The sequence below is a fragment of the Harpia harpyja genome, chromosome Z, assembly GCF_026419915.1.
Source record: "Harpia harpyja isolate bHarHar1 chromosome Z, bHarHar1 primary haplotype, whole genome shotgun sequence".
In the NCBI taxonomy this organism is placed as follows: domain Eukaryota; kingdom Metazoa; phylum Chordata; class Aves; order Accipitriformes; family Accipitridae; genus Harpia; species Harpia harpyja.
In genome coordinates this window covers 37,234,408-37,305,686 of record NC_068969.1, presented here as the reverse complement: position 1 = coordinate 37,305,686, position 71,279 = coordinate 37,234,408, and the positions used below count along the sequence as shown (strand labels likewise).

At 48.4% G+C, this 71,279-nt stretch overlaps 1 protein-coding gene and 1 long non-coding RNA gene across 2 annotated transcripts; both read right to left on the bottom strand.

Moving 5' to 3' along the window:
- Positions 1–2,598: 2,598 nt before the first annotated feature.
- Positions 2,599–6,940, bottom strand: LOC128137394 (uncharacterized). Its single transcript, XM_052778281.1, has 10 exons — positions 6,578–6,940; positions 6,270–6,423; positions 5,627–5,883; positions 5,226–5,311; positions 4,638–4,732; positions 4,411–4,534; positions 4,041–4,149; positions 3,750–3,887; positions 3,198–3,373; positions 2,599–2,805 (listed from the first exon to the last, which is right to left on the bottom strand). Exons 3-10 carry the CDS (start codon positions 5,693–5,695, stop codon positions 2,733–2,735), a joined length of 870 nt encoding a protein of 289 aa, XP_052634241.1. The 5' UTR covers positions 5,696–5,883; positions 6,270–6,423; positions 6,578–6,940; the 3' UTR covers positions 2,599–2,732.
- A 20,120-nt stretch (positions 6,941–27,060) lies between these two features.
- On the bottom strand, positions 27,061–64,318 carry LOC128137838 (uncharacterized). Its single transcript, XR_008233870.1, has 3 exons — positions 64,196–64,318; positions 56,120–56,363; positions 27,061–27,965 (listed from the first exon to the last, which is right to left on the bottom strand). It is a non-coding gene; the product is annotated as an uncharacterized LOC128137838 (long non-coding RNA).
- Positions 64,319–71,279: the final 6,961 nt, after the last annotated feature.

The following is a 71,279-nucleotide window of genomic DNA, read 5'->3' as shown; positions in this document are numbered from 1 at the left end:
TAAATGCAAAATCAGTTTTCTACGTAAACGGCATACGACTACACGACGGCTACGTCAGTACCCTTTCTTACCAAGCTGTGTAGTTGTGTCCCAGCTAACTAAAATGAAGAGTGGCAATTCTGCTAGGTGTTTCTTTGGGAGTAAACTACCAAGATTCATCAAGTCCACGGAAAATGTTTAAGGCCCCAATCCTTTCCATCTTGCATTTGTTCAGTGAACGGAAACAAGGCCTTCTCTTGTGAGGAAGCCATGAGGAAACAGGTCATATTGCCCAATCAGTCAATCAGCTAATAGATAATAAATAATCTCTATTAGGATTCCCTATAGGTTTCATTTGTTATATGAAAGAAACAGAAGCCACTTCTAAACACTAATGCATTTGATACTACAAATTTCACAAAAGCAGGGGTGGGATTAATATTTTGCCTGCAATACAAAGTGATGCCTTAACTCTTCATCCTAAAAGCAGCCAGTAATGATAACGATGGTGGAATTGAAACCGAGATGTAAGTGATTTTAAAAAGTGTTTCCTACGTTGTTTTTTTAACTCAGAAACAAAAGAATATATTTAAATTTCTCAATTTCCCTGTTGTTCACTGAAGGTACTGTGCTTGGAGAGAGCTCCACAACGTACATGTTGCAACAGATTGGAGCAGAACAGAACAGAGTAGAATAGAATGGAACAGAATAGAACAGAACAGAATAGAACAGAACAGAACAGAACAGAACGGAACTATTTCAGTTGGATGGGACCTAGAACAATCATCTAGTCCAACTGCCTGACCAGTTCAGGGCTGACCAGCTTAAAGCATGTTATGAGGGGCATTGTCCAAATGCCTCTTCAACAGTGACAGGCAGGAAGCATTGACCACCTCTCTAGGAAAGCTGTTCCAGTGTTTGACCCCCCTCTCTAGTAAAGAAATGCTTCTTAATGCCCAGTGTAAGCCTCTCCTGGTGCAGCTTTGGACCATTCCCACGAGTCCTATCACTGGATACCAGGGAGAAGAGATCAGCACCTCCCTCTCCACTTCCCCTCCTCAGGAATGCTTGTTTGGAAACTCCAGACAGTTTCTTATCAGGGGTTTCTACCAAATTAAGTTAGTTTGCTGGCTCAGTGCTAGCAGAGTGTATCTGTGACTTTCTTTCAAATACTGAATCTTCCCGTGGCACAAAAAAGAATACCGCAGTCAGGTTTCCTGCAAAACTCCCCTCCAGTTTAAAAACCATAGTTCATCTAGAGAAAGGAAATGCTTTCAAAACACACAGGTGTCATGAAAGTCTGATTAATGTACGCAGTAACACTCACATTCATACCAGACAAATCTTGTCCTAGAAGATGTGGTGACTACCCAGTGTAGCCTGGGAGATGTGCAGAGAAGTCAACATTTCTTCATGTGTCACTCTCATAAAATAATCACAAGGCAATTTCTTTTAGCCACCTGTTAGAAGTTTCTCTTTTGTGAAATTTACTTTCCTTGGGAGAGTGAAAATGGTATTGGGACATGCTTTAACAATCCATTGATATGTCCATATTAAGTGTATCAACACTGCAACGTTAAATATTGAAAGCAATTGAAACGTCGTTTGAAAGCAAACTGTTAAGCACTCAAACTGGCAAAACGTCTCTGTATGTAAGAGTGGAGTAGATCTGTAGAGGAAAGGGAGCAAACTCTTATTAAACACTACCCAATTGTCATTATAGTCGATAGGGAAAAAAGAACTAATATAGTTATCAAAGCTAAATTTCCTTTGATTTTATCATTACAAACCCAAAGTGATTTCACAGGCTTTAGTAAATTCACGGTGGTTTTACACTGGTGTGAGTGCAGAATATATGCAGATAATCACAGAATCACTTTGTATTTGCAAAATAAGCTTCATTTCCAAACGTTTCAAGGGGGGGGGGGGGGCGGAGGGGGGGAAGGGTGTTAAGAATCAGCACTTGCACAGTGAAGAGAGACTCCAGCAAGCAAAAATTTTGTCTCGTCTAAATTTTAACTTTGGACAGGTTCATCCTTAGTTTGACGTCTGGGAAACAATGAAATTTGGTCCAGGTTTACATCTGCAACACAGACATATACGCAAAGTAAAACAGAGATTCATCTGCATAGAAATAGAAGTTTTGAATGTATAATGAATAACGTAGCTGGAGACAGTCCATCCGTATTGAGCAAAAGAGTATTTTGATTACAGCCTTTGGAGACAAAGGCAGCCTTGGCAATGAAATCACCCAAGAGTAAAGCTGATGCCCTGAAAAAATAGATTGATAGTACATCAGTGCAATACCACGACTGTCGTGGTACTCCAGCAAGTTGCACAGCCGATGGGGTTTTCTTTGGCCAGCATGGACCTGGAGCTCTGCTTATCCCTTACAAAGTGGTGTTCGGATGCAGAGAAGCTGTGCTCTGCAGCCCCCGTACCCCGGCAAGGACACCGCTCTTCCAGTCGCGTGGCCTGTCGCGACTGGCTGGCGGGACCAGTCCCACCCGCCCCCCTGCCCAAAACACCCTCCGACCAGGGGGCTGCAGGGCCCCTCCTGTCCCCTTGGCCGCAGAGAAAGGCAGTGCGGAGAGCAGCACGGTCACTCCGGCTGGGCACAGGCGCCAGCAGCCTTTATTTGGCACGTTCCCCTTTGCAAAGGCCCTGCCACCCGCTGCTGACGGCTCTCCCGCTGAGATGGGTGGCCACCGTGAGGGCCAAGGTCCCTGCCGCTGGACTCTCCGGGGCTGCTCTCAGCTTCGTGGCGTGGCTGGCAGTCCCTGGGCCTTCCCACGCCGCTCCAACAGCCTCGTCTTCTCCCCCTTGCTAAAGGACACGGAAGAAAGGGCCTCAGCTCTGTGGCCGGGCAGAAGGGCCCGCAACGCCCCAAAGCCTGGCTCAGGCCAGCGGTTCTTGGAGGTGCTGCTGAGGCCAGCCTGCTGCTCTGTGTGGCGTCTCGTGGGCCCTCGTGCCCCAACCCATCTGCGGCGAGGAGAGTGCAGATCGGCCGGGGCTGAAGCCGGGCAGGGCCGAGAGCCGGGACAGAGCAGGCATCGCAGCTGAGGGCCGGGTGCCCGGGAGTCACTGTGCGGGGAGGGCAAGCACAGGCTGCCTGCTTTGGGAAGGCAGAGCCCAGCCAGCTGAGCCAGCCTTCCGTCTTCAGCCTGGACGCCTCCAGTGGTGGGAGCCGCCCAAGGCTTTCCCCGGCACACACTTACTCTGCCCACGCTCTCCCCGGGAGGTGCAGCTCTGCCGGCCCCTCTGACGCTCTCTGCCTTGCAGCGCTTTGGCATCTCTCCTTCTCCTGCAGCCCCTCCTTCAGCTTCTCGGCATAGGCCTTTCTCAGGAGGTGGGGAGGGCGATAGGGATCCTCAAACACGTGGCGGCAGGGGCTCTGCGAAGGCAGAAGAGACTCTCCTAAAGCCCCGCCACCACTCGCTGGGGCTGCTCCCAAGGCTTCAGCCCAGGCGCGTGACTTGCACAGCCTTGGCTTAGTCTTCCGGGCGGTGGGGCTGAGCCCTCGCAGAGAGGTATGGGCACGCAACAGACTGCCCATGCCACAGCCAACTGCACACTTCGGCCTGGGGCCGTAGGGACAGCTCCTCTTGCAGGGCAACGTGCAGGGCAGCGGGCAGACAGAAGGCCCCTGCCTGGCCAGTTGGCCACAGCACTGCTGCCGTGCCCGTGCCGGGAGACCTTCCCTGCTCCCCTCCCGGGGAGCGGGGAGGGGAAATGCCCTTTTCCTGGGGGCTGGGAAGTGCATGCCATACCTGGCCTCGCTCCGTGTTCCGCCCCGCTCTGTTGGCATGGTATTGGCGCCACACGTCCGCTTCCACCTCTCGGCGCTTGGATGCCATCAGCAGCCGGAGCCGTTTTTCTGCCCTCTCGGCACGGAGCGAGCCCGTTCCCTGGAGGCCAGGCACACACCACACAGGCGGCGTTAGTCTCCTCGGGCTTGGGCAGGGCGGGAGGGCTGGGACGGTGGGCAGCTCTTGCCGCCTCTTCTGCCCTGGCCCAGAGCCCGAGACGTGACGCAGGGCTGGCACATCCCTGGGGCATACCGTTCCCGAAGGCTGCGGAACACACGCAGGGAGCTGCAACCGCGGCTGAGCTGGAGGTCTGGGCTGCTTCAGCTCCTCGTGGGACTTCTCCCGGATTACTGGCAGGACTCTGAAGAGGCACGGCAGGCTGAGCTTGTGGGAGCCCAGTCTGAGCCGCTTGCTCCGGGACAGGCTCGCAGCCTGCCGCCCGGCTCCAGCCCCGCCAGGCTGTTCGGCAGGAGGACCGCGTGTCCAGCAAGACAACGTCTCCGGGGCCTTTCGGCATCGGCGCAGGCAGCCCCCCGGCCAAGGGAAACACCTCCCTCGCACTACGACGAGGACACGGTGTGCCCCCACGCCCCCAGCCGCACCGCTCCTCCGGGAGGCTCACCTGGCCTGGCCAGCTTCCTTGGCTTTCGCCCGCTCGCCTTCCTTCGCCCGCTCGCCTTCCTTCGCCCGCTGCCTGGCTAGAGAAACCCTCCGCTGAGCCAGGAACACCGGGTCCAGCACGCTCACTGCAAGTGGGAGGCAAGAGGACAGCACAACAGCGTCTTTGGGACCCTGCGGGCCCGACACGAGCGCCCACAGTCCCCGGCCAGCACTCGGCTGGGACATTACCTCTGCGGGCACCCCCGCCCCAAGGCGCCGGCTCTCTCCTGGGCTTCAGAGAAATCGCAGGGGCCGACGGTTGGTGGGGGGTCTCAACTGCAAGCCTGGAAAACAGGAAGGCACCAGCTGGGCAAAAGGGCACCACGCTCCCTTGGGGGCTGGCGCTCATCAGCTGCTGGCAGGCACCCGTGGGAGCCACTGCCAAGTCCCTGGAGGACGCGGCTCTCTGTGGCACCTGAGGGGCCCCACCGTCTCCAGCAGCCTCTGCCGGTGCTTCCCTTGCCTTCCCGCCAGAAAGCTGGCGATGGCAGCACACGCCCTCCTTGCTGCCCCCGCAGACTCTCCCGCCTCTCACTCTCTCAGGGCACATCGAGAGCGGACTGGCCGCTTTGTCTGCACTCTCCAAGCTGGGGAGGAGCGAGCAGCGGGCGGCCCGGCGAGGAGCGAGCAGCGGGCAGACCGGGAAGCTCTCCTGGGAAGGAGCTGGTCTTGCCTAAGCTTGGCAGGAGAGGAGCCTCGGCAAGAGGGTGCCCCCACAGCAGGGGCTGAGCAGCTGCTCCCTGACCAGCTGGGGCCTGCAGAAGCCGTCCTGCTCACCTTGGCAGCGTGATGACCTCGTCTCGACTGAGCCGACTAAAATCGTTTTTGCCCGCGAAGGCCACGGTACGCATCATCTTGGAGTCCTGCAAGGGGACAGGGACGTATCAGCAGACGCCCAGGACACGTGCTGGTTGCTCACAAAGGTGGCCAGCCGTCTCGCTGCTCAGAGACACAAAGGCTGCCTCTCAGGAAGCCTCGCACCACCTTCTCCCTTGATGTCATTAGCCCCACCCTCGAAGGGGCCGAGGCGCTACCGAGACTTGGCCTGGCTCATCGAGAGCGTGTCTAGGCCGGGTGGCGAGGCAGGTGACAGCAGCCAACAGAAAGCAGCTGGAGAGAGCTTTGACAGCATTGCCACAGAGCCCTGCGGAGGAGCCCCGCAGAAATGACAAGCTCACCCCGAGAAGAGCTGCCAGCATGTTGCCCGTGCCGTCCAGCTCCAGCAGGCAGTCATCCAAGAAGGTCATGCTGACCACTTTTCTTCGCACGGCAAGGATGCCAATGCCCTTGAAGGAGAATTCCACCTCCTTGTTGTCTCGGAGGGCCCCAGCGAAGAAAAGCAGGGTCTCGTGTATGCACCGCTCCACGATTTCTCGGCGGAAGTGGATCTCGGCGGCAATCTGCTCAAAGTCCAGCTGAACGAACGGCGTCTCGTCTAGGAAACAAGCGCAAAGCAACCAAGTCGCTCCCACTGCAGTTCAGCCGACTCTGAGACTAGGTGCCGTCGGCACCCAGCCCTCGGGCAACGCTCTGCTGGAGAGCGCTCCCCCTTCAGCTTCGGCCACGTCTCCGGAGCGGACCTGGTGGACAGGAGAAGGCAAAGAGAAGCTCTGCCTCCTGCTGCGAGCAACCAGCTGGAGCGGAGGGTGAGCTGGGGAGATGAGGCTGGCTCCCCGGGCAGGGGCAGGCTGCTGGGTTGCCGTACGCGTGCCCACGCTCAGCGCTCTCCAGGTCGGAAGAGCCTTTGCTCGGCCATGTCACAGAGGTGTCGGCAGCAAGCCGAACGCAAGGGCTGTGCAGGGGAAGCACCCGTCTTCTTACCAGGAATTTTGGCCTTTGCACACTTGAGCTTGTAAAATTTCTTCAGAAACCTGCACGGCCGGAACACGGGTCTCTCAACGGGCAAAGCCGTGTCCTCTCCCACCGTGGCACGCGCTGGGACAAGTGCAAATGTCCCAACGCCGATCTCCACCGCCTGAAAACGCAAGCAAGGAGGGGGAGCATTGGCAGGGTTGCGCCGAGGCAGGAAGGCTGCCAGACAACTCACGCGGCCCTGGGGATGGTACGTCGTGCCCTGCTCCGGAGGCCCGGAGGGGCAGGATGGGCCACGGGCAGGAGGCAAGGCTCACCCTCTTCTGCAAGAGCTGTCGCCGGATGTACCTAGATGCGCCAGCCCAGACTTTGCAGATTTCTGGAAAGCAAAGGAAAGGATGCCGTGCTCTGAGTCAGCAATGGACAACCATCCAGCACTCCCCTGCCCCCGGAGGCAACAGCGGAGTGCGCTCAAGCCACCCCTCGCCCTGAGCAAGCACTCGCAGCGCCGGGGCTGCCCGGCTGCGTTCTTGACCACCCCCAGCCTCCAAGAAGCCCGCCCTGTGCCCCGGAGAGGCCTGGGGGCAAAAGGCAGGCATCAGTAGTGTTTTGGGGAAGGGGATCCCGCCCTTTGACCTGGGCAGCGGCTAGAGGCCTGGGCTACCAAAGCCACCCTCGAGCCCCAAGGCACCATCAGGCAGGGCTCCCTTGCAGCCGCCGGTCCCCTCCAGAAGACCCCCGCTACAGCCCCAGCCCCAGCCCCAGCCTCAGGGTTTCCACAGCTCATCTCCACTTCATCTTGGCTCCCACAGCGCTCCTGCAAGGGGGCCTCACCGCTGGTGGTGAGCTCCTTGAGGGTTGGCAGATCCTCGGGCCCCAAGGGCTTGAAGAGCAGGTACTTAATCATCTTTGCCCCCCTGCACCGCAGCAGCTGGGCAAGAGGTGTTTGTCCTGCCTCAAAACCCCCCTGCTCCTCTCCTCCTCCTTCCTCCTCGCCACTTCCCCAAGCGGCGTCTCCAACACTCTCCCACGGCCTCCCCTCGGCTCCTCCTGGCAGCAGGGCAGCTCCTGCGGAGCACAGCACTGGCGAGAGCAGCCCTGGTGCTGCCCAGGCCTCGCCGGGGAGTGTGGACAGAGGCACGGTGGGGAGCTCTGATGCGGGTGTCCCACTGTGACACCGTGCCGTGTCACACAGGGCTGCGGGGACCCGCCGCAGCAGCCACCTCCGTGTCACGTAGAGGTGGACCCACCCACGTTTGGCCCCAGCGTGGGCAGGGCAGCCCCGCTGGGCACCTCAGGCTGCTGCGCTGACACTCCCGCCTGCGTATCTCAACGCAGCCCCGCTCGGCTGGCCACGCAGAAACTCTCAGAAGCCGGGAAGGAACGGGCGTTAATGCCCAAGGGGCTTCGCGCCCTCAGAACAGGGCTGGGGAGTGTTGTGGAAGGCAGCAAAGCTGAGCTACGGGAGCACACGGGCCGCCCCTGAATGAGACCTAAACAGCATCTGGCAATCCTGGGATAAGATTCTGAGGCTGTGGTAGCACAGGAGTGGATGTAAACTGCAGAGGCTGTTGTTATATTCTGGAGGGCTTTGAGGGCGTGGTTTAGCTGCTTAAAAGTAGTCGTTCATGGTAAAGCAGAACTCCTAGCTTTCTCAATGCTTTCGCTTAACTTTGACCTATTCTCTGATCGGAGACGTAAGGTGATTCGGAACGCCCCAGAGCCAGTTTAAGCCAGGAAAAGGAGACGAGGTAACAACTAGCCTAAAAACCAGGGAAGAGAAAGAACCTGCCTAGAGACGAGGAGAAGGACCCAATGAGAGAGAAGAACACCCCAGACCCGAATATTACTTGTGGACCAGACTATGGTGTGAGGGCCAGGAACTTCGATTGTGAGGATATAATCACCCAGGGATTTTGTCCCCAGGGCAACCAGCTCAAGCTCTCTAAATTTGTGCACCGTAGATAGAAGACATTATGCTTTTTCTTCTGAAGGCCTCGATTAGGGATTCTGCTTTGGGGAACCTAGGGTTGAGCCTGAGGGAAGAAGCAGCACCCGAGGGTGAGCGTGTGTGTGCGAGGAGTCAAAAGGGGCACCCATCGGCTCACTGGAGGGGCCCGCTGCGAAGGGACTCCAGTCCTAGCCGGTAAAGTCTCGGGTGGTGCGCGTCCGACTCCTGGATTGGTGTGTGAACGCTGGGGCGGCAGCTTCTCCCTTAACAAGAGGTCCACCCCAGGCCACAAGGGCAAGCCACCCGAAGCTGTGGTTCACAAGACAACACGCAGCCCCTCTTATCCCCCAGGGGCCACTGGGATGGACCTCTCTCACCACACCAGGATCCGCAAAGGAGGACCGCAACAGAACATGGCGCATGGCCTGCTGCAAAGACACAATGTGCCCGGCAAACGCATCCTCTCGCGCACACTTGCCGTCCTGGAAGGCTTTGCTAAACGCTCCGCCCCACCCCCAGGGGCCCCACTGTCCCGTGGGGACCCTGAGCACAGCTCCAGGAGCAAGAGATACGCTAACAGCAGCGCCAGGAGAAAGCCCCGTGGGCAGAGGGAAAGAGGAGACTGTTACCCAAGTGTCGTGGTTTAACCCCAGCCAGTAACTAAGCACCACGCAGCCGCTCACTCACTTCCCCCCCCCCCCCCCCCAGTGGGATGGGGGAGAAAATCGGGAAGAGAAGTAAAACTCGTGGGTTGAGATAAGAACGGTTTAATAGAACAGAAAAGAAGAAACTACTAATGATAATGATAACACTAATAAAATGACAACAGCAATGCTAAAAGGATTGGAATGTACAAATGATGTGCAGTGCAATTGCTCACCACCCACCGATCGACACCCAGTTAGTCCCCGAGCGGCAATTCCCCCCGCCCCCACTCCCCCCACTTTATATACTAGATGTGACGTCACATGATATGGAATACGTTGGCCAGTTTGGGTCAGCTGCCCTGGCTGTGTCCTGTGCCAACTTCTTGTGCCCCTCCAGCTTTCTCACTGGCTGGGCTTGAGAAGCTGAAATCTCCTTGACTTTAGACTAAACACTACTGAGCAACAACTGAAAATATCAGTGTTATCAACATTCTTCGCATACTGAACTCAAAACATAGCACTGTACCAGCTACTAGGAAGACAGTTAACTCTATCCCAGCTGAAACCAGGACACCGAGCAAGGAGCAAAGGTCCCATCAGCCCAAGCCCCAACACCAGAGCGACAAGGAGGCCCTGAGGGGCTGAAGCCTCCCCCAAAAAGGCTAGCCATGAGCCATCCAGAAAAGCAGGGCGCACTGGAGTGCAGGTGCCGGTGCACTGGAGTGCAGGTGCCAGCGCACTGGGCAGCCTCACAGACCAGCCTGTCCTGCCATCGCTCAGGGCAAGACACACACTATGGAAGGGAAGAGCACCAGCAGCACGCAAAGAGATGGGAATCTCACCCTTCCAGGTCCCGCAGGAGCTGGACTCTGTACTGTCCAAAAGAACCCCCAGATTCCAAGCGCTCAGCTTGGTGGCGTCTGCAGACTTGCTGAGGGTGCACTCAGTCCCACTAGCTATGTCAGTAACGAAGATGCCCAGTAGTAGTTGTCCCAGTATAGACTCTTGAGCAACATGGGTCTGGCTTAGTTGCACATGCTGCTGCTCGTGCTCTTTTACCTTGCCAGATCAGGGCTTTCTTCTTCATGCTGTAGTTTACCTTGCCAAAAAAGGGCTTTTTCACTTTCAAAAGTTTCTCTCTTTCCTAAAGGAATAAACTTTCTACCAAGAAAGCCACTGGACAGTTCCTGAGCGTGAGCCAAGGGCTCAACTAAGGAGTGTCTTCAAGGAGGCACATTTCTCCATCCATGCGAGTATAGCTCTTCAGGGAGCACCAAGCCCACTGTTTCCTTTGGCCAGTGTGAATCTGCTCTGAGAGAGTGCTGTGACCTGCCACGGAGCTCTGCTTATCCCTTACAATGTGGCGTTTGCATGCAGAGAAGCTGTGCTCTGCAGCCCCCGTGCCCTGCACCCTGGCAAGGACACCGCTCTTCCAGTCGCATGGCCTGTCGCGACTGGCTGGCAGGACCAGTCCCCCCGGCCCCTTTGCCCAAAAACCCCTCCGACCTGTCCCCTTGGCCGCAGAGAAAGGCAGTGCAGGGAGCAGCACAGTCACTCCGGCTGGGCACAGGCGCCAGCAGCCTTTATTTGGCACGTTCCCCTTTGCAAAGGCCCTGCCACCCGCTGCTGACGGCTCTCCCGCTGAGACGGGTGGCCGCCGTGAGGGCCAAGGCCCCTGCCGCTGGACTCTCTGGGGCTGCTCTCAGCTTTTGGGCTCCTCCCTTTTCTCCTCCCTTTCTCCCTTTTCTCCTCATTTTTGGGCTTTTTCAGAACCTCTTCCGTTTCTGTGGCTGCAGCAGGATTTCCTGTGGGAGCAGGATTTCCCATGCCGACACGGCCCTGGGGCTCTGGGGGCCCTTGGCTGATGGAGGGGCGTGGGGGGAAGGGGAAGAGGCAGCAGGAGAAGGGGCAGAAAGCAGCACCCAGAGACCCCGAGTGCCAGGGAAATAGGCATTTATTTCCTTTTCCGTGAAGAAACTCTTGCTGGGGCCCTGCTAGTGCCGCCGGCGAGGCGGCCTCTTGCAGGGTTGGGGAGAGTCCTGGGGGCTGGGGGCCCTCCTCTTTGCGGGGCGCCGGGGCCCCCCGGGCGAGCGGTCCCTGCCCCGGCCGGGAGCGGAGGGGCTGCGGCTGCAGCCCTGGGCAGAGGGACCTGCCGCCGCCTCCTGCCCCGGCTGCTCCTGGGGCTGCTCCTGCTCTGCCCCTGACGGGCTGCTGGAGGAGCTCAGGTGAGGGGTGGGAGTCCCCTCCTGGGAGCTGGTGCAGCTGGGGCTGGAGGAGCTGGGGCTGGAGGAGCCGGAGCTGGAGGAGCTGGAGCTGGCCGCAGGGCTGTTGCCTTCCTCCCCAGCAGCATGGGGGCACAGCAGCCTCCAGGCCTCCTCGCTGCACTGACACTCAATGATACCCATGATGCCATACACCACTAATGTTGTATAGTGCCCAAGGAGAGGCTCCAGCATCTGGAGCATGACCTCTTCATCCGGACCGTGGACGCACAGGGTGTGCAGGATGCTGCTCTCTGCAGTCTTTGCCTCCCACCACCGGCCCCCATATATTGCCTCCAGCTCCTGGCGCAGCCAGGGCAGCACGGGATCGAGGAGATGCTGTCGTCTTTGGAAAAGATACGCCCAGACCACAGGCAGGAGGCCACCCACGTCCTCCGGCTCTGCAGCCCCCGGCTCAGCTGGGGACGGTATCCACTGCGGAGACGATGGAGGGGACGCCGCAGGGTGGTGGGGGCTGTTTTCGGGCAGGGGGCTGGGAGCACTGCCTGCCTGGCTGCTATCATCTGGCGACTCTTCGGGGTGTGCGACGACACACTGCAGATAGTCGTCTTCTCCCAGCACAGAAAACCTGACATTCTCTACTGGTCTTCTGCAGAGTGGGCACTCTGGTTTCACCTCTGTCCAACGCAGGATGCAGCCCAGGCAGAACTGGTGGCGACAGGGCATCGCGTAAGAGACGTCATCTCGAGCATCGCGGCAGATGGGGCAGCTCCACTCTGTCTCCGTGGCCATGTTCGTGCTCCACAGCAGGTTGGGAACGGCTGAGGATGAGGAGCTGCTCCCCCTCGCTGGCGCCGGCACTGCCAAAGGGTGTCACGCGCTGCAAAAGGGAGAGAGGCCATGGTCGCTCGCTGTCCCGGGGAGGGGAATGGAGGGGAGGAAGGAATGCCCAGGCCCCTCCAGAAGGACACCCTCCCGGCTCCCCGAGCCCCATCGCCCGCCCCACGGCCACCCCGGGGGGACGCTTCCCCGCACAGCTCACCTCCGCTGCTGCAAGCTTGCCCCGCGGTGCCCGGCCGCCTGAACCTGGCAGGGCCGGGGAAGCACAGGGGATGGCTCCGGGACGGGCAGCCACCACCCAGCACCAGGAGAAGCCTCGCTCGACCCTCCAGACCTTGCAGGCACGCTCGGCAGGAGTCCAGGCACGAGCCAGACTGGCCCAGGCTCTGCCGGCGCCCGAAGATAAGCAGCGAGGGACGCGAGGTCACAGTCCATCGCTCGCTGACGTCACAGTCCACTGCTCGGTAACTTCAGCCTTCACCACTCGGTGATGTCACAGCAGGCCATCTGCCCCCACAGGCACACGGCATTAGGAGAAAAAACAAAATAGCGTTTCTTGTTTTCATCTTCTACATTTCCGTGTTGCTCTCGCTTGGTCACCTGCAACATGCGCCCGTGACTGTGTGTCTCGCCCCCGCTCCTGACGCCTTGCAGAGGTCTCCTGCGAGGGGGAGCGTGTTGGGACCAGCTGGCGTGGACTGCCCGTGGCTGGGTGACGCCTGCCCCAGCTGGCTGCCTTTCCCTGTGCAATGCCGGGATTTTCAGGGAGGACCGGGGTGGTGAGCGGCCAGCACTGGGCCAGAGTCTCCCAGCCTGCTGGGTCGTGCCTGCCGATGGCAAGGGAGAAGCCTGAAGGGACATTTTTCTCCAGCCCCATCCGCTCCCGCTGGCACTCGCCCACAGTGCCGGGTCCCTTTCCGCTTACCAAGTTTGCCATACTTCTGTACTCCTGGCCAGCTGTTGCACTGGTGGGCCTCTAGCTTTTATATAATCATTTACAGTCATTAATCCACACACTTCTTCCCTTTCTTCTTCCTTATCCTCGAACATATTTGGCATTGTTGTTCCGGCGTCTTCTTGCGTGACGCCTTGTTCTACACTTTCATGTACCAACTGGCTACAACAGAAAGTCAACCTATCAAAATCCTTCATTCCTTAAGGTCTTACATAGAACAGCTCTTAGGGATTGGTATATGGCCAACAATAATATAAACCCAAGTGCAAAATCCCAGAGCAAACTAAGCTACAATTCCTGAAAACAGTCAACACGTTCAGATGATAATTACAGGGTCATCAAAGTGACTTACCACTTAGGGAGCAGCCCCTAAGTTAGATGATAATAATGGGGTCATCGAAGTCTATTCACCCTGTTTTTTGAGCCCATGTGCACAGCCATAGAAACTGCAATGACATTAGCCCACGCTGTCTCCTTTATAGCATAGCTTAGAACAAAATAGAATAAAATATTTCGTTTGGAGGGGACCTAAAACAATCATCTCGTCCAACTGCCTGACCCCTTCAGGGCTGACAAAATGTTAAAGCATGTTTTTAAGGGCATTGTCCAAATGCCTCTTGAACACTGACAGGCAGGGGGCATCGACCACCTCTCCAGGAAGCCTGTTCCAGTGTTTGACCAACCTCTTGGTAAAGAAATGCTTCCTAATGTCAAGTCTGAACGTCCCCCGGCGCAGCTTTGCATCGTTCCCACGCGTCCTGTCACAGGATCCCAGGGAGAAGAGCTCAGCACCTCCCTCTCCACTTCCTCTCCTCAGGAAGCTACAGAGAGCAATGAGGTCACCCCTCAGCCTCCTTTTCTCCAAACTAGACAAACCCAGAATCCTTAGCCACTCCTCATGGGACATTCCTTCCAGCCCTTTCACCAGCTTTGTTGCCCTCCTCTGGATGCATTTCATGCCATTGATGACTGCCCAGTGCTCCGATCTATCTAGATCCCTCTGCAAGGCCTCTTGTCACTCGGCAGACTCAACAGCACCTCCCAGTTTGGGATCATCAGCAAACTTGCTAATGGTGCATTCAACCCCTGCATCCCGATCAGTGATAACAATATTGAACAGAACCGGCCCTAGAATTGAACCCTGAGGGACACCGCTGGTGACCAGTCACCAGCCAGATTCGCTGCAACCCTTTGAGCCCTGCCGTCCAGCCAGTTCTTCACCCAGCGCACTGTGAACCCGCTCATCCCACAGCTGGACAACTTGTCCAGAAGGATGCTGTGAGGGACAGTATCAAAAGCCTTACTAAAGTCCAGAAAAACTACATCCACCACCTTCCCGTCATCCACTAGGCAGGTGACCTTATCATAGAAGGATGTCAAATTAGTTAAACAGGACTTTCCCTTTGTGAACCCCTGTCGACTGTGCCTGATGTTTGGATTGTTCTTGTACATCTTTCAATAGTGCCCAGTATGATCTCCCCCCTTTTCTCCCCGCTTCCTTGAGCAGCAATACCAGAATACCTGAATGTGGCATTTATTTGGCCTATCCTCCCTTCTGTGCCATTGAACCTGATTGTACGCTGGCTCTTGTTAGACAACAGCCCTGGTAATAAAACCTCTTCAGTTTACATGCATGTAATGCACCACTCCAGACCAAATCCTGTACGGCCTCTTCTCCTGCAGGCTCTAGGACTAGTTGTCTTAGGCAGCAGTCATTTATTGCACCCAGAGATGTTCCCTCTGCACTTCATTCTTGAGAAGTCATTGACCCTGTAGTCAGAATCCCCCTCGTACCACCTGTCCAAAATTCGCAGCTTTGCGAATCCTACTGACTGCTTCTTGATCGCTCTCTCTTTCTGGATCAAGGAGGTCAGTGGTACCACCTGAAAAAGACATTTTTATTGTTGGTCTGTGCTTTCCACCCACATCCATCCTGTGATGCTTTTCTTTTCCCTAATGCTTTGATTCTGTTGCTGCTCTCCGAGTCTTTCCCGCAGAGTGCTGTTCAGCACCCCTGAACACCTTATTGCAGCATTCCTATGAAACTGGCAGCCAGGTAACATTCAATCCCATCGATCCTCTATATCCCAGCTCTCTGAGGTGCCCACTGTAACAGGGTGCTCCTTGAAGGCAACTGTTTCAGCCCCCTCACTTCTTCTTCGGGCTGCGTGCATGTGCCTGCCAGCACCTGTGAGTTTTGCCCTTACTCCAACACTTAATTTGGCATGTGCCAGTCAACCGACATTAGCAGTCTATTTGCTTTCCTTATTTATTGCAATTGTTCTTTTCATTTCCCTTCTGGTATTTCCTGAGGGGCATTGCACCTAGCTCTATCCACTTCTCAGATCTCATCAGTCTGAACTGGGTGCTCCTCTGCGCCTGTGTGCTTCCCCCCAGCTTCTACTTTCAATATTCCTCCAGGAGCCTTTGAATTGTCAGTGCCAGAAGCCTCCGTTCCTTGTGATTAAAGTGCAGCCTTCTCTTCTTGTTCAGGCTCCTCTCTTCCCAGAAGGCTTCCTAGTGCTTCACGAATCTCAGTCCTTCCTCTCTACATCTCAGTCGGGCACTAAGACTCTGGATTTCTCTGTATCCCCGGCTTCATGTGTGGAATTGAGAGTGTTTCTCAGAATGCAAGGCCCTGATGCTCAGCCACCTGCCTGACAGCCAGAACTTGGCCTCTTCTATTTACCTGCATCAATGGTACAAAGATGGACCAAAATAAGAAGCTCTGACCCTGGAGCCTCACATCTACATGTTGCGTGACGCCTGCTGCCTTTGTGCCCCGCAGCAGGTTGTAATTTAATTTCACAAGCCCAGTTACCTAGGTCTAATAAGAGAATTTGCTGCCAGCACCAGCTGTTTCTTGCTGTCCTTTATGCTCCCTGCTGCCTCCAAGGTGCACTGTGATCCCAGCCGCAGGATGGGTCTCATCTAGGAAATTCGGGCAGTCCGAGGAGGGCATAATTTGCAGAGGACTGCTGCAAGAGAAAGGCATATCACATACAGGGCACTGAGGGATTCGTCTCTCCTTGTTAATGCCTTGCCCTTGTAGAAGGGCTCAGATCAAAATCATTCTCTGTTCCTGGAAATCAGGTGAGCTAGCAGCACGCTACAAGTTCTCAGCCTTGTAAAAAGAAATGCTGAGGAGCAATACAGCCAGGCCATCTGGCAAACGCAGGTTGTAACAGGCTGAGCAAGAAAAGGATAGGATCTCTCTGTAATGAAGCCCGAATGCATTGTGCTAGGCACTCACCCTCTCTGCCATGCATCCTGAAGAAGAAGATGCTGCCCTACAAGACAGCTGGGGGAAGGGAGTCGAGGGTCAGTCTTTGTTCAGCCATGGTTTCCCTCCGTGCCCTTGGCCTTATGATAGCCGCAGGACTTCAAAGGAGGATGCTGCTGCCTTCTGTTAAGGAAAATGAAGCCCCTGAATAACTGTGTGGGTTCAGTCCTTAAATGCTGCATTTTTCTTCCTGCCTGCACAGTGGGTACGAGTGTGCCTTCTTCACGTCCTTTATTATACCCTGGCTAGACTGCAGGCTCTTTAAGGCTGGATTCCCTTTTCTTCTCTGTGTATATACATAGAAAAGTGCAAACCAAGAATCTCTCAACAGAAGTCTTACAGCCCAGCCACAGGGCACGCAAAAGTGAGGGCACCGTAGTTTGGAAACACCCAAGTCAATATTAAAATACACAGCAGTTCTAAGGGGGAAGGGCAAGGGACCCCAAGTGGAGCTTGGGGGGAGTGCCTGGCAGAGCACAGTAAGCATTGTTTCTTGGTCTAGAAAATATAAAGATGTACCCTGAGTACGCAGCTACTCAGCCTCAGGAGTTTGCTCTTACACTGTGCTCTCTCAAAAATCTGGGTGCATAACGTTAGAGACCTAAGATTTGGGGTTTCTTTCATCCCTAATAAGGAGTTTCCTGAAAAGAATAGCTGAAGGAAAATCCTGACAGCCTTTTACCAGCCAAATCAGGAGATAAAAAAGATACCGAAAAGAAACCTTCCAAATCAATTTCCCAACACGTTCCCCTCCCCCTGCTCCCCGTGGCTTTTGAGGAGCTGGAATTAATCAGCAGCTGCCTGCTCTGTCCTAGGGCATCCCCGGGATGCAGCACTGTCCTCAGACAGGTTTTCCACTGCCATCTGCTGTCCTTGAGACATTGTTTTAGCTTCTACGAGGGCAGCTCAAGTCTTGCACTAGGCGCTCTGAAACAGTTTTGAACCATCGTCAGTCACCACCACCTCTGAGTTGCCCCATGCTCCACGTCCCCACCGTTTAAATGTATCTTCAGCTATACAAACTGTGGTTACAGACCAAGTGGAAGTCAGAGGCATCAAAGCACACTTCCCAGTGATTTAATACCAGCTGTGCGGGCCTATGTGGGCTGAAAGCATAACAGGAACAAGTTTGAGGGTTGTTAGGTTTCGGAAGTGGGGTAGGAGGGCTGCCACGCTGTCCTGGGATCTGGAAGTTAAGGTGGGTGGAGCTGAGAGAGCCTTGCTCCATAGCCCGACTCAGGTATTGCCTTGGAGTCCCTTCTCCAGGCTCACAGAGGGACTTGAGACAGAAGGATTTGCCTTCCTCTGGTCCACTGCCTTGTCCGCAAAATGGGAAAAATAGCCTTACTTGCTTCAAAACCACGTCAAAGGAGCTACTCTTTGCCATGTGGAAATTAAATACCTGTTCAAGCGCACCTGTTCCCTTTTGCCATCTGATAGCAGCATCTGGGTGCCCAAGTCTGGCTGTTTAATATCATTGCGTCAGCCTGCAGGCTTGCTACATCCTGTGAAAACGATCCTTCATCTGGAAGATCTTTTTGGTCCACCTGGAGATCCAGGGCTTGTCTCTGCATTGCCCCTACTATTGGGGGAGTTTGAGAGAAGGAAGAGCACCTGCTACAGAGTTTCCTTGCTTTCACCACAAACCAACTGTGAGGACAGCCCCAAAACTCCTCTCAAAGCAAGCACGGAGGAGCAAATCCGTGTGCAGAGCTGTGTAGGGTCTGCTATTTCCAGCACAGTGCCAAACAGTTACCCGAGTGCGCAAGTTTGGGAGGCGTGATGGCTCTGAGTCTTTCAGAATTCCCTTGTTTCCACTTTATCTTCCATCACTGACCATTGTTTGAGATCTGCTAAGCTTTTCCTGTTGGCTGCTACCTGGGGAACGCTCATGGAGACTCAGGAGCTCGTCTTTCATGACAGACCATTCATTTGCTCTTGAATGCTGAAGGCACCCTCTGTAGTGGCTGGAGGATGTTCTTTGAGCTCTTCTGGAATAAATGCTCGCTTCACGGTTGCTCGATGCACGGTTGGTGCATCTGCAGGAGATGAGCTTTAGTGATCCAGGTAATCCCTGGTTTTGGCTTGCCATGTTCCTAGGAGTTCAGTGGAACTGGATGGCCGTGTGTGTGTGTGTGTGTGCGTGTGTGCCATGAAAAGCGTAGGTCCCCCTGAGGGATGGATGAGGGCCCAAAGAGGAGGAGGCACATCCAGATGGCCCAAGTACCAGGCTAGCCCCAGTCTCCTGGGTTTTTCATCATGACTTCAGAACTACTTTTAGGCTAAGCTTACTGGGAATTTGGGCTACGTCAGTATGCACCATAGGTATCACACAGATGAAGGGGTTTATCATTACCACTATCGCCATTTTAATATGGCAAAAGCTTTTCTGGGCTTTCTCTGTCTAAATATCCTGAGTCAGTGAGAGTGCCAAGTGACAGTTGTATTCACCAAGCAAGACTCTCCTTCCTACAATTCAGTGTTTTGTTTGTCAGTAAATGGAAATGACGGGAAGAAATACAGTTCTTGCGGTGATTTCAGGCTGTTGAAATTCTCGCGTTAGAGCCAAGACATCCCGACGTCAGCATTTCTGAATACCTTCCAACTCAGAACCTGGCTCCTGCCACCCGTGGGCATTGCTTTTCATTATGCATTAGCAAACAAGGTGTGTTACCAATGCGTTTATTAACGGTCCCTGCTCTGAATCTGTCATCTTCACCCAGGTGAAACATTGCCTGTATGACCTTCACAGCTTCAGTATTTCTATTTAGCTTCTGTCGTTAACTCGATTCCTTTATCATGCACTAGTGTCGGGACAGATAGCAAGAAAGTTCGGTCCTACAGAGATGAGCTGAAGGTAGGCGGCACTGTGTCTTGGCATGCATGAATCGTATTGATTTACACTTGCAGACATGTGCCACTCATCCTATTTCTTTATCGCGGTGCATTCAATATACTTCTTCCTGCGCACTCTTGCCCAAGCAAGTGCATCAGTAAAATCACTGCTTCCAGCCAAGTGCTCAGAAGCCATCCTATTTTATGGCAGTCCTGCATGCACACAAGGTCATGAGAAAATGTTATGGAAAGGGAACAGATATCCCAGGCCCAACCCTGCAGAGTGCTGCAGACTTCCAGGACACCCACAAGTCTTTTCCTCTTCTGCTGACTGCAGTGGGTGTGGGACTTTTGTCTATGGCACTTAGGGACATGGTTTAGTGGTGGACTCGGCAGTGCTAGGCTGGACTCCATAGCCTTAAAGGTCTTTTCCAACCTACATGATTCTGTGAGTCTATGAGTCTAAGCTCTCCACAGTTAGAATTTCCAAATTTGTGAAGAACTGAAGATTCAGGTAGGAAAGGGAAATGCACAGCTGCAAAGGAGTAGCCTCATCTTACAGAGACTTAAGCCTGACAGAGACAAGTAGTAGAACCAAGTATTACAGGGCTCTGTAAATAATGTACCTAGGGGAAATGCAAATCTCCTTAGACAAACGCATCCCATCCTGCTTGTAAACAAGAGGCGGCTGGGCAGGACAACCCAGGGTCAGCCAGTCTGGCTGCCAGTGGCATGAGAGATCCTCATCTCCATGGATGCTCAGATAGGTCCCTGATCCGGGCAGACAGATGACTGGGGTTTTTTAACCTTTTCCTTCCCTAAGGAGCCAGAACCCTTCTAGGGATCCTTAGAAGATCCTGCCCTTAGGAATGACAGCAATCCGGGCACAGGGACAGCCAGGTGACAGTTGCGGTGCCGTCCTTGGCACTGAAGGGGGCCAGTGCAGGCAAAGAGCTGAGGCAGTGTTCAGTCCGACCCTCCCGTTGATGGAGAACCAGAGATACCGGGCTCATTCACCAAAGCAGCAGGAACTTTGCTTTAGAAGTTCCACTTTGTACTGAATACCACCTGAAGTACCTGCTCAGCCAGCAGTGACTGAGATTAGGTATTTAAGGCTGAAGAAGGTGGGGTTGTTCAAACTCCTGTGATGTGCCCAGGGATTTCTCCCTAGGAGATTTTCCTAAGAAGACGGTAACGGGGAGGTAGGGAAACTCTCCTATTGCTGAACCCGCCCCTCCCCTTCTCTCCCACCCTGGTTTCAAGCTGCAGTTCACTTGATCACTTCCCCCTGATAGTACTACAACAACCCAAGGAGGCAGACGGTGCCCTGCTGTGAGCCTGGCTGGAGTGCTTTACAGCTCCCTGCAAACTTCCCGCTTCCTACAGTGAGAAGAAGAAGAACAGATAGACCTGCCCTTGCTCGGGTGGCCCAGCCAGTGGCCCACACCAGCACGGGGGGGGGTGATTGCAGCTTCATGACAGGATAGGTTTGCTCCACATGTTTGATGGGTTTGCCCCAAATTTTGCTTGTGCGCCTCCTTTTCCGTTATCTGTCCATTCTCAACATTATTTTGGAATGGGATGAGAGCAATAGAAGGCTTTAATGAAGTCACTGGGCTAATGACTACACCATTAAAATGTTGGTGGATCTGAAGATACGGCTAATACTGGAAAAGGGAAGTTAAAGAACGTTAAGTACGATTTCTTTCTCTTTTTAAACACTCAACACGGTTACTCAAAGAGTTCTGTAGCTTGAACGATCAGGAAGGGCGTTTCATTTGGTCAGAAATGAAGGTGTAAATGACTGAAGCTTGCTAGCATAGTGCCCTTCAAAAATCCTCAGTCTTCGTATGGTTAGCACAACTTTTCAACAACAAAATGATGAAAGGCAGAAGGAGAAGACAAGTATAGCTGCACACCCGACACCGTGGGGACCATTTGTAAGTTTGCAGGTTTACTTTATTCAGAGGCCCAGGTGCTGTGATTTTGAGTATGTCCTTATCATTTTAGATATGTTCTCAGGATGGAGGCCTGTCCTTGTAAACATGCAGATGAAGCAACTGTTGCAAAAACAAATTGCAGAGAGAACTCATTCCTGGGTTTAGTATTCCCCTACCACTAGATAGCAACAAGGGGACCCATTTTGCTGGGCAAGCAGTGCAGAGAAATCGTGCAGCCCTACAAAAAGAACCAAAGTGTCCTTGTGCCCATCGCCCCCAATCCAGTGGGGCTGTAGAGAAGAAAAACTCTGACTTTAAAACCAAACTGGCAAAAAATTTGTGCAGAGGCTGGCCTGAAATGTCGGGATGTGTTTGCATCTCCCATTGATGTAGATGAGGAGCCTTGGGAATAGAAAATATGGGCTGTCACCTCACGGGATTTCAATGGGCAGACCCACGTGGCCGACTATCGCGACCCAGACTGGACAGACCAGGGAGTCATGTTTAATTTAAAATTCCCTCAGGCTAAATGAAGGTGAAACGACACCAAACCATCGGTTAAAGATTTTATTTATGACAGAAGCAAACGGAACTGGGGAGGCGTGGTAGTAGGTGACAGGGTTTCTCACAACAGGAATTGGCATAAGACTACTTCTGTAAACCGTGTAACCATATACATCAATTCAGGGAATGAGGAGATCCCTCCCGTTGAGTCACGAGGTTCAGAGCAGACCCCCTTGCTTTCCAGACTCCTCCTCAGAGAAGGGTCTAGGGGCGGCTGGATCCACTCTTAGTCTCAGACTTGGTCAACGGTTTATATCTTGAAACGGATGAGGTGTAGGGATTGTGGAAACGGAAAAGGAAAGAGGGAAGAAGACAGAGAGAGAGAAAGGAAGAGAGAAAGATTTCACCAGTCCTGGGTCCAGCGTTGGTTCAGTCAGCCAAGGGGTCCAGTCAGCCGAGGGGTCCAGTCCCGGTGGGCTTGCACACCTGGAACTTCAGTTTTTGTCCTTTTATCATCCTTGCCCCTCCTTCAGGGGGGCACTCGAACTCCTCAGGTTAGCGAGCAGTTTGTGAGCCTTTGGGCTTGGGGGTCGTTTGTGGAGTAACTTCTTCCTGCAGACACGGCCATTGTTTGATTTTTGTATCAGAACAGCTTATGAGAACAGGGACATGCGCACCCTCCAGCACGCCCTCCCCCTCCTCTTGCTGGTGTCTGAGCTGATGGGCTTTTCACCTTGGTTCCTTGCTGTGCAGGGTTTGTCTTTAAGCAGAACTTGCCCCACCACAACGTTTGAGACATTAACTCTTTCAGTCTCTCACACCGACTTACACAGCACCCTTCACTCTCATGTAGTCAAACTTTAACAGATAATGCTCTTCTAAAATAAAGAAAAAGTGCTTGGACTCAGGACTGTAAATGATTATATAAAAGCTAGAGGCAGGAACGGATGATATGAAAGCATGGCCCACGCGGCGATTGATCCTGGGCTCCACGGAGTCGTGAGCAGGGTGCCTGCAGCCCTTCTACCGTACTCTGGAGGGACAGCAACTACAACTCCTTCCTGCGTATGTAGGATCGGGCTCCATTGCTGGTGCTTTTGAGGACCACCAATTCAACAGCTGGCCAGGAGCACCAGCTACCAGAAGTATGGCAAACTTGGTAAGCGGAGAGGGACCCGGCACTGTGGGCGAGTGCCAGCAGGAGCGGATGGGGCTGGCGGAAAATGCCCCTTCAGGCTTCTCCCTGCCGGCAGCGGGCACGACCCAGCAGGCTGGGAGACTCTGGCCCAGCGCTGGCCACTCACCACCCCGGTCCTCCCTGAAAATCCCGGCATTGCACAGGGAAAAGCAGCCAGCTGGGGCAGGCGTCACCCAGCCACGGGCAGTCCACGCCAGCTGGTCCCAACACGCTCCCTCTCGCAGGAGACCTCTGCAAGGCGTCAGCAGCGGGGGCGAGACACACAGTCACGGGCGCATGTTGCAGGTGACCAAGCGAGAGCAACACGGAAATGTAGAAGATGAAAACAAGAAACGCTATTTTGTTTTTTCTCCTAATGCCGTGTGCCTGTGGGGGCAGATGGCCTGCTGTGACATCACCGAGTGGTGAAGGCTGAAGTTACCGAGCAGTGGACTGTGATGTCAGCGAGCGATGGACTGCGACCTCACGTCCCTCGCTGCTTATCTTCGGGCGCCGGCAGAGCCTGGGCCAGTCTGGCTCGTGCCTGGACTCCTGCCGAACGTGCCTGCGAGGTCTGGAGGGTCGAGCGAGGCTTCTCCTGGTGCTGGGTGGTGCTTTGGGGGCTGCCGTCGGCAGCTCTCGCTGCCCGTCCCGGAGCCATCCCCTGTGTTTCCCCGGCCCTGCCAGGTTCAGGCGGCTGGGCACCGCGGGGCAAGCTTGCAGCAGCGGAGGTGAGCTGTGCGGGGAAGCGTCCCCCCGGGGTGGCCGTGGGGCAGGCGATGGGGCTCGGGGAGCCAGGAGGGTGTCCTTCTGGAGGGGCCTGGGCATTCCTTCCTCCCCTCCATTCCCCTCCCCGGGACAGCGAGCGACCATGGCCTCTCTCCCTTTTGCAGCGCGCGACACCCTTTGGCAGTGCCGGCGCCAGCGAGGGGGAGCAGCTCCTCATCCTCAGCCGTTCCCAACCTGCTGCGGAGCAGGAACATGGCCACGGAGACAGAGTGGAGCTGTCCCATCTGCTGCAATGCTCAGAAAAGCATCGCCTTCGTGCAGCCGTGCCAACACCAGTTCTGCCTGGGCTGCATCCTGCGGTGGGCAAAAAGGACATCAAACTGCCCTCTCTGCAGAACACAGATCGAGAAGGCCAAGTTTTCTGTGTGGGGAGAAGATGACTACCTGGAGCGTGTCATCACACACCACACAGAGCCATCAGTCGCCAGCAGCCAGGCAGGCAGAGCTCCCGGCCACCTGGCCAACAGCAGCCCCCATCGCCCCGCGGCAGCCCCTCCATCGTTCCTGGAAGAGCAGGGGGCTGCGGGGACAGAGGCCAGGGCTAGTGAGGGTGGTCTCCTGCCCGAGGTCTGGGCAGCACTGTTCCAGCAAAACCAGCACCTCCTCTACCCCGTGCTGCCCTGCTGCGCCAGGAGCTGTCGGCAATATATGAGGAAGAGTGGTGGCTAGCAGTGGCAGCAGAGAAGCTGATCCTGCACGCTCTGTGCTCCTACGGGCTGGACAGCGAGGCTGTGGTCCAGCAGATGCAGCCTGGCCTCCAGGAACGTACAGCACCACTGATCCATGGCCTCATCAACAGGATTGTGCACCGGTGCAGCGAGGAGGCCCAGAGGCTGCTGCACTCCTCCGCTCCTGCCGGGGAGGAGAACGACAGTCTTGCGGCCAGCTCCAGCTCCAGCCCCACCAGCTCCCGGGAGGGGGACTCCTGCCCCCCACCCGGCCTCCTCTATCAGCCCGGCTGGCTCCGACAGGGAGGACCAACCCAGCACGTCGGAGGCTGCCCTCTGCGGGGCTCCTGGCCGCCCCCCATCTGTGCCCATCCCTGCAGAGCAGGAGCAGCCCCAGGAGGAGCCGGGGCAGGAGGCGGCAGCAGGTCCCTCTGCCCAGGGCTGCAGCCGCAGCCCCTCCGCTCCCGGCCGGGGCAGGGACCGCTCGCCCGGGGGGCCCCGGCACCCCGCAAAGAGGAGGGCCCCGGCCCCCAGGACTCTCCCCAGCCATGCAAGAGGCCGCCTCACCGGCGGCACTAGCAGGGCCCCAGCATCAGTTTGTTCAAGGAAAAGGAAATAAATGCCTATTTCCCTGGCACTCGGGGTCTCTGGGTGCTGCTTTCTCCCCCTTCTCCTGCTGCCTCTTCCCTTTCCCACTGCGCCCCACCGTGGGTGGCACCAGTCGGCTGGGGGCACCAGTCGGCTGGGGGGCACAGCTATGGGCCCCCGGAGCCGCAGGGCCATGTCAGCGGTGCCTCCTCCCGCAGCAAATCCTGCTGCAGCTGCACGCCCACAGCACAGCAGATGCCGAGGGCAGAGCGGGCAGGAGGGGAAGCTGGTTTCGTCGCAGGTCCGATGCCCTCAGCCTGCCTCCAGTCCCACTCTCTGCCCAGCTACCCACACTTCTGCTCTGCTCTGTTTTCCTTCTGCTGTCTGATGTTGGCCAGGGCAACCCAGCTATGGCGAGGGCTGTCAAGGAGGGATGGACAAAGGGCATGGGCATCCAAGCCAGAGGCAAGCCTTGGGGTAACAGTACTTGGCAGGTACAGAGTGATTTCTACCAGCCCCAGCCTTTACCAAGAAAAACAAGTCCTTGCCGTGCTTTCAGCCCAGCTGGCAACAAAGCACCACGGAGCCGATTGCTCACTCCTCCCCCCTCCCCGGCCCTGGTGGGATGAGGAGAAAATACACAGAAATGCTCGTGGGTCGAGACAAGGACAGGCAGGAATCACTCACCACTTATGGTCAGGGGCAAAAGACAGGCTCAACTTGGGGAAAAACAAAATCAGTTTAATTTACTACCAATCAAATCAAAACAAGGAAAATGAGAAGTAAAACCAAATCTTAAAAACACCTTCCCGCACCCCTCCCTCCTTCCCGGGCACAGCTTCACTCCTGGTTTTCTCTACCTCCTCCCCTCCAGCAGCGCAGGGGCATGGGGAACGGGGGTTACGGTCAGTTCCTCACAGGTTGTCTCTGCTGCTCCTTCCTCCCCAGGGGCAGGACTCCTCACTCTTCTGCTCTGGCGTGGGCTCCTCTCTCCCCAGGCTGCAGGTGGGCATCTGCTGCCCCGCTCCCCTCCATGGGCTGGGGGGGGACAGCCTGCCGCCTCACCACGGGCTGCGGGGGCATCAACCTCCTCCGGCGCACCTCCTCCCCTCTTTCCTCACTGACCTTGCTGCCTGCACAGGGGTTTCTCTCACATCCCGCTCTCCTCCCCCGCTGCAGGTTCCCCTTCTTAAATCTGTTCTCCCAGAGGGCTACCACCATCGCTGACGGGCTCGGCCTTGACCAGTGGTGGGTCTGACTTGGAGCCGGGGAAGCTTCTGGCAACTTCTCACAGGAGCCACCCCTGCAGCCCCTCCCCCGCTACCAAAACCTCAACACACAAACCCAAAACTGTCCTTCAGCTTTCACCTCATGCAGGCTGGCATTTCACTTCTCATTTGGCCAGCAGAGACATTTTGTACATCTCTACTCCAGGACAAAGGTGGAGTGAGAGAAGAAATGTAGAAATACCACCAGAGGAGAAGGGATAAGGAGAATGAGCTTGGGAAGGTGCAGAGGCTGACAGGAGGCATGCGCTCAAATGTCACCTCTCTGCACATACCTTGTACCCTCACGTTCTCCTAAAATCCCACAGTTACGGTACCAGGAGGGCTTTGATAGGGAAGTGTCATCATCTAAGCTGAATCCTATCAGCATTAGCTCAGAGAGAAAGTACAGCGATGGCTTGGTTTGGTTGCCTTGCCCTGGGTTGGGTTTAGCTGCTTTTTGACCCCAGGGTGCACAGCTGTAGAAACCACAATGTCATCATCTCAGCTGTCATCTTGTCTCTCTTGAGCCTTTCCAAGCTCTTTTGTGGGCATATTTTGGGGGAGAGCTCTGCTGGGGTTTTGTCTCTCTGGCTTGCTTCTCGAAACCAAAGCCTGCAGCCAGAAAGTACTTTCTCTTTGCAACACCATGGGGTTCGTCATCTTCCAGGGACTAAATAGTTTTCACTCCTGTTGCTTTCCCACCAGCCTTTCTGTGTTGATGTAGTCATCCCATTGAGAGGTCTGCAGCAGCAGGGAACAACCTCTACCCTGCTCCCCACTCCCATCTAACAGCTGGCTGCCACTGCACAGCAGCACCGAGCCATGTCTGTCTCATAGCATTTTCCAGGAACTTGCCAGGCACACGAGGACCATCAGGCTTTTTCCACCCTTCCTACCTTTGGAAGGAGCAGGAAGGTCTGTTGTAAGTGCCAGATCCAAGAGCAGCCTGATTCTAAGCTCCTTCACCTCTCCCCTCCTCCTCCTTCAAGGTAGTTTATTTTTTTTTGGCCCTCCCGCCCTTGATGTAATCACAGCCATTCCCCCCATGACTCAGCCTATTGTAAGATCCAGCAAAAGTGAGAGAGAACAGGGACTGGGATGATGCATGGGACAGGGAGGGTTGTGGTGGACAGGGTTCGCTTTCTGCTCTCTAGGACCTCTGCTGCATAACTCGGCAGTATGGATTTTCACCTCACTACTGTGGGACGGACAGCTTTCTGGCTTGGAGCAGCTGGCGGTGCAGCATCAACATGGATGCCACTCAGAGCAATAGGGGCTGTGCAGCAAAAGGCAACACTCGTGTACGGTGGCAGGGAGCAGAGGAGCAGGAGCGCAGCTTAGGAGGCTGCTCCTGCCCCTCTCATGGCTCTTCTTCACAGCCTCTCAAATAAGGCACGTTCGCGAGGAACAGCCTCGCAGCAACTGTCAAGCGAACTTGCATAGGGCCAAACGCACCACTTGGGCACAGCATCACCCAGTAGCTGGAAAAGACCGGCACTGAGAAGCACATCTGCCATCCCACCTCCTCCAGCCAAGTAGGCTGTGTGAAACATCCCCTTACTCATTTTTAAGTCGCACATACGCTGCTCGTGGCTTCATAGTATCGCAAAGAGGTAAAGTATCGCAGACCGCTGTCTTGCAATTGGGCTTGATCTCCCCACTAACAAGGTGGGTAGACACCTCTCTAGTGCAGATGCTGACAGACAGAACTTCTTACTCCAGCCTCCGCTACCCTTCCAAGTAACACACAACACGGGGAGAGAGTTCAGAAGCTAAACAGTCACGCAACCACCAGCTAACAGGTTTCCTTTATGGCCTTGTCAGAAAAAGGCTGCAGTGGCAGGGTGGCAATTTGAAAAGTTTAGAAACCACAGCCAGCATCTGGACGTGTCACTTTACCCTTGCTTCCCACCTTACCTCTCTCTTCTCTCCTGCCTAGTGAGATCATCGTGGCTCCGTGGCAGGACTGGCTCCAGACCCCGGCTCTGCCCAGCGTCGAGCTCCGCGGAGTTGCAGCAATACCGACAGTCACCAGGCCCTGCAGCAATATTGATAATTTTGTAGAAACGACACACCCTAAGAGAGCAGTAACAGACACTTGCATTTCCTGCAAGTGTCTCAGTCATTTAGATAGCTTTGATACTCTGAGGCCATGTGATTTATCGTGTGACAGGGAAAGCTGTCGAGCTGATGACTCCCATTTTTTCTGCATCAAGAAGCTAAACACACTTTTAGGGCTAAGGTTGTGCCAGCAAAGCGTGGTCTTAAATACTTCAAAGACTGACAATTAATTTGCCTTAAAGAACAAATAATTCGGCTTATCTCTGGTTTCCCAAAGAACCTTCTCTCCGGCATTGCCCATACATTTCTTCCACCCTAGTGTCTCTCTACATCTTCAAACTTTTGTAATCGTGCATACTTCATTCCTATCACAGAGGAACAAACACAGTGAAATCTGTCGCTGTCTGACTGAGCTGAGGGCTAAACGAAACAGCTACACAGAGCCTTACTCAAAAACATAAAAAAAAAAAATCCAGACCAACTATCATTTCAAGTGAAAAATAATGCAACCCTTCTTTGCTGTGCTCCTCACTTCTTCATCTGAGCTGGCACATGGAGTGACAAACACCTTTCTTTTGCAAGGCATTCCAAACCTATCTGAAAAAACTAAGTCTCTAAGCCTGGCCGATCTCTCAGGTTTCCACCTAAACTTGCTTAAGGTAGAAGGGTTCAGACACAGGTCCTCCTTTGCCCCTCCATTTTGTCTGTCATGCGAACACAGTTTACTCGGTTTCAGGACCCATGAACTTTTCCAGGCAGCAACAGAGCTTAGGGCTTAGGTCGTCTTTGCTCTCCGTCTATCTGGAGCAGAAAGACTGAATGTAGAGGCAATGCAGGAGCACACCGGGTGATGTGCAGTAATTCAAGTGACTGCTCCATCAGACTCCTCCTCTACCCATGCACGAGACCTGTACAGCCCAACGCAAGCCAAAAACTACTGTCATGGTTTCGCCCCAGCCGGCAAGTAAGCACCACGCAGCTGCTCGCTCACTCCCCCCGCCCAGTGGGATGGGGGAGAGAATCGAAAAAAAAGTAAAACCCCTGGGTTGAGATAAAGACCCCTGGGTTGAGTTTAATAGGACAGAAAAACATCCCTTCTGTCAAAGCTCAAAATCTTAAAAGTGGCTGTAGCTTTCAACTGATGAGGTTTTTTACAAATCTTCCACTGAAACTTGTTTTATCTTTCCATGTTTTAGAGGAGAAATGCACCCCACCCAAGCTATTTGTACTTCTGCCCTTTCAGATTCAAATGTAGCTTGAAAAAACCCTGTTAAGATGCCACTTTAAGACCTCCAGGACCTGTATTTGGTCCCCGACTTTTCCCTGGGACAAGTCTCTGTGTCTCAGTTCCAGCGCTTCAAAAAGGGGAATGTCATCACTGTCTTACATTGGGCAGTGGTCCGAAGGATGAGTAGGCTGGAGACTGCCAGGGGGCTCAAGGCACAAAGGTACCATGCAGTGCTGCACTAGAAACACCAGCGCCCAGCAGCACTATAACCGCAGAAGCCCGGTGCCACTTTTAATGGTAGATCAAGTCAGGCACAGAGCTATGCTTTTTTCCATTTTTAAACCCATCTGGTAATTCTGAACAGCTCTTGTCCTGTTCAGCACGGGATATCTAGTATTGTGAACACCAAAGATGCACGTGTTGGCTTCCCATCTTTAAAAAATGCTCCTCGGCATTATACTATACAATGCTCTGAAAAAAAAACCCAAATGCTTTTTCGTGAGGAACTTTTGAAGGCTCTTGGCAGCATGCGTGGCTGAAATGCAGGCAGTCCAGATACAGGCTGTAGCTGACCACAGGGGGTTTCCAGCACACAAAAGTTGTGAATAGCTCTTTACCACTTCCAGATCTCTTTCTGGAATACTGTTTAACTTTCTGTTTGAAAGAAAAGCCTATTTTCTCAAAATGCTTTTGTTGCAGAGGATGCACTTTGCAATAAATGAGAGTCAAATGGCTCCTGAGTTTGTGTTTGTAATGTTTAGTGACAAAATTCAATTAGGAGCTGTATATGTAAATGCTAAGGCACTCAGTTACATTTAAGCTTGTGTGAATATATAATCCTCTTACAGTCTAGATGATTTAATAGTCACTCTACTGAATAACTGTGCTTTTTTCTCCACAGATAACACAGCTGAATACTGCAGCCCACAGATGCAGGATTTAACTGGTTTGGAGCCCTTACACTGAAACAGAGTTGGAACGATGCCACTTGGAAAAAGTTGTCTTTTATGCACAAAATATTTATCATTTCAACCTCAGCAGACACTTAGGCAGAGACAGCTCTCTGAGAAAAGAGTTCTGTGCACAGAACTAACACAAATCAAATTAGTGCACTGAAGCTAAAGAGGACACGTTTAATCTCATCTCTCAAAAGTTCTTCGAGAAGTCATTAGAAAGAAGTTTTACTTTTTCTTTTTTTTTAAATCTCCCTAGGAATGACTAGGAAAACACAGCAATGGATTCCCAAGGGTAGAAGTCACAGAGCTCCATTCAGAGACAGGAAAACGTATCACTGCCCATCGGAATTACCTTTTTGAAATTCACCAGCTCTTTAGAAAGAAAAAGGAAAAGCTGGAGAGTACATAAATGCTTCTTTGATTCAAAATCCTGTTGATGCCCTGCATGATTCCAGTCACGCACTATCCAATGTCAGTCACTTGGAAACAGGCACCAGTGAAGCTGGTGGCTACTTCAAGAAGCAGTGCACAGGTTATTGCAGAGCAGTGCGAAATGAAAGTAGTTCTATTATTAATGTAAACTGGGATTTTTAAAATGTTTTCCAGAGAAACTATCTGTCTACAGATTTTTCGTACAGACCAAGTCTCCTTTTTCCCTCCAAAACTGATGGACAATTTTAATCCTATCTTACTCTACCACAGTGCTCATTCATGCATGCAGAGGTATACATAATGCAATACTACTCTAGGAGAGCAATGAAGACCTCAGGAATTTTTCCCTCAACCACAAAAGCACTTTTATAGCTCAAAAGATGGATTCATGAATTCAAACTAACTGTAGTCTGAATCTCCTAAACTTAGCCTTTGCCAGTGTTTTCCTGGACGAAAACACCAGCAGAGCTAAGAGGCCAACGTGGTCAGCCTATGCAGCATATGGGGAGTAACATGCAACAAAGAGGTATGAAAGCAATGTAGGGAAAAGGGAGGGTGACCACTCAGAAGGAGTCAAGACTATATCAGTGCCTTGCAGGACTTTTCATGATGGAATTCCCTAATTTCCTTTTCCAATTATTTTCCACTTAAACCTAAATACAACCTTCTGAAGGGAAAAAAAAAAAAAAAAAAAAGAGCAAGAACTTTTGCCTTGGAAGGTTTCCTAAAAACTGCCTTCCCTCCCCTCTCCCTGCCCCCCCGCCCCCCCAGGTTCCTGTTCAGACGCAAAGGGGTTCTAGAATAGTGACAATGGAAAAAAATATGGTTTACGCACAAAATATTTCTCATTTGAAGCTGGCAAGGCTCTTACACGGAGACAGCTCTCTGAGAAAAAGAGTTCTGTGCACAGAACTGACTCTATGTACTCCAATGCCAGTATTTTCTTTTCCCTTTCAAGTAGAAACATTGTTTTCAACTTTTCCCTTTCAATTAGAAACATTGTTTTCTATTTTTGCATTTCAAACAGTAGTCCACTATTAAAGTCACGTGTTTCCAATTCTTATATCTAATTAATATTACATATTTTTTTCTCAACACTGCAGCAGCTGGCACTGTTTTACACTCTCAGCTTTTCCCCAGAGAAGTGATAAGGGTCTAGCCTTCACAACTCTAGGTAAAACTCAGTATTCTCAACAACGCCAGCTTGAAACCCTGGAGGCATGCAGGAACAGAAAGATTGTTTTTTCAAGTCACGATTTTGAGTACCTAGTTCACGTTAATAACTTGGGATTGGCAATCTTGAAACAACTGAACTAGAAGTGATCAGCTGAAGTGAGATTTTTAAACAGGTACGGTTATGCAGTGAATATGCAGTGAAAAAGCAGGCTCCATTATTGCTTTAGATAACAGCTCAGGTCTCTGAGCAGACATCTAGATAGCTACTTCATTGGTTATGTGAGAGAGGCATGGATAAATGAACAGCAATTTAACTTAAAAATGACCAGGGAATTTCTAACCCATTAGGGTTGGAAGATGCTCCATCAGTGGAAGCTTTTACTGAAAGCACTTTCCCATGTTTCCCATGGCATTTTGATTTAAAAGAATGATGGGGTTTAGAGTCTTCCTGCTGTAAATATTCACCTCAGTTAAGCAGAACAAGCAGTACTACTGCCTGACATAACAAGCGTTTGTCCAAACAGGAGTGAGTAATAAAATGCAGAAAAAGTACACACCACAAACACAACAAACTTCATTAAGTTCATCTTTTTCTCCCAGCTCTACACTTCGGCACTGCTAGGAGGCCTTAACGTATTTTGGGTAGGAACAGGTCCCATTTGGTTTAGCACGCAGGCCTTCTCAGTGGCCTGTGAGGGCCTGGAAGTGCTTTGGTCCCCATTGCACAGGCACAGAATAAAAAGCTTGGGGAAGCCAGGTGACTTGCATAGAGTCAGACAGTGTCTGCACAGCTGTGCCCCCCTCTTGCACCCACGCCAGAGAGCTTCTCCCTCAAAGGGGGCCAGGAGGGCTGCTCAAGACATCAGTCCCCGGCCAGCGGGAGGTGTCCTCCTGCTCCTGCAAATGGAAGATGGGATCACTGAAGCACAGGCACCTCCCCTTTCCCAGCTGTAGCACCCTCCAAGCACAGAACCTTCAACCTCCCAGCCACCTTGCCAGCTGGCACCCCTTAGCAGCCTCGTTACATGTACCCTTAAGGGTGGAGGCCCGCAACTCCAGCTAAGACATCTGGCAATCTCTTATGAGACCAGTCCTTGAGACTATACTTGTTTAAAGGAGTAGACTGAAGTGGTTTGGTTTATGTTTTGTAACATAGCTTCCCATTTGAATAATTGCCTTCGTTACCTCAGCAGTAGAATTAAAAATGTCTGTCTTCCTTTGCTTGCTGCCTTATTCATGACCACGGCGCTACGTGTGCGTTTGCCGCCGCATCAGCATGCTTCTTGTTCCTGCAGGGAACTCAACAGGAGCAACTTCTGCTCTGGTTAAACCATCTGAGCAAGATGATGCCCAGACATGTTCTCTCGCTGCCCGTGGCAGTTTTCTGGTCTTGTAGCACAAAATTCTCTTTAAAAAGCCCTGGCGGTTTGACTTGGACATCAGAGATAAAGGAAGAACAGTAACAACAACAATAATGATAAGGAAAACAATTTCCTTCTGATTTTGTTGCACGCAGTTATAGGGCTGCTTCTTCCAAATGAAGCTATCACTGTCACGCATGCAGAGGAAGATGAGCCGCTTGGCAGCACAGTCACACTGCAAACAAGTGAAAGGAAGGTGTAAGAGAAGTTGCAAAAAAAGAGGGTACTTGGGCAGGGGTGCATTAGAGTTTTTTGCTAAACTTTTGATTAAATATCCAGAGCAACCATACGATACGTTGTCCTCTATATAAATGGAAGGCATAGAAGAGAAATGGATTGAGTTAATTTGTTTAATAAGAAAAGAGTTTGTCTGCAATGATTTAAACCTTTGTTTCCGTGTTCATAATCCCTTGCAGCTGTAAAACTTCCTCATTTCTGGTCTGTAGTTTGCCATTTATGCTTGCGATGTGGCTGATAAATACAGCTTGGTAGCCTTTTACTATGGGTTTAAAATTAGCAATGCTTTTTTGGTAAACTCTGAGCGAATCGACTCTTTCCATTTTCATTGTTCCTCGGAAGTAAAGATTAATGATGAAAATCTACTAAAAATGGGTGGTACAAACTGGTAGAAGAGGAAGTGATTTTTAGCACTATGGGCAGGGGGATTTGTTGACAGTGCAAGCATGCTCCCAGTAAGTCCAGACTGGTTTCAAAAAGGGGCCAGATCTGAGCTGAGTGGAGGAGGGGAAGACGCTGCCTTTGCAACTTTGTCAGAGAGGGACTGAGGAGAGGCATGGTGGAAAGCAAGAAGGAATCGCCAATCAGTACATACTACCGCGCAAACAACATATTAGAGCAGCTATCTCTGTAGCAAATTCACAGGGAAAATATTATTTTTTAAAGGTTACTTGCCCTGAGGGAGACTTATTAGAAATATTTGCCAAATGGAAACGGACGGTTGAACCATACCCAAGCGCAGTGATGGAGATTGCTATCGCATTCGTCGGCAGTTTCATTCCTGCGATGGCCAGATGCCCAAGCGAAACATCACACAGGGACATAATTCTTACAGCAACGCTGTCACTTAATATTGCAGAGTGACCAGTGGTCTCATAAAGACAGGCAAAAAGTGCTGACTTTTAGAAAGGCTGTTGATTCTTCCAGCAGCCATTTCTTCATGGCTCTGCATAAAATGTTAATGCCATGACATTTGTCAAAGGTTTAAATCATCCTAATGAAAAAGAAAGAGTTACTGCACTAATTCATCCCAGCATGTTCCACTGCAGATCTTTTATCAGTGCTTTTAAGATAATGTAATTATAACAAGAAAAATCTCTTCCAGTGAGATTTAACCAGATGCAGTTTTATCTGTTTATTTAAGAACTTGTGTCGTCCCATCACATATTATCTGAACTCAGCCCCAGCATTTAGAAACAGAAATTAGTTGTATTTCTTTTACAGATCTTTTTTACCTTAGCATGTAGGTGAAATATTTCAGAATTACTTCAGTGGGGGGAGAGTCAATGATAACATGATTATCCCTAACTATTCAGAGAGCTCCTCAAACCACTAAAAAACTATAGTGGGCCGGAAAAGGACATTCTGGCATGATTTGCGATAGCTTTAGTTTCATACAGGGTATGAGGAAGCAGAACCCAGTGCATCTGGGTATAAATAAAGGAACAAAGCCTGAAAGAGGAAGAGCTAATAAGGCGCAGTTTTTCTCAGTCTCTCTGAACTTGCACAAAATTTCTGGGTAATGAATGCCTTCACACAGGCAAGTTAAACCGGATGCATTTCTGCTACTGTTTCAATGATGTGTACGGTAATAGAAACTCTTGCATTATGTAAAAAAAATGCACCTGAACTTTTTCTCCTTTTGAGTGAGAAAGAGGTGAACAGACCCCTGTGCCGAGATATTTCATGCAAAATTACTTTGCTATTAGTAGGGTTTGCATGTTTCTTTTTTCCCCCTTTTCTATGCAAAAATACACTTGGCACTGCTGACAAAAAGGTGGGAAACCCTATTAAGAAGGTCACTATTTACCAAATAACAGCAACTGTTACAGAAGGTATTTACCAAAGCCTTTGGTATAACAAGTTCTTAATTGAAAACCATAAAAATCTGCAGACTGAGAACAGATGAAGGCCCCTCCAAAATAAGACCATCACATTTTTACTCCCAGTCATCTAGGATCCTCCTGCTGAGTCTGCACACTTCCTATCTGTGAAGCTCAATGTCAAAAAAAATGCACCAAGAAAAGCCAGCAGCCCATAAATGTGTGGGTTTGTGTTCATAAATGGGAGTCCCCAGGCTAGTTTTACACACACCTGGGGGTGTGTGGGGGGGTGTGTGTGTGTATACGCACACAAATGTACATATACATGCATGTATAAATATGTGTATACATATGCATATAAGAGAGTGTGTATGCAACTAAAGTTACAGTTATACATATTGCTGTATGTCATTATGAGTGTCAAATCTTCTTACAGAAATTTGCTGTAAGGGCTGGCAGGAGTGAGGAAATGACCACAAAATTGTTATATAGACTCTTAAAGGTGAATGTTTAATGGAACTGTCCCAGCAACCTACCAGAACAGTTATAGGAAGAAAGTACACTGGGCTACAGTAAGAGACAAGGGAGAACCTGACATACTAAATCAGTGTCCACATCATGCCATTACACGTTCAATGGGCACTAGTTTCTGTTGGTGCCACTACTGCTGTAGGCATTGCCTTAGTAGGAAGGGATTCTTTCTACAGGAAACATGGAGTCAGTTAAATGGAGCACTGTGGAAACACATGCTCTGCTTTTCACTTGCAGAGTGCTGAAATTCAGCTTTCCAGAACAAGTGGACGTAAGGCAAGTACACCAAGCTGCACGTTGAGTGTGTGACAGAGTCAGCAGAGGAAACGGAGAAGGAAAGCAGATCACAGTGCTGCATTTAAGTCAGTTTGACCTGCCAATCCACACCTGAAAATCTGTGTCACTCTTTCTCATTCTGCCAGGCACGTTTCTGAAAAAACACATGGGTATGTCTCCACCCATCTTCCCACAGCTCCCATTGTTGATCTCCCTCTCACTTACCACTGGCAAACCCTCAATCTTACTTAGAAGATGAGATCTTTAATCTTGGACCAAGTGAAGCATCTTTTTTGATCTAAGACTTACAGCGGAAGAATTAAATTAAATCCCTGCCTGCCCTGACCTAGCTCCTAAATCTTATAAATTGCAAATGTTCCCTCTTGATTTACTTCCATGGCATTTCTCAGAAAATAGATGATTTTATTTCTACAAACTTAATGGCCACCAACTTCACCCTTGGCATGTCTCAAGAGATTGTTTAGACTGACTTGCACTGAAGGGGCAGGTTGACTGAGTAACACTGGTATTACGTCAATGAAAGACAGTAGTCGAGTGATGAACTATGAAGCAAACCCTTACCCTTGCCTGCTGTCTAAGTGAGAATAGTTTCTTGCTACTCTGCAAGACTTGTGTATTTAAGAAGCGCTGCTCTGCTGAGTTTTAACATCTTCTCGTTTTAATTTGCATAAGGATCACCGCTATCCCACAGCCTCATAGGAATTTCAAAGGCTTTGGCAGAGACTGAAATGAGCGCAAATGCCCTCATTTGCCCAAAGGCATTAAAGTCCTCACTCAGGGAATCCATACACCAGCCAAGCCGGGCCTGAAGCAAAGAACGTACCACTTGATACATGCCTACGCTCATGCTGCAACTACTAATGCTACGTGACTCTGGCCATGAGAGAGCCCTATGGAGAGAAACGGCAGCCATGTGGACATTATTCATGGTTTTCCGTCTCTGACAGCACACTGCCAAGTGAGTTTTGTAAAGCCTGAGGCTGGGAACAGCTTCTTCCTGAGAGTCTGTAAGGCAACGCTCAGGTGCTGTGAACTCAAGTACTTAGATGTTTATAGGCATGGAAACTAACTTTTTGTCAGACTGAATTTCGACTTAACACACTTCAGATGGCTGCATCTGGTCAGTCAAATTGAGCCTTGTACCAACAAGAGAGCATACAGGCTGCAACTCCTCTTCTGAAGCAGTAGGGCTAAATGCAGATAGGTACTGCTAAGGCAGACAGATTCACAACAGAACAAAGTGTCTAAACAGGTGGATAAATCATGATAGCTTTTCAACAGGAGCCAAGTTTCTACTGTTGTTTTTTTTTAAATCATTTCTATGCACCATAAGCCACAGCCAGTTTAACCTGAGTGCAACCATTTGTATCAAGATGAGAGTGCCAAAGCCTGCAAAGAAGACTGAGCGAGCAAACCAGGGACAGGAAGGCACTGGGGAAACCCTCTGACCACAGCTGCATGGGAAGCCTCACTTCCAGCCTTGCGGCACCTTCTCTGAGCCCTGGTTCGGCACTCTCTCCTGACTTGGCAAAGCAGTTCGGTACCAGCTAAGAACCAACTTAATCCCACATGATTCAACACAGAGTTAGGCAGTGCAAAACTGAATTCTTCTAGCAGAGTCCACAGTTGCCTATGGCGCTCTGCACCCTGCACACAGAGGACGTTAGCTTGCTCAAGCCAGAGAGTTTAACAAGACAACCTTTATTTCTGACTCTCCCCCACTGTCTTCTCCTAGGAGACAACTCCCTTGGGATACACAGTGAGGAAATACCCTTCTAAAGACTGGTGATGCCTCTCCTCCCATATGTTTTTTTTTTAACAAATAGTTATAAAGCATCACTCTTTAAAAAGTAATAAATAGCATAATAATAACAAACATAATAAAAATTATAAGGACAATTGGACGGGGAAGGAACAGAGATGCTATATCCTAGTTGCTAGATGATGCAGAGAGGTTAAGAAAGTTATCTAGATGAAGAATGAAAAAAAAAATCATTTAATTAGACCTCTTCTATGCTTTTGATATTGGAGATGAATCTCTATTACCAACAATCTTTGCCTGCAGAACAAATAGAAGATGCAGAAGAATATCTAGCAAAAGAAAATTGTTCACGTACACATACAAAACTTGGGTTGAACTGTGAACAATCAAGTGCCAGAGCAACTTCCACGTGTGGGTGCTGGAACAGGCTGCCGTTTCAGTGGAATTCAGTCACTGCTAGTCACATTTCAGTGTTGCCTAACATGCAAGACACAAAAATGCCTCAAGGAAACCTATCCTTATCTTATCTTGGTGGCAGAAAGTGAAGTGAATACAATCAAGATTAATCCAGTTGAAAAGGAAATGAATCAGTCAAAGGCTGGGTCTCCTCATCACCCAGAAGGTGCTTGTTACACTCTGTACCTGCAGGACATACAGAAGGCATGGACACACCACAGGTGCACAGTAACTCCGACACATCACACAGTGCAACAGGTAAGAAGAGCTGCCTTAACTTTGAACATTTCTTGTGTTAGAGGCAACCCCTTACTGAAATCCAGATTTGTGCCCGTAACTGTCAGAAACCAGAGGGTACTCCTGCCCAAAGTCTTCATTCTTTCTACTACACAACTCTGGTAAAAAAAAAAAAAAAAAAGTCTTATCTATCAAGCTTGGGGATGCTTTAGACCTAAAATTGTGGTTTGTCCTATTTTAGTAGTTTCCTCACACTGGCTTTTCCGTCCAAAGCCTCCAGTGATAACTGGATAACTCCAACAATAAATGCAGAAAATATTTTAAAGCTCCTGAAGCCTTCCCCTTTCTATTTTAATTTTGTAGGCTGGGACATAACTACCCCAAAATAATGACATGTGACATATCAAAGAATAGCTGTCAGCTCCTGCACGGGCCCTCTACTGAACAAAAATGATGAATAACGCAAAGTAATAAAAATAAAACAACGGCAGGGGCAGGCTATATCTAAACTGGTGAATCCAGAAGTGCAGCCCAGTTCCTGGGTGTGGGTGTAAGTCTCACCATTTCAAACTATTTTGGGTTGCAAAGCCTCCTGCCTGTGCATCAGGACCAATGCTGATTCAGGGGGGAAGGAAACCCACCTCTCCTTTCTCCAGAGTGAAGCCTGTGTGACTGTGGAATGGGACCTCAGTTGCTCCACAGAAATAAACTGCGGTGCAGGTGCAACATAACCTCTTTAGGTTAGGAAACACTTGCAAGTGCATCGCGTATCTGTTGCATACTGCCTGTTCTGTCTGTGCATGGCATTTGTAAATAAACATGGGAACACATTTGCAAATGAGTGTGTGTTGAAAGTAAAGGCAAAAGGGGTGGGTAAACCTCAGGTTTCTGCAGCTGAACAGCTCTAGTGTGGTCATAACTAATAGGCCAGAAATAGGCCAAACGTGTGCAATTTGTTACCTTCATCAGACTCATCTAAGCCTGAGTGACTGTTCTGCATTCATGGCTAGGAAATGAAAGGCCTGTGGCTGACAAGAAAGGCAGCCATTAGGGGAAGGGCCAATGTGTTCCAGTATGCAAGTGTTTATGCTAGAAGAGAACCTTTACAAGAGAAACATCTTCTGAAATCCCATTTGGGCCCCTTGCACAGATATGGAGTAGAACATTTGTTCATGGTAATACAAAATATGAGGCCAACTAGCTCCCTACCACCGAACATTACAAAATCTGCATTTCAGCAAAAGCACGGTTGCTTGTATGGGGCTGTTGGAAAAGTACAGGTTTCTCTAACACTCTTTGTCTCAGCTGTCACTTTCTGCCTCAGTCATTTCATGGGAAAAGTCACCACCAACAGGAGTAGCTGTTGAACTGCCATATCTTCTGCTGGATCTGCATGCATGGTGGATACACCAGCTAGAAACGAAACCAGCAATTGCATCCAGAAGCCCAGGTCTCAACCAACTTGAAGTCCAGACAGGAGTCTTGCTGCACAGAATTCTTTTACATTTTAAACAAAGGGTCAGTCTGACTTCTGGCACAGTCAGAAACTTAAAAGAGAACAAAGTCACCTTAGCTAGAAACGAGTACGCTGGTTCAGAGCTGGCATTCCCAACGCCCTGGGAGATGTGTAGCACTGACTCTCTTCAGAAAAGCTGAATGGTTAAGAAGGTCCAATATCCTTCCTGCTGGCTGGATACAGATATAAATTGACAGAGATATAACCTGGTCAACTTCAGCCCTCCTCTAGTGGGGAAGAAGGGACATCAGTAGCAATGAGCTTAAGTGAAAGCTGAAGAAAAGCCCTAACTTTAGATATGGAACTCCAGCTAGAAAAATCAAAAGGAAGCACAAGACCAAAAAAAGATCTGACCTCCTTGGATTTGCATAAAAGATGCTATTACCAGTTTTGCAAATTCATACGGTAATTCTTGTAATCCAAGGCTTTTTAAGAGACCTGAGCTTTACCAAAAAACTGTGGATTAAACTCTTCTCTGGTTTGGTGTTTCTATAACAACAGTAAGTTCATAAACCAATACTGTTTTGTTTATAAACAGTAAGTCTGTTAACATTTAATCAATTAACTCCTCTGTAATTCTTGTGTAAATGACAGCAGAAATATCCATTCTTTGAAATGAAGACAAACAGGCCAAATATTTCATTTTATCATGCACTGTGAAATCCATGTCATCAAAAGCTTCTGTTACCTCAGGAACCACTGAATCTCCTCACCTCCGTGGAACATAGCAAGCAGGGTATTTTTAGGTGTGAGTAAGTTGTAGGCTAAGTTTGCATGGTGCTTATGTCCCAAAGAAAGTATAGAGGCAGTTCAGAACATCTACTAACTGCAAGGCAAGAAACTGTCAGATGAAGCACTTGGCAGCCATGCTTGAGTTACAAGTACATGGCAGGCTTAAGCAGCGACAACAACAGGAACTAACAGTCCAGTAGCACATTCTTTTCTGGCAACATTAATGTTGCCCAGTTAAAATAAATAACTTTTATTTTTGGAGTCACTAGCTCAGCTAGTAACTCTACATGCCTTGACTGTCATCTATCTCGACTTCTGTAAGGCCTTTGACATGGTCGCCCACAACATCCTTCTCTCTAAATTGCAGAGATACAGATATGATGGATGGACTGTTGAGTGGATGAGGAATTGGTTGGATGGGTAGTGGTCAACAGCTCAATGTCCAGATGGAGATGGGTGAGGAGTGGTGTCCCTCAGGGGTCCGTACTGGGACCAGTACTGTTTAATATCTTCATCAATGACTTAGTGGGATCTAGCGCACCCTCAGCAAGTTGGCAGATGACACCAAGCTGAGCGATGCAGTTGACACGCCTGAGGGACAGGAGGCCATCCAGAGGAACCTGGACAAGATCGAGAAGTGGGCCCACGTGAACCTCATGAGGTTCAACAAGGCCAAGGGCAAGGTCCTGCACACGGGTCGGGGCAACCCCCAGCACCAACACAGGCTGGGGGATGAAGGGATTGAGAGCAGCCCTGCGGAGAAGGCCTTGGGGGTACTGGTGGATGAAAAGCTGGACATGTGACAGCAATGTGTGCTCGCAGCCCAGAAAGCAAACCGTATCCTGGGCTGCATCAAAAGAAGCATGGCCAGTGGGTTGAGGCAGGTGATTCTGCCCCTTTACTCTGCCCTGGTGAGACCCCGCCTGGAGTCCTGCATCCAGCTCTGGAGTCCTCAGCACAAGAAAGACATGGACCTGCTGGAGTAGGTCCAGAAGAGGGCCACAAAAATGCTCAGAGGGATGGAACACCTCTCCTATGAAAAAAGGCTGAGAGAGTTGGGGTTGTTCAGCCTGGAGAAGAGAAGGCTCTGGAGAGACCTTCTTGCGGCCTTTCAGTACTGAAAGGGGGCTTATAAGAAAGATGGGAACAAACTTTTTAGTAGCGCCTGTAGCAACAGGACAAGGGGTAATGGTTTTAAACTAAAAGAAGGTAGATTTAGATTGAGCACAAGGAAGAAATTCTTTACAATGAGGGTGGTGAAACACTGGAACAGGTTGCCCAGGGAGGTGGTAGTTGCCCCATCCCTGGCAACATTCAAGGTCAGGCTGGACAGGGTTCTGAGCAACCTGGTCTGGTGGAAGGTGTCCCTGCTCATTGCAGGGGGGTTAGACGAGATGACCTTTAAAGGTCCCTTCCAACCCAAACTATTCCATGATTCTGTGACAGTCTGCCTTGACTTGGGAGACTTATCTCCAGCAGTATCTTTAAAATTTCTGCTCTCAAACTTGAGGAAAACTTCTAGGTATTTTCTAACCAGTTACTTTACATAACAGTGTTGCTATGTTTTATATTGGCTTGGGCAATAGGATCCGAGACAGCTTATCCACTGTTTTTGCCAGTAAACTTCCATTAAGCCAGTAACCAAACAAATTCTTTACACGCCTTTTCTTGTTGCTAAACAAAGGGAAAGGAAACTGCAATCTAGTGAAAAAGCTGGAATCCGGGGTAGGTCATTCATTGGCCCTGCTCCCATTTACTACAGTGGCAAAAGAGGAGATAAATTAAGTATAGCTTCTTATGGTCTTGACTTTCCCCAGCTTACTATCACTATCACTTATTTAATGCTGGCTGTAATTTAGCACCAGAAATCTCACGCACGGGAACCACAGAAGGATAAATGCTTCCTTCAGTTTGCAAGCTGCATTTTCAGATTCTAGAAAGTATTTGTTCCTCCTTCACTTTATATTCCAAATCTTCTTGAGGAAAATCATGGTTAGCTGTAATCTCACCTTGGATTTAGCAAGGGCTCATGGAACTTTTGTTGAGATTTTGATCAAAAAACCTCCGGCTCAATGTTTTCCAGCAAGTTGGGGTGTAATCTACACGAAAAGTCTGATTTTAAAAGGGTATTCAAGTCATCCTTCCAAGACGACATAGCTGCCAAGGACAGCATGCCAGAACAGCTACCCCAAAATGAATGCATGATTTTTGCCAGGGTTGGTACGATTTACAACATGAGGTTCCCGGCCAAGCTTGCCAGTCCTTGGAGCTGTGGAGGCTCAGCAAGGCTCTCATCCTCCAGAGACCACGCAGGTGCCCGTTCATAGCTAATCTCTTTCTTATTCCTACACTGTTTTCATCTATACAGTACAAAACACTGTGTAATATTTAATTAGAATGTCATTAATACAGTGGCATTTGGATGCTAAGGCTCTTTTTTAATTGACTTGGTGTCTAGTGACCTTTAACTGTTTTTTTAAGTCCTGAATTGCATCTCATTGCCAAAAGACAGAAGGAAATGGAGGGGAAACCATTAGAGAAACTGAAGAAGGGCTTGAGGAAGACATTAACAACGTGCACATGAATTTGACAGTTCTTAAAACACCCACTGGAAAAACAGCTGAGACATTTTGTTTATCGCTGACTATTTATACTGTTGCTATGGCAGCTGGACTCAAGAACTGCTGAAAACTATTGAGGGTTTTCAGAAGCCACGGTAAGCATTTTTTTCTTTAAAGACAATCCCACTTGATTTATTCTGAAGAATGAATTAAGTGGAGTGGGCTCGCTGAGTGTTACGCAATTTCGCCTTTTGATTATGGGCCTGAAAAAAGGTAGGGCTTTAAAAATAGGTAGTCTAAGGCCGAGGCTGGCCTTTCTTCCCTACGTGGAATATGTCTGAGTCTCAAAAAGCACACTGAAAGAAAGCTAACGATATGGTTTGACCCAAAGCATGTGCATCTCTGGTGCCTTTTGCTTGCCATACAGAGAGATACTACCACAGTTCCCTCTCCATCTGTCCATTTTCCATGGCAGGGAGGAGCTTTCATTTAGCAATTAGAGCAGGGATGTTCGTGTTTCACTCTCAGCTCTGTTACTGACTCATTAATAAGTTGTTTCCACATCATACACGTATCTGTGTTGCAAAAGGTATCTTCATCTTCTATAAAATGTTAAAAAACCCATAACTGGACTGAGCTACATTAGAATTCTGCACATCTCACATTAAAATTCATCTTATCATTGACTTCAGAGAAATGTTGAAGTACACAGAATAGGTTTTATCATGGTCTTTAGAAGATTAGGAAACAGAAATGCCTAGCTTTTACCACTAGGACTTGAAAAAAATGCAACAGACAGCATCAATCAGCTACTGAAAGTTGGATGGTGAATTTAACCACGGCATAAAGTAAGTAAGGTTTAAATTTTTGTCTGGCAAGTTTCAGAAACGGCAGGATGGCTTACTCAAGAGTAGTAATTTTATCTGTTGTAGGTAGAGGAGCTTCAATTTTCTTGCCAGAGGAACCTACATACTTCTAGTGTACGTTACTACAGTTCAAGAATCCTGTTGCCTGAAGTGTATTTATTTTGCAAATCAAAACTTCAGGGAAGAATAAAAATAGCCAGCCTTCATGAGTGGAGCTACAACAACACAGTCATTAAAGTAATGCACTGTTATACATAGTGACACTTCTGATGACATTTGTTCCAAAATCCCCAAAGAATTTACCCGCTTCCACCAAAAGAAAAGAATAAGATTTCTATATATCCTCCTCTGAGTTTCTTTTATCTTCCTCGGGAGAATTCCACATTGGCTATTAATTTTTGCCTGCAACATAAACATTTTGTAGTTTTTAATAAATTACTGCTTTAATTTATGCATTGTTTTTAGAATACTCCTCTATACTTCTCTCCCATTTCTTTTACAGTCAAAACAAGGCAGGGGGGGGCATTTATACTCTGTAGGCGCGTGCGCTTCTATACTAATATTTACTCATAAACGTAATATGATTTATACAAGAGGGATAGTCTTACGTATTCCAGGTCAATTATAGAAGAATGTCAGAAAATGGCATACAAGTCTTTTCTGTGTATAAGATCACACACAATAGTCACACCAATGCCATGTGAAAAGCTTGTCTAAAGAGCCTTCCTGTCAACCAAAAAGAGCTTCGCACTTATCATCCTTGTGCACAGCCAATTCTCGGATCTGAGAAAAAAAATCCCCAATACACGATTAGAGAACCGTCTTTCATTTTGCATGAGGTTTAGAAATGTATTTGGGGAACAAAACTTGAATGCAAATCTTGCACAGCTCTTGACATAAGTAGGGCAGCTTTAATAAAATGATACAGTGAACATGAGGCCCTGTGCCAAAATCTTGACGTGAAAAGGCTAAAAATGTCAACTTCTTCCTCTTCATCAGAGAGTTATAATTTCACAGCTACACTTTCGGTTTTTAAACCAGGGAGTCACTCTCTCCCAACCTTTTCTGAATTTGATTAATAGACTAACAAAAGTTTAAAAGGTAGGACTGGAGATACTCAGCTCATGGGCAGCACCGTATTTAAAAATAGCTGTAGGTCGGGGAATTTTGCAGAGACAAGAGAGGGGAAGAATAAGGTCTGATCCTGCATCCAGAAAACAAATGGGAATATTGTCATTTGCTTAGTTAAAATACAAGATCAAATCATTACATGACACTTCTAAAGAGTGCCAGTGTACTCACAACAAAACATGTTGACCTTAACAACAACAGCGGAAACATAAAGGTAATTATAACTGTGGTTTGCTTCAAGATTAGCTTGTGTAGCAGCTTTACTAGAGCCATATTCTTCACAAATTCATATGCACCCAGTATGCAGACGACGTTCATCAGACAGCAGAAAATGATCTGTCCCTGTGTTCAGTGAATCTCAGTTCAAAGAACTCGTGGTATGAAGCTTGCAGGCTCAAGCCCCACTCAGAAGCAGTTTTGGAAAAGGCATGCTCACTTTTATAAAGCTAGGCCGTTGCATGTGAGTTTTGAGACTCAGGCTCAAGGAAGAGTTGGTTCCTAGAAAAATCATGAAGTTCTTTCCATTTGCAAGAGCAACTACAAAAGCTAAGTGTTGGCATCTCGGTTTGCTGTATGGGTCACGTTCAGGTTTGTCTCCACATTAGGAAAGCACTGAAGACCTGTCTTCCCCACCTCCAGAGCCTGAAACACTTAGCAAATGCTCTGAGCTCATCACACCTTGAACAGAAATCCTCTTGGAATAAAAACGCATCCTCTCTCCTCATAAATCAGTAGAACAGAGATCACAAGACCTAACACTGCATCAGCGTTTTAGGAAGAGACCAAAACTGGTCTGGTAGCAATGATCATGCATTTTGTTTATCGGTGTTGACAGTCTGTTCCAAGAAAGAGGCTAGTGGAGCCGGTTGACTTGTTTCTTTCTGTTGTCTTCCCGGTCACTCCATATTCCCAAAGCTATTTATACCAACAACCAAGAGAGCTGCAATACTGGAACTAAGTTACTATGCTCCTTCAGTCCCAATCTCTTCATTGAACTTAAAAAAGAAAAGCAATTATTTTCTTCAAATGCTGATAAATGTCTGTGTCATAAAACCTAATGCAATCGTGGGTACAACTGCAATTCATGACAACAGTCCTCCACACTCTTCATCCTCATTAAGACAACTGGAAGGCAAGAACAGCTGGACTCTATGTGGCTCTCATTCGCAGCTGGGTAGCTTGGGTGGCACTATCCCGTTTCAAAAGCTACTGAAAATAGGAACATTTCAGAACAGATCAAAGGATCGGCACAAACTTCCTGAATGTGTTCCTCTGAAGACGGATTCACAGACTGCTTCAAACCATATGACCCCACATAGGATTATACGAAACCACCTTGCTTCCAGTTCATATGGTGTTACACTTAATAAGATGATGAGAAGCAGACTGTAAAACCATTATCTACTTCTGCTATAATCTAATTAAGGGTGAAGGTTTGTGTGCAGTATCTGCAAACCTAGCTGTACACTCATAATGTACTTTAGTCAGTGACTGAATCAGTCAAATCATCTCTGCCTTTGGGAAATTTCATTCTTACATACTCGGAAACTCTGTAGATAAAAGAAGGTAAAAACTCTTCTTCTTGTTTAATAACTGAAATTAGCAGAAGGACTAATTAACAGCACTTAGCTGTGTACCTTGACGCTCCTTACCGTTCTAACAACTCCAGATTACACTTTCTTTAAACTATATAGTTATCAAAGATTCTTTTTAACTCATTAAGAATAAAATTGAAAACAAAAATCCTAGAGTAAATTCATTTCCTGTTTGGTGCCTTTGAATATTTCTTTTTTCTTTTATTGTGCACAAGCCACATATTGATTTTTTTGCTATGATTCTGAAGCCGAGAATAGGAATTCTTGAACAATCAGTTCATATAGCTATCACTGATATTACTGTAATTTAACAACCTTAGGGCACTGTAACATTATAATGTTTTCAGTATCCACTTATTTAGCTTAACTTCATACAAAATATATATGTGACATTTTGGATCATTTATTTCTGTAGGGGTGCATATACCAAGTTGTCCTTTATTCATGAAAATGCAAGACCAGTCCAAGACCATTCCTGCATCCAGAAACACACTCCTTTCCCCATTGTGGAAGTATTCTATCCTGTGAAGACAGAAGACTTCAACCACTAAGTAGCAGTTTGCGGCACCTGCCACAGTTTCAATCGTGGCTTGACCAGTCCTCTTCCTACCTACTCTTCACAGTAGTCCGTAAGGTGCTGTGTTTTGGATTTGTTACTAAACCAGCCTTGACAGCACGCTAGTGTTTTGACTATTGCCGAGCAGCGCTTGCACAGTGTCAAGGCTTTCTCTGCTCCTCACGCTGCCACCTTGTCCTCTTGTGGACAAGAAGCTGGCAGTGGATACAGCTGGGACAGCTGACATGAATTTACCACAGAGGTATTCCATACCATTGTGGCAGTACATCCCCCCCCCCCCCCCCCCCCCCATCCTGCCAGCAGGAAACGAAACTTCTCCAGGAAGGGAGAAGGGGAAGGAAACCCTGGAGGCTGCAGGTTGAAATTTGAACTGGCCAATCGAGATGCGCCAGGTACACCGAGGCGACCCTCCTGGCCAATAGAATTAAATGACCACAGGTCAGATTCGACAGGGGTAGAAACGGGGTCCCGCCGGAGGACACGCTGGCAGTCCTCCTCGGAGCAGCGGGTCTGCAGTCGGGGACTCCCCCTCGGGTCGGGGCACCGCCCGAGGTAACTCCTCGAGGGAGAGAGCCCTCAGCTTTCAGGTGAGTGATAGGCACATTTTGAGCCATCACTTTAAATCTTGGGAATTCTTAAGTCGGCCGTGTAGTATTAATTCTCTTTACATCATTGAGCCTGTGGTTTTATTAGGTGTTGCCAGACTTCTAACTAACTTTTGCTGAAGAATAAATCTGAGTTTTAACACCTGTGGGATTTGGTTAGTCGTGCATCCGTAACATTTTGGCGTAGTTGGCAGGATGGTGTTAATAGAGGAATTATTACGGAGGCGCAGCTGCAGCCCTTCTCCCCCAGGTCTGGACTGGGCGAAGGAGAAGTGGTCCGACCCGGCAGCGGTCGTGGAGAGAGTAGAACTATGCCGCGGAACTTGTCGAGATGGCAAAGGCAGTGTGTCTGTCCTCCTGGGCGCCTGCTTGATTCAAGCACAGAACCGAAAGAGTGATTCTGCGAAAAGGCAAGGGGAAATAGATTGTCTGAAGGTGGACTTGGAGGAAAGGGACGTGCGGCCCCTTATTGAAACAGAAGGGCACGCGGGTCCACACGGTCCCTTGGTTGGGACCCGAACTCGGCGAGTTGCAAGCTAAGTTTTCGCGCAAGCCGGGCGAAACCGAACCTGAGTATTTGTGGAGAGTTTCTCTAACGGGGGAGGATCGGATACTGTTGAGTGATGATGAAGCGAGAGGTTACTGGGGACCGGGAGTGTTTCTGAGTGCTGGACCGGTGGGTGATCAGTCGATAACGTCCCGAGTAGCTTACTGGGCTGGGGGTGTGGACCCCAAGGAGGCAGGAGAACCTGTTACTATCCGGGAAAAGGGACTGTTGGAGTTAACGGAGGGCAGCAGGAAGGTCCGCCCAGCCGGTTGTAAACCCCGCCCCGAGCGGTCTCGAACTCGGGGGCCGCCGGGTCGGAACTACGATCCCGGAAGGGACGGTCTCTGGCGGAAGGCACCGGCACTGGGGGCAGCCCGAGCCGTGCTGCACGGGCAGTCTGCCGGCGGCATGCGGAAGCTGGTGGAGTCGCTGGAGGGGAAAGCTGGAGACCAAAGGGAAGCGCCAGCAACCCCGCCCCCTCGGGAAGAGAAACGGGACCCTTTCGCGGCACTGCGAGAGGAACTGGAAGGGCTAAAAACTAGGAGCTGCGGTTTGGGGTTCAGGCCGCCCAATCCGCATGGGGAATACCTGCCAATGGTCTGCTGATAAGGAGCCTTATATACACATTCCTGTAGGCCCAAAACGGATAAGTTTGGAATTCTTAATTGATACAGGAGCCCAAATTAGTGTTTTAAATGAGCAACAAGCTAGTGAGCTGGGAATTAGGCCATCAAGAAAGGCTATAAACATTAGAGGAGTAACAGGGGCGACAGAAAAATGCCCCATAGCTCGAACCCAACTTTGGCTACCGGGGGGGGAAAAGAATGACAGCTGTGGAGGTGGCTTTAAGCCCCTATGAGGGAAATACACTGGGATTTGATGTGCTGGCAGGCAGATAATGGGACCTACCCAACGGTAGGGTGTGGAGCATTGGGGGCAGGGAGGCAGAGGCTATTCATGTGAGAACATTGCAGGTTGCTCCTGCACTACCGCAATCTAAGGTAACCCGTGTCCCTCAATACCCACTTCCAGCCGTGGCCAAACGGGGCATTTCGGAAGTAATTAATGATCTGGAGAAAAGAGAGATCATCAGTTGCACACATTCTCCTTATAATTCTCCTGTTTGACCAGTCCGTAAATCAGATGGAAGGTGGCGACTAACAATTGATTATAGAAGATTGAATAGTAATACCCCACCATTAATTTCTGCCGTCCCAAGTATCACCTCAGTGATAACAGCAATACAGGCTGCAGCCCACCCATGGATGGCTGCTTTAGATGTCAAAGATATGGGTTTTTTATGGTTCCCCTAAGGGAAGAGGACAAACCCCAGTTTGCCTTCACTTGGGAAGGGACCCAATACACCTTTAATCGACTTCCCCAGGGATACAAGCACTCCGCTACTATCGCTCACAATGCTTTAGCCGAGCTCCTTGATGCTGTGGAGGTACCCCCAGGTGTCCACATATATCAATATATAGATGATATCCTAGTTGGTGGGGACAACAAGGAACAGGTAGGACAAGTGGCTGAGGCCATCTGGAATCTGTTAGTCAAGAATGGTTGCATATCAAACGAAGCCACTTAGGGAAAGCAGATCTCTATTATGAACGCCAATCTCAGGGTTGGCCAGTGTCTATGAAAACCTGTGAAGCAATTCTTACAGCTTGCCCACAATGCCGAATAAGGCTTAAAGCTAACCACCCAAACCAAGCTCCGGCCCAGCATATCAGACAAGGCAAGGCTCTTTGGAGCACGTGGCAGGTTGATTACATTGGTCTTCTGAGACCATCTCATGGGAGTGGAAAGACTCACCACATCAGTGCCCGGTGGATAATCCCGGACTTCTAACCCTGTGACCCGGTTTTAAGACCGAGGCCTAGTTTGTGCTTTTTTACAGGACCATGAAGGAACAAGTCATTCCAGTCCTTTTGCTGACAGTGATGACGGTGACAGGCGTGGATGGTGAAGATCTGGATGATAATGTCGTGGCAAAATGATGGACATTAATATATCGCGAGTCCTTGACCTCGCATGAGAGCAATGTAACAATTATAGTTGGAGGTTCAGATTGGATGGGGGAGGAGGTTATACTCATGTTGTTTATAGTTGGTCACCAAGTGCAGTAAATACTAGTTCAGTATGAAACACCAGATGTGACTATATCCTCCAACTAACCCATGGGATCACAGGGTGGAGTTGGAATGGTACTACGCTATGCCCTGAAATTCCGTGGGGGCAACTGTGTATGGTACTCAAGGAACATCAATAGAGCACCCTAGAACTGAGTTTACAGCTATCAACCTTAGCCAACGCTACATCTAACAATTCGGGGACTCAAACAATCGGTTAAAACATATTGGTAAAATGACTATCAAAAATTGGGCTGTATTGGATTAGATGCCAAAGAAAGAGAAGGGTATATGTAAAGTTTTGAACATGTCAATGGACAACTGCTGTGTTCACTCCAAATGTGTCAATGTGGCTTCAAGACTAAATCAACGAGAGAATACGGCAAGAGACTCAGAGGCAATTGCTTCTGCACCGGGGACCAACTGGTTGGGAAAAGTTTTGATATGTTCAGATTTTCTTTCACGGGGTGGGCGACCAGCCTTCTCTAATCTTTAATAATGCTTGTAGTTATGATTACTGTAATCTATATTGCAATAAGTTCTATCAAATGCTTAGTAGTGAAGCCTGTACTAACGGTTAAGTATACTCCTTTAAACTGTCCACACACTGGATATTCCTGTGTTCGATATTCCACTTTAGTTCTAGACCAGAAGGGAACGATGACCCACAATGAGCGTCAAACTCGCCAAACTGCACCCCCTTTTAACTTTGGAGGCAAGAGGTGACTGTACCACCACTCCAAAGAAACCAGTCGAATCATGACTGTGGTCACGGGGTGGATTGTGGCAGTACATCCCGCCCCCCTCCCATCCTGCCAGCAGGAAACGAAACTTCTCCAGGAAGGGAGAAGGGGAAGGAAACCCTGGAGGCTGCAGGTTGAAATTTGAACTGGCCAATCGAGATGCGCCAGGTACACCGAGGTGACCCTCCTGGCCAATAGAATTAAATGACCACAGGTCAGATTCGACAGGGGTAGAAATGGGGTCCCGCCGGAGGACACGTTGGCAGTCCTCCTCGGAGCAGCGGGTCTGCAGTCGGGGACTCCCCCTCGGGCCAGGGCACCACCCGAGGTAACTCCTCGAGGGAGAGAGCCCTCAGCTTTCAGGTGAGTGATACGCGCGTTTTGAGCCATCACTTTAAATCTTGGGGATTCTTAAGTCGGCCGTGTAGTATTAATTCTCTTTACATCATTGAGCCTGTGGTTTTATAAAATGTTACCGGACTTCTAACTAACTTTTGCTGAAGAATAAATCTGAGTTTTAACACCTGTTGGATTTGGTTAGTCGTGCATCCGTAACAACCATATAATGTCAAGATCTGCAATAAAAGCTCAAGGAAGGGAGGAGGAAGCAGCAACACTCATGGTTATGGCCTTTGTCTTCCACTTGCCAATCAGCTGTATCATGTGCTGAGACCCTGCTTTCCAGCAAGTGGCTAAACATCTGCCTGCCGATGGGAAGCAGTGAATAAAGCCCTTCCTTGCTTTCCTGGTGCACGCAGCTTTTGCTTCGCCTATTAAACTGCCTTTATCACAATGCATGAGTCTTTTTACCTTCCTTCTATTTTCTCCCTGTCCCGTGGGAGAGGGCTGAGTGAGCGAGTGGCTGTGTGGGTGCTTAGCTGCTGGACAGGCTCAACCCACAACATCCAGAAAATGCAGAATCCCTACCATGCATTGCCATGGCACCAGCCAGATCCTACGGGAATGAAATCCAGGTGAACCACCTCAGAAAGGCTTATTCTGTGCTCTAATGAATTTTACTGGGCCACCCAGTAAGGCTTTCAGATGTAAGGCACCTCCAGGGGTCAGTGGGAATTCCTGCCTCTGGATTTTTCAGGTCATGTTTTCTCTCCTACCTCTCTGGCTGCTGAGATATTATCCTCAGAATCTGGCCTTTTCTAAAGACCCCTGGACCTGTTGTTTTCTGTGCTTGAACCCATCTCTGTCAACAGGACAGATGAGCACTGAAAGAGCAGTGTTTTGGGGGAAAAACAAGTAAGTCTGGGGAAGAAATGTAGCCTGTGATTGGTTTATACAACTATTCCAGTGCTTTAATTAGCTTTCTTACAAAATAAATAAAAAAAAAAAAAACCAACAAAAAATCCAGAAGTAAGCAGATACAACTAACTCCTGTTCAAAGCCACCTGCAATGTCAAAAGTGGTCTTGGAAGACCTGCAGGAGGGACAGGGGTGTGCACGGAACCAGAACTGGACAGCTTTGCCCTCACTTGGAGAAAAGAACGTTATCTGTCTACGGGAAATTCTCTCTTGGGGCTCCTTTGCTATCATTAGTCTCGGGGCTTAGCTTTCAGGGTTTACAACTGCACAGCACAGAACAAAATAAAAGCCTTATAATGCATGGTGTGGCATACCTTGCTTAAGCCATGAATTTTTGTGAGATTATTAGCACACCGTGGATGGTGTGATAACATGAAAGGCCAAAGGTCAAAAGCAGAGTCACTTTAATCACCCAGAAGGTATCCTGATTACCCGGAGGTGCATTTCCTGGTCTGTCTCATACTGCTGTGAAGCAGAATGGGCTCAGGCAAATACAGTTCAAGCTGAGCATTTACTGGGCATTAAGAGTGCTGCACCCTACCTCCCCAGCTGCCAGTGAGCCAGCATTACTTATGACCACACTCCTAAGCTAAATCACAGCTTACGTTATAAACACAATCTACCCCACAAAAGGTTCACGGTCTTACAGAAAAGGTTATATATATAGTTGGCTATCTGTTTTCCTTCCTCTACCAGCATCAAGTATCCCAAAGTAGCCTCTCTTGGTGCTAGATGTAAAATCTCTTTGTCGTAGCTTCATATAGGAGAAAAACCATGAAACTCTACATCCAACAGACTGTATGACTGATAATTAGTTATATGAGCACTATAATAGACATCTTTGAAGAATTAATTCAGTATTTAGCTGGGGCATCTGATACAACGTGCCAACAAAAATCCATAACGCCTTCCAACGTCAGTATTACACCTCACTATATGCTATGACCATTTGGACCCCCACTACAGCATCACTCCAGGACACAATTCTGGCCTTAATTACAGAACAGGAATCTCCACTTTCTTACAAGAATTGAGAGCGGCACACAGTCAGATTCACTCCTGTAGACAGCAGTGGAGCTTGGTCACTAGCTTGGCAGAACGCATCAGAACTTTAAATGTGCGAGTCCAAACTTTGTGATTATCTTAAGATTTCATACTTTGCTGTCTCTGTGTATTTATCCAAACCAAATACCTAATTCTTCTGATAGCTATTTATGGTACCGTTATAAACAGAAACTTACATTTTAGACACGTTTGGACCACATCTGTAAAACAAGGCAGTGCAAGAACTTTCAATTTCTTGCATTTGAAAAGGCTGTTTTACATGTGGTCTAAATACACATTTTGAAGCTTTTTAAAAATGTGTTTAGTCCTATTCAAGAAGGCCAAGGTGACAGAACATTTTCCTCCACAGAGAGAATGTAACATTCCCTGATGGAGCCTATTAGCCAAAGGCAAGAGACTTGAACCTTCAAACCTTGTGCTTTGCCCAAAGGATGCATCTAATCAAAGCAGGTTTTGCACAGGCGCACTTCACTGGTAGATGTAGTCCAAAACACATCTCACGACAGCAGGATGCATGTGTAGCTCCTTCAGAATACACAGACTCCTCTGGCCCAGTGTAACATAATTGCTAATTAATTTACTGCAGAAATCTTAGATAAAAACCACCTCATTGCCCATTTGTTAAATTTGGCGGTCCGATGTGTCAAAACAGAAGCCGGCTGTGCGTCCTCCTTGCAAGCTGAAAATTACCGATATACTCTCCGCATCCCTTGTGGCTGCAAACAAATAATATGCTCACATGGTACGCTTCTCTGGGTGAAAGTTGACAGGTACTGCTTACAGCTTAACATGCTGTTTTTTCTGGTCACTGTTCAGTGACTGCACTTCACTCACAACTTGACTCTCATGCTACTCATTTAAATACCACACAGGGTAGATTCCTAATGCAGTTTTGAGCAGGAAAGAAAAAAATGAGGTTGATGATAGGCAAAGAAACTAAAGCTTTCCTAGGAAAACTCCCCCAGCATGTCCTGCATGTCCTGGGAATTGGCAAATTGGCAAACTGACTGGAGAATCAAACCCCGGCAGTTATTCATGATGTTGCCGAATTTAAGCCAGGGTGAGTAACTGGACTACACCACAATGCTCTCCATTATTCAAGTTCAGCTTTGGCTGCCTTTGAACCCCCTTACTTGGCTAACCTACTTAGATGCCATGTCAAAGCCTGTGGCCGTCCTGGACCTGCGCAGTGTGAGTTACAGCCCTGCTACACCAGCCAGTCCGTCAGTATCCCAGAGGACACTGGTCTCCACTGAGATATCTGCCCTTGGAGAGAGGTTTGCACAAATGACATAAAGCAGCTAAAGCATCGCCTCAATTCTCTAAACCTCATGAGTGACTCAGCACTGGATGAAAAGTGACTGGTGACCCTGTTTTCTGAAGAACACTCCTTCTGTACATGGCACAGTGAATCTATACCACTGACAACTCATTTTTAAGAGAAAGGATTATTCTCTGTCTGGTGGCATGTTGAGGCAGGAGCTTTGTTTTGCCAAGCCAGCAGGAACTGGAGGAATCCTCCCATTTTGAACGAAGCAACAGAACAGGTCCCAGGGAATGTTATTTAACTGCCTGTGGAGGTCAGGTAAAGTTTTGCCCAAGCAGAGCTTATGCTGGCTACCACTGTGCCGAGCAGTTTGTATGTAACTGACGGGCTAGTGTCAAATGTTGTGTTGCTCAGACACACAACCTCTCCAAAAAATTCATTTATGCTGGCAGGATGGTAAATAACTTTTTCTTTTTCTCACTTACTTAATTGGATTCTAGTTACTCTAAGATACAAAAGTATTTTCAGAACCTCTCCGTTAAGATTTGCCAGGAGAGGATGAACCTGTCATTTAAACCTGCAGTGCAAGACATCTGCGTGCAGAAACCAAAACAGACCTCATGGCTCTATGCAGAAACAGCAGGAAGCAAGAGAGATGACATTCAGGAAATACGCCATCCACCCGCTTTCGATACCGCAAATCCAGAAAAGTGCCAAATTTTAAAGGAACTGGCCTCTTGAATGCAGGTTGGTTTGCACGTTGTGGTATGGGCAGTTCAAGAACACAAGAATGACACATACTGCTTTGAACTTCACTATTTTACACTAGTTCCAAATTTTCTCCCCCTCCCAGACTAAAGTGGGATAACTTTCTCCAGTTTTGGAGATGATTAGTAGGAGATGCCATTAATTGCATTTCACCTGCAATAGCTGGTGAAAGGATGATTGCTCCTCGTGGGTAAATCTGCATCCCAGAAGCTAGCACTTGAGTGGACAGCAGCGGGATAAAACATGGTGGGATATCTGCACAGCACTGAACATCCACCAATTTTTCATTCCGTTCACTTTCGTACGCTGCTACGATTTCCAAGATGGAGGTTTTCCTCTTCTCTCTGTCTGTGCCATTGTCAGTGCCTTCCATTGTGGTGGCTCCTTCTGGTGGCTCCTAAGAAGAACATCAGAACAAAAAATGAAACTGCCTTCTGCACCTCGACGTGGATGGGGAACACACACCCGCTTGTGGGCCACGTCGGCAGCGTTGCGCTACAGCCATTTCAAATCTCAACACAGCAACCATCTCCTTTCCTCCCTAGCAGCCTGGGTGCCTGCACAAACCGTCCTGGTAAAGCGGCATTCTGCTAGTAACCTCTTTTCCCTGGCACACGCTCCTGACATAATGAAATACCTGTCCTGAGGCAGGATCAGTGAGGAAGACACCAGGAGATACTTTGCATCCAATCACAGAAGAAAAGGTTTGCAAACTTGCCGTTTTCAAGCTGTCTGCTGAAAATCGGCAGGGGTCACCCAGACGAGGGTATTTCAGAGATTTTCACTGAAGCCCAAGAAACAACGCTAGCCTTCTGAAATGCCAGAACTGTGCATGAATACTTCCTCCTCTAAAAGAATTACTTATTCTGGGAACCACATGGTAAGGCTTGAAAGAGTTTTGACCGTTTATTCAGCAGGTCTACTAACAAAACAAAATAATGTTTCTCAAAAAGACAACACTCATTTCTCTTAGAATCTGTTTTTCTTCACTGACTCTCTCAGGTCAAACAAACCCGCTTTATTCCCACTCACTAGCTACCAGCTACCTGAAATTCCGTCCGAACAGTTACACAGCCAAATATTATGGCACACTGTTCACTATTTAGAAAAGTAAAAATAAAAAAAAAGAAAGGTTAAATTTCTGACAGGGTCTTAGAAATCTAATAACCAGTAAAACCACATTACAGAGAGGCGTGAGCTAGAGGCAACACACAGCATGTTGCTCGGGGAATGAATAAAAACCCAAACACACAAGTGCGTTTAGAGCTGTGAAATGTAAAAATGATACAGTATCTGTATTTCACACTCAAGCTGTGGCATTCATGTGCTAATGGCAATTACCAGACCTTGATGACAACATCAGTCCTTCCTAAGAAAAAGAAAGCAAGTTTGTAATTGTTTGAAGAGGATTTGTTTGACTCTTGACAAATGATTTCCAACAGAAAATGCCATTTTGGGAGAAGAAAGCCCTGACTTCAGAAGAAATTAAAAATGCTTTCATTTCAATTAGAACTTGTTTTTCACAGCTTCTGAAAACTCGGTTTCAAGAATGTATGAAGGACAAACGAGGCAAGGACTGGATTGCTCAAAGACAGACAGAACTGGTTTTTTTAAATCAGTTAGTTCAGGGACCAAACAGAAAGGAGGCGGGGCTCCTGCGTGTGGATTTGAAGAAACTTGGTACTTCTTGGCTGTGGTCATGCACTAACGTCTTTGGTGTCACTGCTGATCTGGGCAGTCTCTCTCTCACAGACATTTTTTTCTTTGATGCTGCTGGACTTAGGTGGATTAATGCCAGTACAGCCAGCTCTGTAGTACTGTCGGAACGAGAAGATGAACTGTCATTTCTCAAAAATGGTAAACCGTGTCCTGCTCAGCCAGAGGAAGTGAAACGCTACATTTCGTCTAAGAGCCCCAAGGCGTGAGCTCTACCAAGGACCTTGTGTAGGTCCTGAAAAGCAACCAGCCAAGCCTTCAAAGACAGAAGCCTGTTTCCTTCTGGATCAAACACGATTCATTTTAAAGTGATGAAACTACAAGACCCAGACAAAGCTAATGAAAGAACTAAATTGACCTCTCTCTTTAGCAGTACTGCTACAAGCACAAAAGACCAAACAGCTTCCCACTAACCAGTGCCATTTCCATCCTAAGGCAACCACTGTGCTGATGTTGTGGAGATAGCTTGCGAGGCACCCACAGCCAGCAAAATCGTGAACTGCAGTGTTGTCTTCCCCAGCTATTGTAGCAATACTTTTTACACTATTTTTTAAAAAGACATCCCTGCTTGCCAGCAGAAACTGAAGAAAAGCAGTTTCAGCAATTCCCCCTTGTCCACGCAGCGGCTCCTTGCTGCAGAGAAAACCACAGGCTGCTCTGTGTCACAGCGGAGATGAACAGTCACTCCAATTTTAAAGTAGTTCAGTTATCAGTTGCCACGATGATACCAAAGCTAAGGGCAACATTAAGGGACAGCAATCACAGAGAAGAGTTGCTAGTGAGACTGGGGTATCTCCAATGAGTAAACCAGGATTACAAACAATTTTTAACTGAAGTGAGAGATTGTTCACAGCCTCTCTCTCACCTAACCCATCAAATGTTCCTTTTTTTCCCCAGGGAGTTGATATTCCATTTTTTCTCCGAGCTGTACAAAGGTCAGTGTCCTACACAGCAGCTGGCAAAGGTTACTCCACTGTCTTTTCTCATGCGTAGTGTGACATTTTGGCCATGCTTTAGCTAACAGAATTTGGCAGACTGTAGAAAAAAAAATGCACCTAAAGATGATGACTTTGAATTTTTTACCAGTGGTTTCACAAGATCAGAATCTTCAGACCAAATTCTCAGAAAATTGGGGTTTTCCCCCCTTCAGATATAAGCAAAGATACAAATCCACAGTTAGTGAAGCAAAGGTATTCAGTGCAAACATAGATGAATCAAAAATGCAGAAGACCTACTAATCGGGACAGTCATTTGGGTGACTCTGAACTTTCCCCAACTACCTCTAGGGGAGGTATGGAGAAGGCAGAGCCAGACTCATGCCAGCTGGAGAAAAGCAGATCTCTGGTCACCACAAAGGTGGTCAAACACCTGAACGGGGGGGCCCAGAGAGGCTGTGCAGTTTTCAGCCTTGCAGGTATTTGCACTCAGCTGCCCACGGCCCCAGGCAACCTGAACCAGATGGCCCTGCTCTGAGAGGGGGATTAGTCCAGAGGCCTCCAGAGGTCCTCTCCAACCTGAATTGCTCAATCAGTTCTACCTCTTACAGTCAATTAATTCATGCATCCATCAGGCTGCAATGGAGTATAATTCTATCATTGCTTTTTTATCATAACATTCAGCTTTAAGCACAGGAATTTTGACTTGGCAACATTCAGTGAAACGCCAGGATCCTTCAATAAAGGATACAAATAAATAAATAGCTCCCGTCGGAAGGGTGTGTTCCTCCTCCCCTGCTGTCTTGCTACACAGAAAGAACTAGTCCACCAGGAACCACCTTCAACAGGTCCACAAAATAACAACGATCTTTTCAAAGATCTCTGCTCAGGTAAATGCTATGCTGGCAGATTTTGTGAGGGAATGGTAACTTTTTCAAACACCTTCAGCTAACAAGCTGCTAGAACAGAATCAACATTGCTGAATAATTTAGTGCTGCTAAACTATTCTATCGCCCGCATCTATTATTCTCCCACTTCAACAACACTGTTCCTCTACCTGAGTAAGCCAAAACCAAACTCCCTGCTTATTCTTGTGCAAACAGGAGCTTTGGGCTACTCCGTTTTACACAGGCCACTAAAATCATTAATACATTTCTTTTCCTGGACTGTGATGTTAGTATCACCAAGCACGCATTTCTGCAAATAAAATGCTAGGACTACACAAAACCATGTCCTCAGTTCTTGAGAATGCATAATCTGCTGTCATGTTATTCTGACTCTCCAAAACAGTCCAACATAGGCCAAGACATCCATTTGTCTTAAAAAACACCTTCTATCCATCTTCCATGAGAACATTTTTGGACTGATAGCTAGAACCCATATAAATCCTGAATCACCAGAATCTGCTGTACGCAAAGTCTTTGATGGTACTTGTACACCAACTCTCCCTTCTCAGAAGCGTGCTGCTCCCTTAGCCTGGCCTTCAGGTCACAGCTCTACCACCCATTTGCTGTGTGACCTACGAGAAGAGTTTGCTTCCATTACTGTCTCCGTCCATCCTCGCTCTCCCAAGACTGAGAGACATGTTCCCTGACCTGACGGTCTGGGGGCAGGCTGCTAGCAACCAGCAACCCATCTCTGTTCATCAGCTTTGGAGGTCTTCTGTACACACAGTCTCTTTTGTCATGCAGGATGCAATTTGCGTGGTTCAACGGTGTGGTTCGGGAGTAGTTTTGGCAGGACACAGGCATTCCCACTCCTCTGGTATGGCCTCCCAAAGGAACCGCTCTGCTTCTAATCTTGACTTGGATTCTTTTGTCTCCTTTGACTCATTAACAGCCCGCGACAAAAGTAATGCGAGCCTTTCACTGTATAGTGATAGACAGATAGGCAGCCCACAAAGGAAAAGCTGCTGTCAAACAGGGTTTGGAATGACACTGTAATTGCTTTAGATTGTGAAATTAAAAATCAAGAACGTTCACATCCTTTGACAGCATTATGTTTTTAGTTGCTGCAAACCAACCATCAATACTTCCACAAACTTCTGGGTGGAGAAAATGGCATCTAGTAGCTATTTAGGAACACTTCCTATGGACAGCAAGGTTACTATACAGCATCAAGATCAGCTGTAGGCACAGCAAATTTTTGGACAGCAGCGTAAAATCCAAACTTTTGCTCAGTCCCAGTTTCAAACCTTCAGACTCTGATACAGTCCATGCTGACATCCTGAGGAAAATCACCTTGGGCATTCCCTAGATGTATTGTGTTTCACCTAGCGCATCCCTGGGCTGATGAAAGAGCTTTGAGGTGGAGGGAATCCAATCTCCATTCTGTAAATGAGGAAAGCCTCTGAGGGACATGCAGATAATTTCCCCAGGAGGTAGGGCATGAAAGAGACACCTGTTCTTGGTTTTCTCACGGCTTCTTCATCAGTCCACTACAGGTCCAAAGAGGATTTACGTGTTCAGGGCCTGCCAGTTCCAAAAGCACATCCCATGGGTCACCCTGGTTTACTGCTTCATTTCCACTGTTAGCAGAAGCTTGGCATTTTGCTGACATCAGCAAAGGGATTTCAACAAAAAGTTTTCTCATATGCTTCCCAGATGGGAGGACAGTGGTCATGCCTTAAAGCACAGGATTTTACAGAAAAACACCGGTTTCGCATGAAAGAAGCCTCATATATACACACACAGATGAGGACCCCAGCTGTATTAATTCCACCAATGGCAGTAACTTCTGCAGGCTCTGCCAGAAACACATTGGCTGAGAAGGTAAAAAAAAAAAATTGAAATCCACTTTTACTTCTAGGTGCCTTACTGTGTATTTGCTTAAAATGTGGTTGCTTCAAAAGAGTTCCTCCAATTAATAACTCCAGGTGGAAAGGCAATTTTCCCTCTATCATGGTGCACTGCCCTTTTTTCATCTGCCTATAGTACACAGCTTCTAGCTATTATCTCCCAGTAGATTGTCTTGCACTGGAGATCAGGTACGTTGCCTTGGAAAAAAAGTTGTTTTCTACTAATCAGTTTTTCAGTTCTTGCTAATGTTCTATGCTGCTGATGTTAACAGAAACGTTACTGCCCAGTAACGACGTATTGCCACATTTCACTGCACTGTAGTATTACTACCACTGTTGATTCACCTAGAGCCCTAATCATCACTCTCTTTCCCTGCACACAGCAATTTCACACAAAAAAATTTCATTCTTCTTTGACATTAAAATATACTCCCACTTCTCCCAGTCCACACTGGAAGAGTCTAATTTAGTCAGCCCATTTTTCTTTAGTAGGCCTCTCTGCAATGAAGTCGGGCTTTGTGAATGGAGAGCTGCGCTGCCACTGCCTTGCAGCTTGCACGGCTGCTCACACCCACCACAGAATAAGCAGAGTGAAGCTCTCCTGCCTCATCTGCAGCGGTACAAATACCACAAAAGCAGAGAGCAACGGCAAATTGCGAACTCGGTCTTGCAGCAGCAGCAGCTTGTAGTCCTCACCTAACATCGCTTGGTTTTCACAGAGTTCTTGTAACACAATCTCAGTTCTGGCCTGATGGGAGCAACCGAGTCCTCCCAGACTTGAGAGAAATACCATGGGCTTCATGGGGATGGAGACGCAGTGCAGGGCAGCGGGCTGGTTCACCTCACTCTCCCTCCAGAGTAAGGAGAGGGAGAGAAATGGCTGGGGCAGGCAGAGTTGCTCAACAGAGGAAACACCACTGGAGGGAATGCTTGAATTGATCCTCTTCATCTCAGCCATGGTGTTCCCAGCACAGGAGACAGGTGTTGCCACTGCTTCCTCGCTGTGGTGCGAGCCCACCACAGACTATGCTCTCCAAAGCCCTGGGAGATGGTGCCTTAAGAGAAAATGTGATAAACTGTGCCACTGGATTGAAGCTGTTAAAAGGTCACATGGTCAGAAGAGAAGGCTGGGCATGCCAATACCATTAAAGACACCAGCAAGGTTTAGTCAGCCTGCCAAGAAATTGGGGAAGCTGGGCCACCTCCTGCAGCTGGGCTCTACACCCAGCTCTACACCAGCAGCAAGCTGCCTGCCACCGGTCCCCGTAGCACTGCTGCCACGTATACCACAGCCTGGAAACCCGAGCTGCACTTCTGCAAGTTTCTGACAAAGACCAAGCGTGTCGTCTCCAAGATATGCCTGAGCTACCTCAAAATTTGCTAATTCAGATACCCATTGCAACACAGATGCAACAGGAAGACAGCAGCAGAGGTGAATATTCCACATACAATCCAAGCTGCTTGCCTGGATTTGAGATTTCCCAGTTACGCTGTTACAAGAAGATGGCTTAGCCGGCTTTAGGCCATTCCGGCCATGCCTGCGTGAACTATGCCCACATCCCAACTGTAACATAACCCTGTGCTGTCTCCACGTAGTTTCTGTATTTTGGTGTACTGACACTTATATAGCTGATTGCAAAGAGCACCAACTAAAAATTCTTGCAGCTGTGTAAGTTACTCAGAGGAAAAATGCTTACTGTAAAGTTGCACAGGCAGTGGATCTTTGACCGGACACAGCTCAATATTGTGTGAAAGGCACAAAGTAGCTTGTGAAACAGAAATTAGTATTTCCTCATAATATGGGGGGTGCCTCACAAGCGTGACTCAAGAAAAAATCCCAAACTCTTCACTTTCCAAGCAAAAACCTGACAGGTTCTGAAAATGCAAAAGCCATCTGCCCAGGTCCGGCAAACTCACATTTTACTCACAGACAAGGAAATGAGCAATTTCTTTTAAAATCTGTATTTTTTCCATGTTTAGGCTTCTCCTGGGACCTCACACAGTGGTAATAAAATCTTTTGCTATTCTGGACATAATGTCAGAAATGCATATATGCTCCAAAAGACAAGAAGTTTATATTGACTAGACCAAGAGCCGCCACCTTTGATAAAATCTGCACGCACGGAAGAAACGCATTGAACTACCCGCAAAAAGCCCAACATCATAACTCAGTGCAGGCCTGCTGAATTTTCAATGTATCAAAATTAATTATATACTTCAGGGCAATTTTGCATGAGCCAGGGACTCTTCTCCTTCGCAGGTATATTTAAACATTCAGATGCACTGGAGAATTACATCATTAAACGTGCTGCAGAGTACCTTAAAAATGGACTACTGCCGAAAGTTTGTTTGTTTTGCACTGCAATTTCCTGTCTGACTCTTGCTAATGATCGCTGCTATTACTTCCGTCTGAATCACTTAATCATCTGACTGGGGGGAAGGAGGGAAGGAAAAAGAAAGAGGGGAGAAAAAAATCTAACCAGGCTGAGCAATGCCTTTGGTCAATAGAGAATGGAGTCTTTCACAGAAGTCGGCTGCCTCCTCGGGTCACTGCTCTGAGATGGTACCTCCACCCTCAAGAGGCTGCAAAAGGTCACAACCCTACCGCTTCCTCTGCCTGTGCCAGCGTGCCAGAAACCCAGCTGTCACGTTGCTACCGAGAGACAGTCAGAGCATCCACAAACGCTGGCGTCTGAAGGTTCCCCCACCCTACAGCAGCAGCTCTTCCCTGCCCTCACCTCTCCATCTGCGGCAGAGCAGCAAAGTCCCCGTCCCACAGACTTCTCTCCCTCAAGTCTCATCTCTTTCGCTCCCACGCTCGCAGACGTCTTCCACATTTGCTTTGCAAGTGTGCCAAGCTGTGCCTCATTAACACTCATGCAGTACAGAGGTGTTCAGTCCATATTTAAAGACTAAAGGAGAGAAACAGAGAGATTAAATTACTTGTTAAAAAAAACCACATGAAACTCGTATCAACAGAGACGTAGCGGATTTCAAAGGCATTGTTGCATCACTACACTCTTGGCCACTGACGCGCAGCTGCATGTCTGCCCGTGGTGACATGCTGTTAGGTGCTTACATTTTAGTGAGATGGGGGGCTAGAAATTTTAGGAGAAATATATCAGCATGGTTACTTATTTTAGATATAGGTACGGGTTTAATGATTATCTAACTTGTAATAGAGTTTTAATGGCAATAGACATAGTTCAAAGGGATAAGGGACAATGATTAATGTATATGTTGTTGTAACCAACTGAAGCAAGGGATAGTTCCTGATGAGAAGCAGGAGTCGACCCCAAGAACCAGCCAAGATTGGCCACGCGATCTGAACAAAAGCCAAAGGGCGACTGAGCCTGCGCAGGAGCAAGAGGTAAAGAGTTCATTGCGAGGAAGACATACAGCCTTCATCTTTACGACCACCACAAGGAGGCATTGCGCAGGCTCAGTTAGGAGGGACTTAGGGAAATGACTTCTTGGAACTAATTTTAATATGAAGCAGGGATAGGTCATGCATATGTATAAGCATATTAGAAAATCTTATGTATATGTAACACTTGACTGTTTAAATTTGAAGTCAGTTGCCGTGTCAGGTGCGCACGACTTTGGTGGGACTACCCCCCGTGCTGCCCAGCGCTGAATAAACACACCTACTTTACAATTGCACTGATTGTGGAGTCTGTTTCCGCACGTCAGTTTTGGCGAGCCAGGCAGGAGACTCTCTGCTCGGCTGCGGGACCGACTGCGAAGCGGATGCCCCTAGGCGCGCCCTGAGCACTTTCCTCGGAGGAGCCTCCGCTGCCAGCCGCTCACCGCGGGAGCAGACAACAACCTCCTGAAGCCACGGACTAAACGGTATGTTTACAAAGGTAGCCTGTAGAAATACAGGCCGGGGCAGCTGGTAAATCGCGCAGAGACGCCTGGCGTGCAGCGTAGTCCCCGTATGGGAGAAGGGTACCCTGTATGGTAAGGGGGGATTTGCTGACTGATAGAGCAGCCACCAGCAGTCTTGGGGGTAGATCGAGCAAATCCGGGGTGACCGCTGCATCCCGGTATTGGGAGCCAGGACGGATCTGTTGATGACTGGTATATAAGAGGCAGGAGAAGGGTAAGCGCACCCCTCGCAATTGCGCTTGGTGCATTTTTGGGGTAAGTGGACCCCCTCGCAATTGCGTTTGGTACATTTTTGCAGCTGCTGAAAGGTTGTCAACTGGAGCGATGATTGTATGATGTGAATGTTTGGAAATTTAATGTTAAAGATTTTGTGTGATGTTGAGATTTATATGTGTATATATGTTTGTTAATGTGTAAATGTCTAAAACTGTGAATTGAATGTTTGAGTAAAAGAGATGCAGCTCAGCTGCAGAGCGTGTGTAGAGTTCTGATCCGCAGTTTCGTAACTCCACAAGGGGTTCGGCCGGAGACGAACGAAGTGTGACTCCCTGATGATTTAGAATTTGAATTTATATGTTAGCATTGTAATTGTAAGTTTGAGTTTGATTATCTTAATCATTTTGTGGTGTTGATATAAGAAAGTCCCTGTATGGTGCATTGCATAAATGTGGGTATTTGAGTGGTGTCTTTTACATTCAGGAAATGAGTGTATGCCCTCATATGTCCTAGAATGTGTGTGGTGTAAACAGAGGTTGCAAATAGATTGTGGAGGGGATATTGAATGCCCTGAGTGTCGGGTTTGGACTCCCTGGGATAAGAGGGGAAAGACTACGTATACAGTTGAGATTGTTTGTGGTTGGAAAGGTAGCCGGAATAGTGAAATTGGTGTGTGGAAACGAAAATTTAATCCCGGAAATTCGGGACGTGTGGGAGGACAACTGGGAGAAGACTATAAAGAGGTGTAAGAAACAATTTGCATGGAAGCTTATTAAAAGGAGAAGTTATAAAATGGGAAACAATCAAGGGGGAATATTGAGGAAGAGTCCTCTGGGCTGTGTGCTTGCACACTGGAAGGATATTGTTGGAACGGGGGGCACAGAGAATAAAAAGACTCTTATTAAATATTGCAATCAATGGTGGCTGTTGTATAAGCTAGAAGGTGATGCTAAGTGGCCACTTAAAGGGTCAATAGATTATAATACTCTATTACAACTAATGCTGTTTTTAAGGAGAGAAGGAAAATGGGATGAAGTTTCGTATGCAGACATGTTTTTCACCCTCCGAAACCACCCGGAGTAGCAAAGGGACTGTGGAACGATACCCCCACAGGACCCTATGGTGCTTGCACTTGAGCGAGAGAATGGCAAGGAGCTTAGAGGTAAACTGAGGTGGTGCTGTTCGGCATGTAGTATTGGACAAAGATATACAAAGACCAATAAAATTCATCGGGTACCAGAGCAAGATCTAACTGATTTGTTTAAGCCTCCCCCTCAACCACAGGAACAGGGTGCAGACTCGGATAGAACTCCAACCCCTCCGGACAGTCCTGTATCTTCCCGTACTAGGAAGAAAACTACCTCAACAGCTTTACAAGCACCTCTCCAAGAGGCGGTGGGGCCGGATGGTGGGACAATGTTAATCAAAGTACCTTTTTCTACTGCTGACCTAGGGGAATGGAAAAAGGTTGCAAAAGATTATAGGAGTGATCCGGTAAGTGTAACTAAGCATTTCCAATTTATTATAAAACAGCATAATTCTGATTGGAAGGATATACAGCTATTATTAGAATACATGACTGAGACAGAGAAACAGCTGATTTTAAAAACAGCAGGGAACCTAGCTGAAGATCATTATAAGATTACAGGAGGGGACATTAAGGAATATTTCCCTCTCCAAGACCCAAAGTGGGACGTTAATAAATCTACACATATGGAAAGATTGCAGGGGTATCAGGATTAGATTACAAAAGGAATGGAGAGGGCAATCCCCAAAACTATAAATTGGTCAGCTTTATATGCAGTCAAACAAGAGTCCTTCCGAGTCTCCATCCGAATTCCTGGATCGACTGAGGGATGTGATGCACCGTAGCACGCCGCTGGACCCTGGGTCAGAGGTAGGAATACAACAATTAGTTTCCCTGTTTTTAGGGCAATCAACAGGAGATATCAGGCATAAACTTCAGAAGTTACGCCCCACTGAGGGCTGGAATTTGGAAATATTGTTAGATGAGGCATGGAGAGTATTTAGCAACAGAGAAGAAGGGTATAGGCAGGGGCAAAGAAAATTAATGGCTGTTATCCAGGAAGAAAGAGGAAGAGGGCCTAGACGAGATATACCCCGACTGGACAAGGACCAATGTGCTTTGTGTAAGAAATTTGGTCATTGGAAAAAGGAATGCCCACAGAATAAGAAAGAAAATCAGAGGGCTCAAACAGGAAGAACGGTAGCCCATGTGAAGGAAGATTGACGGGAACCCGGGGAATCTACCCTAGCGGATCCACTGGTTATAGTTAAGCGAGGGAAAACACAACAAGAAGTAGAATTTTTGGTAGATACGGGAGCAACACACTCAGTTTTAAACCAAGCCTTGATGCCCCTGGGAAATGATTATGTTATGGTAAAGGGAGCAACTGGCCAAAGTGAGAAGGCGTATTTTTGTAAATCTTTGGAATATAAATTAGAGAAACAATGGGGCATTCACAAATTTTTATATATGCCTAATTCCCCAAAGGCACTTTTGGGAAGAGACTTGTTGGAACAATTGGGAACAAAAATTGTATTTGAAAAGGGAGAAATTACTCTGGAGGTGAAAGATCAGCAGTATATCCAAATACTGAGCTTAACCTTAACCAGTCTACCCCTAGAAGGAAGCATTAATGAAGACATCTTAAACCAAGTGTACCCGGGGTATGGACGACCGATGTACCTGGAAGAGCAAGAAATGCTCCACCTGTTGAAGTTAGGATCAAGGAAGGCTGAAAGCTGGTAAGAATTAAACAATATCCCCTAAAGAAGGAAGACAGAGAAGGAATCCAGCCCGTGATAGAAAAATTTTTGCAGCTGGGACTACTAAAAGAGTGTGAGTCTGAATTCAATACCCCTATATTACCTGTTCCGAAGCCCGATGGGTCATATAGGGTGGTCCAAGACTTAAGTGCAGTAAATAGGATAACTGAAGACCTTTATCCGGTAGTGGCAAAGCCACATACCCTGTTGACCGTATTAACACCTGAATTAACTTGGTTTACTGTCTTAGATTTGAAGGATGCTTTCTTTTGCCTCCCTCTCCATGAAGCCAGTCAAAAGTTGTTTACATTTGAATGGGAAAACCCCAAGAGTAGTCGAAAGACCCAGCTCACTTGGACGGTGTTGCCACAAGGATTTAAGAATAGTCCCACCATTTTCGGCAATCAGCTTGCAAAGGACTTAGAATCCTGGGAAACCCCGTCTGAGGAGGGAAAATTGTTGCAGTATGTGGATGATATCCTGCTCGCCACCAAGACAGAGAAAGGTTGTATGACATGGACGGTGAGTCTGTTGAACTTTCTGAGACTCCAGGGGTACCGAGTATCCAAGAAAAAGACACAAGTAATGCAACATAAAGTGAATTATTTGGGCTATGAAATTAGTGCAGGACAAAGAACTTTGGGACAGGCCCGTAAGGAGGCGATATGCCAAACCCAGAGACCTCGGACAGTAAAGGAGCTACGAACTTTTCTGGGAATGACGGGGTGGTGCCGATTGTGGATCTATAATTATGATCGCTTGTTAAACCACTGTATGCGCTGACAGCCACTGAGCAGAAACACCTTGAATGGAACAAGGAGACCGAACGAGCCTTTGAGCTACTGAAAAAGGCTTTGATGTCAGCCCCGGCCTTAGGACTCCCAGATGTGAGTAAGCCGTTTCTTCTTTACTCCCACAAGAAGCAGGGCATTGCCCTGGGAATATTAGCACAAAACGTGGGTCCATATCAACCGGCAGTTGCCTACCTCTCTAAGCAGTTAGACACGACTGCAAAAGGTTGGCCTGGATGCCTGCGGGCGGTTGCAGCTGTGATACTGAACATACAGGAAGCCCGAAAGTTTACTCTGGGCCAGAAAATGACTGTTTTAGTGTCTCATACGGTATCAGCAGTACTGGAAGCAAAGGGTGGACATTGACTCTCTCCACAAAGATTCCTGAGATATCAAGCTATATTGGTAGAGCAGGATGATGTGGAGATTGTAGTCACTAACATTATCAACCCAGCTTCTTTTCTCAGCGGAAACACAGGAGAACCGGTACATCATGACTGCTTGGAAACCATCGAAGCAACGTACGCCAGTCACCCAGACCTGAAAGACAACCCCATGGAAAACGAGGAAACTTGGTTCACAGACGGAAGCAGTTACGTCCTAAATGGTAATTGACATGCGGGATATGCCATCACCACCAGCCAAGAGGTAATAGAATCAGGGGCTTTGCCTATGAACACCTCCGCACAGAAGGCAGAAATAATTGCTCTAACCCGCGCCCTGGAATTGGCCCAGGGCAAAGTTGTGAACATTTATACAGACTCAAAATATGCCTTTGGAGTTGTACATGCACATGGAACAATCTAGAAGGAGAGAGGACTATTGAATTCCCAAGGGAAAAACATCAAACATGCAGAAGAGATTTTGAAGCTACTGGAGGCTGTCCAACTCCCTAAGAAAGTAGCAATTATGCACATGAAGGCACACCAGAAAGTGAGCTCTGATTTGGAGAAAGGGAATGAACTGGCGGACAGAGAGGCAAAACAAGTGGCCAAAACAAAGGTAAAAATAGAAGGAGCTTTCATTCCCGATAGACAACTCTCCCTGAAAGGTAAGCCAGAATATACCAAGGAAGATCAAAAGCTTATTACAGATTTAGAAGGGTCACATAATGAAGAGGAATAGGCTCATACCCCACAGGGAAAACTAATTATTCCTTCTTCCTTATTGTGGCATTTGATACGAGACGGGCATAACAAAAGACGTTGGGGAACAAAAGCTCTGTATAATCATTTGGTAAAAGAAATCATAGCTAGAAATTTGCACACCACGGTGAGACAGGTGACACAACAGTGTGATCTTTGCCTCCAGACTAACCCTAAGAATACCCCCAAGCTGGAAGTGGGTCAGATTGGAAAAGGCAATGGACCTGGACAACAATGGCAAATTGATTTTACAGAACTTTCGAGAAAAAGAGGGTATCGGTATTTATTGGTACTAACTGATACCTTTTCAGGTTGGCCAGAAACACTCCCAACAAGAACGGCTAAAGCTCAGGAGGTAATCAAAATATTGGTACAAGAGATAACACCATGTTTTGGGGTTCCAATAACCATATCCTCTGACAGAGGACCACATTTTGTTTCAAAATAGTACAACAAATTAGCTGCTATTTGGGTATAGATTGGTAACTTCATACTCCATATCAGCAATGGTCGAGACTCTAGCCAACACCACTGCTGACGCTCTAGGGAAGTTACAAGCCGAAATTGATTCCTTGACAAAGATGACGATACAAAACCGCCTTGCATTAGATATGTTCACTGCCAAGGCGGGGGGGGTATGTGTGCTTATAAATCAAAGCTGCTGTACTTATTTAGATGAAAGACAACAAGTAGAAACAGATATTAGAAAGATTTGGGAGGTCTCCAAGGAATTACATCTCGTTACCATGGATGATACATCATGGGGATTTACTGAAGTATGAGATAAACTGACCTCCTGGTTACCAAACCTGGCATGGTTGAAACAGCTATTTGTTACCGTAATAGTAATTATTCTCTTGTCAATGGTCCTTTGCATAATGGTGCGGTGTAGCCTATGGTGCTTTAAAAGCACGGGAGACTCATGCAGTGAATGGAAGAAGAATCAGTTGAGGCGTAAACTAGAATCTAACAAATATTTTGAGAGGATGTTAGACAGAGAAACCATGTATTAACATAACAGTAAAAGAATTT

Excerpts from the sequence above, each read along its gene's own strand:
- LOC128137394 (XM_052778281.1), bottom strand. The coding sequence starts at position 5,695 with ATGACCTTCTTGGATGACTGCCTGCTGGAGCTGGACGGCACGGGCAAC. Across the intron at positions 5,312-5,626 it reads TGCTGGCAGCTCTTCTCGGG|GACTCCAAGATGATGCGTAC; the intron begins GTGAGCTTGTCA and ends GTCCCCTTGCAG. Across the intron at positions 3,888-4,040 it reads TTCCGCAGCCTTCGGGAACG|GGAACGGGCTCGCTCCGTGC; the intron begins GTATGCCCCAGG and ends CCTGGCCTCCAG.